Source organism: Marmota flaviventris, chromosome 8 (assembly GCF_047511675.1).
Source record: "Marmota flaviventris isolate mMarFla1 chromosome 8, mMarFla1.hap1, whole genome shotgun sequence".
NCBI classification, from domain to species: domain Eukaryota; kingdom Metazoa; phylum Chordata; class Mammalia; order Rodentia; family Sciuridae; genus Marmota; species Marmota flaviventris.
The window spans coordinates 43777077-43849165 of record NC_092505.1 but is presented as its reverse complement, the minus strand read 5'-3'; the positions used below and the strand labels follow the sequence as shown (position 1 = coordinate 43849165).

General features: G+C 41.3%; 1 protein-coding gene and 1 non-coding gene across 2 annotated transcripts; both read right to left on the bottom strand.

The window, feature by feature from the left end:
• Positions 1–34385: 34385 nt before the first annotated feature.
• Positions 34386–34576, bottom strand: LOC114105200 (U2 spliceosomal RNA). The gene has a single exon (XR_003584968.2). It is a non-coding gene; the product is annotated as a U2 spliceosomal RNA (small nuclear RNA).
• Positions 34577–58169: 23593 nt separating this feature from the next.
• On the bottom strand, positions 58170–60840 carry Rtp4 (receptor transporter protein 4). Its single transcript, XM_027951476.2, has 2 exons — positions 60515–60840; positions 58170–58760 (listed from the first exon to the last, which is right to left on the bottom strand). The coding sequence occupies exons 1-2, from the start codon at positions 60685–60687 to the stop codon at positions 58229–58231; spliced, it is 705 nt and encodes a 234-aa protein (XP_027807277.2). The 5' UTR covers positions 60688–60840; the 3' UTR covers positions 58170–58228.
• Positions 60841–72089: the final 11249 nt, after the last annotated feature.

The window sequence follows — 72089 nt, the reverse complement described above, 5'->3', positions numbered from 1 at the left end:
AAACCTTGGTTTCTGGGAGAGAGCAAGGCCTGGTTAGTGGTCCCAGTCACCATAAGGAGAGTCTCATGGGATCTGGCATTCCCACCAGGAAGCCTCAGCTCTAGTACAACCCCCCCCACCCCCGGCCTTACCTCCACCCAGGCAGGAATCATATCAGCAGCTATTCCTGGATTTCCTGACAAGGGATTTATGGGAAAGTAACTAGGAACTTGAGAACTATAGAGCAAGGATAGCGGAAAGGTTGTGCCCAAATTGTAAAGTTCCTGGAAGAAAAAACACACTCCTAGAAAGAGGCTAAGTGACTATCTTTGCTGAGGCTCACAATGAAGGTGCTGCAGTATCAAAGAAAATACTACAACATCGCTTACTAAGTGCTGCTGATGTGGCAGTAACTGTGTTAAGTACACGTGACATAAATTATCCTATGTGATCATCTCAGCTATGCTGAAAGCCAAATTATCCCCATTCAACACAGGGAAACTGAGCTCAGAGAGGGAAAGAAACTTGCTTTAAATATCTATCCCTGGAAAGGAATGAAATTCCTAGTGAATGAAAGGGTCCAAAGGTCAAGGATAATCAAGGGAGAAATTAAAGATAGCACTGAACACCCACATGAGCTTTAGTAAAGAGGGGGAGTTGTAGGAGGTTAGAGACAGGGGTCATACAGGCAGGCTACTGCCTGAGGATGACTTAGGTGGGGGGGGGGGGGTAGCATTTTTACCTATCCCTCCCAGAGACTAGCTGATGCTCATTTTTAAGTCAGTGGTCACCAGCAACATGTCCTCCTAATCATACCTTACCCATCAGCCAAGGAAGGAGTTACGGTGGCCTGGATGCAGCTCTTGTGGGCCTAGGCAGCTCCATCACCCAAGAGCACAGCAATTAGCAATTATTGATGACTTTAATTTCCTAACAATTATTCCCCATCTCAGAGAGTTTGGAATCCATGGATTCAAGGTCACATTCCCAGTATACCAAGATTTCTTGAAGGAGCTCCTTGGAGATGCCAAGTGAGACACCTGATAGGACATGGATTATAAGACAAGAGTTACTGACACATTAGCTGGCTTGAAGAAAGGGCAGGTGGGGGTGTCAGGAGAGTGGGTTATAGACTTACCAGTTCTGTCTCCCCAAAGCTGTGCAATCTTGGACAGCAGCTCCCTTTCCTGAGCTTCTGAAAATGGAGATGTTACCATAGACTTATACTGAGTACTAAATAAATGTGTAAAGGTGAATGGGATTTTATACTTTAAAGCACAGGTCAGTAAACTCTTTTCGTAAAGGAGCAGATAGCCAATAACTTGATCTTTGTAGGTCACACAGTCTCTGTTGCAATTACCCAACTCAGCTGTTGTAATGTGAAGCCAGCCTTAGATAATACATGACAAACAGCACAAGTCAGCCCCTGTCTCCTGTCTTCTAGCTTGTAGTTCTCAAAAATTAACCAAAGAATATGCTGAGATGCAACATAGCGAGATCAGGAAAGATTGGTTTGAACAGCCAGGGCCCTAGAAACAGAATGTCCTTCAATACTTCAGCCCAGTGATCCATGTTCCTGGGGATATTAGACCCAGGATGGACTGCTTTTGAGAACCTTCAGCTGTGATGAAAGTAGGGCATGTACAGGGAGGATTCCATCCACCCTGGCAGATTTTCTGAACTCGGGGTGCTGACTTCCAATCAATTGTAGATTCTGTTGTCTCTGGTTGCCAATCTATAAATAACAAATCCATCTCATGTAACTTGTTGCTTATGAATTTGTTCTGTCTCCCAGATTCAGATAAGTCGGTAACCCCTACACAGTGAACTTACTGCACAAATATGAGCTGCTGTGTTTCAATAAAGCTTTATTTTTGAATGCTAAAATTTAAATTTCACATATTTTCACATTTCTTGAAATATTCTTCTTTTGATCTTTTTCATCCATTTAAAAATTTGAACTTTAGTACATTCAAAAAGAGAAAGAGGGCCAGATTTGGCCAGTGGGTCAATCTCTACCCTAAAGTGCTATATAAATGTGCAAAATGCAATAGGGAAGAAGTTTTGCAAAAATGTGAAGAAGACCCCATTTTAAAAAAAATAGTAATGTCTAGGTTTAAAAAAGCAACTGCTCACTGATGGGGCTGGGGTTGTGGCTCAGTGGTAGAGCACTTAGCATGTGTGAGGCACTGGGTTTAATCCTCAGCACCACATAAAAAATAAGTAAATAAAATAAAGGCATTATATCATTTATAACTCTCTCTCTCTCTCTCTCTCTCTCTCTCTCTCTCTCTCTCTATATATATATATATATATATATATATATATATATATATATATATATATATTTTTTTTTTTTTTTAATCAACTGCCATCTGAGCTTTGAGATGCTGCCTTCAAGGACTTGAAATCTGGAAAAAGAGAGGTTAGTGTGGGCTGAGACAATCATGGAGAGACTCAGAAAACATGGGGTTTGGCTTAAGCTGGAAGATACAGTAGGATCTCAATAAATGGGATCAAGGAAATGAGAATAAATAGAGGCACAGAGGAGACAAAGGACACCTAAGGAAAGACAACTGACAGATGAATGTGCTAATAATGGGCAGTGTCAGGGGTCCAGCTTGAAGCTCCCAGCTCCCACTCAAGTGCTCTTTCCAGGTCCCAGCTGCCTCATAAATTATGTGGATGAATCGCATAGAAGCATCCCATTCTAGGATAGCTTATTATCACACTGAAAGATAAAAAGACATTCTGAACAAGTTATTGAAAACTAACAGTTGTGTTAGTAAGATTTTTTTGTTGTCATGACCAAAATACCTGACAGGAACAACTTAGAGGAAGAAATATTTGTTTTGGCTCATGGTTTCAGAGGTCTCTCTCTGTCTATGGTTGGCTGGTTCCAGTGCAGAAATATCATGGTGGATGAGTAAGGCAGAGGAAAGCTGTTCAGCTCATGACAACTGGGAAGGAGAGAGAGAGAGAGAGAGGGGCTAGAGAGAAGATAACCCTATTCCATGCCATTACAGGGCATGTCCCCAGTGACCTTTCCCCATCAGCTATGTTCCACCTCCCCTTAATCCAGTCAGCCATCAAAGGTTAATCTCCTGATGAGGTTAGAGCCCTCATAATCTATTCACTTCCCAGTAGCCCCACCTTGGGACATTACAGTACTGGGGACACATGACATTTTAGGGGACGTTCCAGAGCCAAACCATAATAAAGGTATTAGGTAGCCTACAGATATTATCTCATTTGAAATTTTCAGTAATCCTCTGAAGAAGGTCTGGTTATCCCCACCATTTTCCATTTACAGATGAGAAAACTGAAAAAAAAAAAATTGAGAAAATTTCTCACTATCCTCAGCACAACCATCCTAACCGACAATAAACATTTATGTATTGTTCCCCAAAGACTCTTGGAAGAAACTCAGAGAAACACAGCAAGCAATAATCTAAGGGCCCTGGTCAGCTCAGCCTCCACAGAAGGTGGAAACACATCCCAGGTGGGGCAGAGTGTTGGGAGGGGATGGCACAGTGGCGGTCTGTGTAGATGACTCAACATGGCTCTGTTTGGAGTAGCTGCAGACTTTCATCTCTTAGCAAGCCTAGAGTGGTTCCTAAGAATGACTCCATATGGCTGGCTGGTAATGGCATGCTCTAGAAGGACTCATAGTAGCAGCAGCGTGGGGGTTAGGAATAATTAAATAACATTTTCAGCTTTTCTGAGAGCCCTTGGACTAAAACAAAGAAACAGGTGAGAAGAGGAAAATTGAGGGTTATTTGCGTTTTGTTAATGGGCCTTTAATCAACAGAACCCCATAGCTCCACCAGCAGCAGCCAGTCCCTGCAATCTGGGGAGACTGTATACTTACAAAGCCCCCATTCAAGAACCATGGAAGCTGGCACAATGCGGCAATCAGACAGGCCCCGGCTTCTCCATGGTGCTACACCTGCACCTGTTATCATGGCAGGAACTTCTTTATCAGCCCTTAGAAACTTGAACAACAGAGCAGGTTGTCTTTCATCAGTTCTCTTCTAACCTTTGTGGGCAGGGATATACAAACCAATACCAGAAGTCAGTCTCTTTCTTTGGAGAACCAGTAAGCCCATGTGGGTCTGGGCACCTACAAGTCTACCATGTGGCATCAACCTGGCTGAGTTCCTTGGACTGTAAACCAGCTCTCATTCTAGGGGTGTGGATAAGGGTAATAGCTGTGGCTGTAGCTAGAGCCAGGGGGATGGGAGCTGCATTAGCACCCACCCCACCACTGCGGAAGGATGAATGCATGAGCTGGCTTGTCAGGTGCGGAAGGAAGCTGAATGCTTTTTTGATTGCTATAATTGCAGCAAATTGGACGCTTGAGAGCGCCTGTTTAACAAGAAGAATCTTGTGGATGAGACTTAGAGAAGACGCCCCTCTTCAGTTCCCTCTCCTTTGTCCCATGTGTATGAGATAATTCTCCAGCCATCACAGATTGTGAATAGGCAGCTAATTTTAGTTGTGCAAGCCAAACAAAGACCCTGGTTGGTAGATCCGGAAGGTGATTCATCTGATACGATGTTTGTATGGTGGAAGTTAGAGGTCTTGGCAGGAGCCCCTGACTATTTCCAACTTTCCTTCTAAGGAGTTGGATGATTTATTAAGTGGCTAACTCAATGTGGACATCAGAATCCTTTTTTCTGTTCGTGGGCCTTCTGTCTTGGTAGTGCTGGGTGTTTCTGAGTGTGGTGATCCTCCTCTGGGTCTTAATTGGGAGGAGTCAGGAAGGCAGCAGTGAAGCCAAGGACAGGGAAAGAGTCAAAGGCACAGAGACCCGTATACAACCAAGGCCAGAGGTCTTGGACATCTTTGGGGAAAACAGACATGAGTAAAGAAGATCCAAAACCTGGGTGGGAGTAGAAGTTTAGAAACTGTTGAGGAAAGTTGAGCATGTCCTGATTCTTTTATTGGTGTGCGTCTGACTAGTACCTGGGCTGGTTGAGCTGAAAGTTGTAGGCTCAGTGTCTTTTTAAACAATCTGTCATAAGAGCTAAGAGAATATTATATCTGACTTTAAAGCTATTTTTGCTGCCTTACCTAAAATAGGTCACTTGGCCTTGCTGAGACTTTGGGGGACCAACGTGTCACAGTTTGTCAGTTTTCCCCCATTTTAGTACTGGAAGTCCCGCATCCTGGTAAACCTCTCAGTTCTGGAAAAAGCAGGATGGTTAGTCACCTTCCTGGGTTCCATCCACTGAGGGGTTGAGATTTGCTAGATTATTATTATAGAACTGGAAAAGCAGAGGCCTATCCCTTGTCTCACTTCTATAAATTTTCTGTGTGACCTTTCATCAAGTATTTATCATTTTAAATATTTTTTTTGTAGTTGTACACAATAACTTTTTCAAAAAATTTATTTTTATGTGGTGCTGAGGATCGAACCCAGGGCCTTACACATGCAAGGCGAGTGTTCTACCACTGAGCCATAACCCCAGCCCCGCTAGATTATTATTTTTTTTATTAGTTGCTCAAAACATTACAATGATCTTGACATATCATACATTTGATTCAAAGGGCGTATGAATTCTTATTTTTCCACGTGTACAGATTGCAGTATCACATTGGTTTTATAGCCACGTTTATACATACAGCCATACTAGTGTCTATTTTTAAGACTCTTCTGGCAATAGCATTCTTAGAGACAGTCAGTTTTTCGTCTTCTGACCTCTCTCATCCTACTCCAAATATTAGCCTCATCATGCCTCAGACATGGTATGTTCTTCTGTGTCTTCTTTGCCTCTTTTTTATACTGTTCTTCCTTCCTGGAATTTCCTTTTCTATCTCTCTTTCCAAAACACTCTAACTAATTCTTTGAGGTTTTAAATGCACACTCATGTCAACAGATGAGGAAACAGCATAGAGTTGTTAAATGGGTTGGCCCAGGTCTTCCAGTTGGTGAGTGGCACACATGGAATTTGAATTTGGGTAATCTCTCTCCAGAGGCCACACCTTTAGTGGTCCCACTCTACTATATTCTGTATATTCTCTTCTATGGCATTTGCTACATATGTTGATTACTTATTTGCACATCTGTTCTCCATGCCAGACTGTGAAGTCCTGGAGAGCACAGTTACCTCTTATTCTGTGTCTAGAGCATCGAGTACAGTGCTGGATCACGGCAGATGCCCAGTATTTGTCAGATAAGTGGCCAAATGAATCATGGGCATATATGCAGAGGAGGGCAGAACCGGGCTGGCTAGGTGCCACTGCACTGTGGAAATTGCGTAATCCTGGTCAGGGAGCCTGGGGATCTAAGGCCAAAGATCTACCATGAGCAACCTGGAAACCATCACTGAAATCTGTATTCTCAGAGAATAGAAAAACTAAAACCATCACTCATGATAGTTTTAAAGGCACCCTACCCCTATCTGTGTAGGCCCAAACACTGAACTATTCACATGTGTTGCTTTCCATCAGCCCCAAATGCGTGTGTATGTGTGTGTGTGTGTGTGTGTGTGTGTGTGTGTATATATATATATATATATATATATATATATATATATATATATGAAAAAACACCCCAGGAGAGACATAATTGTTCTAGGTGCTGAAAATTAATGGTAAAGAATTATGGGTAAATAAATTAATTGAGCAAGTTTTGAAAGATGAGTAGGAACTTTGAGGTGCAATAGGGGAACAGTTGTTTTAACAGAAAAAAAAGTCCAACATTTTCAAATAAGGATATTTTCAATAGAAAATATTGGAAAAGCCCAACTCAAACTGTTTCAAATATAGGAGAATTCATTGATTCAGTTCGCTGGGCAGTCCAGACTTTGAGCAGCTCCTCAGAGGGCTAATTCAGTGGCTCAGCGGTGTTTCTCCATTTTATCCAGGAAGTTGACTCCATCCTATGACTGGTTTCTCTGGTGCCTGCTGTGGTGCTTCCTGTAGCAGTCTCTCTCCTTCTAACATCTAGGGAGATAACATGAACGTTATCTCCAACATTAAATAAAAATCCTGACTTTTATCTGTTGATTCCTTTGCCCTGCCTGTGGCCAGGAGGATGCCCTGTGCTGGGTGGCTGGAGGAGTAACCACTGAAGCAAGGGGGTTAGGTCAGCCTGATTTATTTAGACTGATGTGGGAGAAAAAACACAGTATCAATTCTATCATGATAGCAAGAAACCTCAAAATAAATTGTTCCATATGCCCTGCATCCCTAGGGCACAGTATCAAGGGATAAAAACATAGAGAAATAGGAGCTAAATTGATGACATTTGGATATTAGGCAATTAACTTTCATGAGCTCCATCCTAAAACACTACAATTTTCTCCTTTAAAACATGTTTCTTCAGCTTTTTATTGTCATTATCAATGCATTTGTCTGCTCTGTGAGCAATATGAAGGAACTCCTACATGCATAGGAAGGCCCTCCGTGAATGTATCACTGAAATAGATCTGTCACCACGTAGGTCTTCTTTCTGTAGGTTTAAAAAATATTCACAGCGATTCCTTTTAGGTTCTTTGTGGTAACTAGGATACTTTCATGGCAGAACTGGAAAAGCAGAGGCCTATCCCTTGTCTCACTTCTATAAATTTTCTGTGTGACCTTCCATAAATTATTTATCATGTCTGTTTCAGTTACTGATGCAACTTGAGTACTTGATAATATGGTAGTTTTGAATTTTACAAACTTAGCTAAGTTGGAACTAAAATTCCTAGAATTCCTTTCCCTATATGGTTCTGAGTTAGAATTAGCCACAAGTTAGTGTTCTAAGTCATGTAAGATTCAAAAGGTGGAGGTGAAAATTCCATTTTATTTTTTTTTTCTTCTAAATGTCAATGAGAACATGCAGCTCAGTATCCCTGGCTTATTTGATTGATGTGAGGTAGAGTTGGGGCTGGAGCTCCTCCAGCTCCTATCATGTTCCATCCTTTTTCTGCCTTGAATCCTAAGGCCAATGTGAGAATTGCTCTGTGGTGCCAGGTACCAGCTTACCTTGTAGCTCAGGTGCTTCACTGAGGATGAAGGAAGTGAGACACAGATACTAGTCAATCTCCTAGTCTACCCTTTGTATCCCTACTTTTTGCTTATATTTTCTTCTGCATTCCTAGCCTGCTGACCTCAGGCCCAATCCCAAAAAGCAGAAATTAGGGACTTAATAGCCAACACAGTCAGCTCTCACAATCATTCATGGTCTAATACTTGGAATATATCTCTTATTCTATGCCACTCAGAATGGTCCTATTTCTCTGAATCCTGAGTGATATAAAAAATATTTATTGAATGTTTACTCTAATGTTAGTAAACATTCTATAGTATTGTATATATTTACCATAGTGTTATATAATGTTACTATCAGCACAGAGAATTTAAGTAATTCACCCCAAATCATACTTTTTCAAATTTATAAGAAGCTGGCTCAGGATTTTTTTTTAAACTTTGACAGTTACCTAGAGTCTGTTTCCTTATCCACCATCTCCTTTGTAGAATAAAAAGCTGTTCTAGATATTCTTGAATTCTCCTATAGCTTGTAACTCTCTAGGAAATAGGTTCTGTTACATTCTTAACCTCTAGAATAGTGTATCTCAAAGTATGGTCCAAGTGTCTTCTGTATCAGAATCATCTAGAAGCTTGGTTGCAGGTATGGGGTGGGGTCCTGCATGTTTCTGGTTTTCTCAAGTGATTTTGAAGTATAATGAAACTTGCCAACTACTCTCTGCCCACATGAGAATAATAGGATAACATATAAGTGTGTGTGTGTGTGTGTGTGTGTGTGTGTGTGTGTGCCAGCGTATGAGCACCTGAGGAAGGAAAGACTGGAAGGAGTCTTTTCAGAGGTGGCTCCCCCACCATGCTGACATTTTAAGTGGAGGGTTGTGTTGCAGCCTCAGGTTTGTAGTTCCAGAAGACACAAGCAATGGAGTTGATACCAGAAAATTCTAACAAAGTTTGCCTCTGCTCTTCCTGGAAGCCCCTCTAGAAACAGCTCCAGAGATGTCTTCCATGAGGCAGGCTGTCACGCGCCTGCCCCTTGACAGTGCCAGGAAGCAATTAGAGTGGCAGCAGCTGAAGGGGTAGCAGAACCATTTGCATACATCCTTACCACCCCTCTGTCATCTGCTGGGATTGTTAATTAGGAGTGTTTCTCTCCCTTCTCTGTGGGTTTATCATTCATTTGTCTTCTCTTGGAAAGTCAAAACTGTACTACCCACTGGCTGAAATGAGCGGAAGTTCACAAAGGTGACCTTGTCTCAACAGCCTCGGGGGCCAGCTTCTAGCTGCACAAATTGCACTGCAAGAAGACAAGGCACCAGGATAAAAGCCTCAGGAAGGCTGCTGTGGGCATCATTAGCAGAGATGTAGGGCTGATAATGAGGCCTCTTCCACACAGATGCTGGCCTGGGGGTGCCAGCACTCCTGTCTGTGGAGAAGTAGCTCCCTCAGGCCTGAGACAGTCCCTTTTGCCCGTCAGGATGGAGTACAACAGTTTGCAGTGGGCTTTCTATTCTCTGTCTCATTTGAGTTTCTCCCCACCAATCTTGATGAGGTAGGATAGGAGAAATAAAAAATAGGTAGAAAGGGAACATAAAGGAAAGACAAGGAAATATAGTTTTAGACTATTTTCACATGCCTCTCCAGAACTATCACTCCCCAAACTCTCTCTTTGGCCGGTCACTACCAAATTTCTGGGAAATCTGGAAACCTACCTCGTACACTATCAATAAGCCCACCAACATATATAGGTTAAGCAAAGAGAGAAAACCTATAATTTAGCAGATAATGAAGTCCACATAGGCATGAGGATCCTGAAAATGACCAGATCACCATAAACCATCTTGAGATCACCAGAGTGATATCACTTCAACATACCTTCCCATAGCCAGCCCTTACCAAGGCTCTTTTAAAAGAGAAAATTGAAAATCCCAAAATGCCCTTCTTAATCTGGAATGGCCCATATTCTCCTTTGAATATGTATTCTTTGTTTTCCTAAATAAATCTCTGGGTCTCTACTGACACATGCTAAAATTCTTTCCCATCATGTATGTTAAAGGCCCCACATGTCCTACTGAGTTCTGACTTCTCTTTAGGAACTTCTTGGGACTTTCTTCCAGAGCTATCTCTTCTCTCATGACTTTTGGTATGAATAAACTAAGGAACTTGGAACTTGACTGCTGAAAATGTTAATAATTAAAAATTTATTCATTTCTTTCATGCCAAACTTCTTTCACAAAATGTGCCACTTCTTAAAAGTATTTTATTCTTTTCTAGATGTAACAGTATGAGTTGAGTTTCAGGTGCCAGGAACAATATTTGGTAAATTACTTAAGTGGTGTTATTTACTCCTCACAGTAGCCTCCAAAAAATATCATCAGAGCTACTGTACAGATGAGGAAACTGAGGTTCATGTCAAATTTTCTCAGAAATAATTTCATGGGATTTGGGGAAGGACTGGTATAAGTAAACGCTGCACACAGAGGCATGAGCTAAAGAAAATGCTGACTACTGAGACTGCATCTTTGCTCCGACCTCCTGACAGGAAAAGACTCAAGGCCAAAAGCTGGGCCTAAAATTTCTCCTTGCATGAGTGACTTAAGTTGCCAAGATCAGGCAAAAATAAACTAATCTCATGTTGTTTTGAGTTTGTAATGAAGCTGAACATGAAAGGTGGCTCTTCTTTTTCTGTGAATGAACTCTCACAGTTGCTTGCTTGCATTCTGGGCTGACTTTCCTAACAGGACTTGACCTCTGGCTGCTTTATCACATGTTAGTTTTGCTCTAGAAGATGGAAGAAAAAAAATCTCCCTACGTCTGACTCCTCTTAAGACCAATTCTAGTAGAAGTTTCCATCACAGGCTCAGGTGCACATCCAGTTGTCCTTCCACAGATGCAAGAAATTATTTCCAGGACCCCCTATGAACACCAGAATCCTCAGATGCTCAAGTCCCTTGTATAAAATGATGCAGTGTTTACATATAACCAGCACACACTCTCCTATATAATTTAAATCATATCTAAAGTATTTATAATTCCTACTACAATATAAATGTTATATAGTTATACTGTATTGTTTAGGGAATAATGACAAGAAAAAATGCTGTCTGTATTCAGTATAATTTTTCCTTTATTAGCTTGGTCCCCAGTGTGATGATGGTATGGAGGAGTGGTGGAATTTGAAGAGTGAATACTAGTGGGAGGTGATCAATTGGGGGTAATCACACTGAGAAGAATTTTCTATTCTTGGTTGAATTTGTGGATTCAAAGTCTAAAGAAGGCAGACTGTACCTATCAACATGAATTTTAGATGCTTATATTTCCTGTGTTGGAAGATATTTCAGTAGACATTTAACTCAGACACCTACATGGTATGATAATTACCGCCAAAGTTGAAGGGATTGCTACAGAATCAAGTGTCTTTTCTCTCTACTGAATATCTTGAATTCTGTAGTATCCTATCACCCTGAAACACCATAGCAGTGGGTAACAATGTTAGGATTATTCATTTAGAAAAGAATTTATAAATTATTTGAAGAAATGAATTGTGACTTGCTGGGAGCCATTAGCCAAGTAGGTATGACAATTTCCTTGCCAGCGTACCCCATGTTGCTGACATGTTGCAGCGACATTGAATGTAGGTGACCTTGCTCAAGGACCAAGGCAGATTAGGGTGTTCCCGGTTTTAAGATAATTGTGTTTAGGGCGTTCCCAGTTTAGGTTCCAGGTTTAAGGTTTAAGATTATTCCTCCTGGGAATAGGGCGTATCCTGCTGCCTGAGTTCCCCTTGAGTTCTCACGGGATTCAGACAGTATATTTTGGGAGACAGAAGCCCAGTGGGTGTGGTTTTGGGCAGAGAACGTGGATTTGAGCAGAAAAGGTGGATTTGGGCAGAGAGTGTGGATTTGGGCAGAGAACGTGGATTTCCCCAGAACGTGATTGTAGATGGCTGGTGTGAGTTCGGGAATAAAGAGTTGCTGTTTGAATCTACAAGCTGTGTGGTGGCTCGTGATTGTGTGCCCAGCCAGACTGCGGCATTTGTGCCCAGCCAGACTGTGGCAGTGACTGGTGTGTTTATTTCTGATTTTCAGAGTTATAACCCACAGACTAGCACATGGTGGGTTCTATCTACATATGTGTTGAGTGAATAAACAAGTAAATTAATGAATGAATGAATAAATGGACAGATTTCCTGACAAGTTTCACATAATTTGATTGAAGTAGCATAATTTCTCTTACCTTGATTCCCTGTTTCCTGGGCCTCTGCTCTAAGCTGTGATGAGACATATGCTCCATATTAATGCTCCCAATACAGTACTTTTTCATCAAGTAACTAATCTGCAAAAAGTACTTATTGATCCTCTCAATGTACTTGGAATATAAGAAAATATTAAGAATTAAGTTACTGAGTACAGGATCATGACTCTGAATCCTGTTGCTTAATATTTCTTGGAATGCCCAAGGTAAATATATGCCAGATACCAGGCATTCCCCCAATCTATTGCCAACCAAGCAGGTCACAATACTACCTTCGTCTCCATTCTCAAACCCAAACCCATAGTTTACCATTTAATCATGAGGAAAGGCCAGCTTTGAACAGAACTAATACCACCACCAATGGCAACAACAATAAAAGAATTTGTGTTGATACAGATTTATCTATGCCTCTGGAAATATGGTCGATCAATACTCTCTGCTGTGACCAATCCATACAAACAAGTCTTCTTAATTTGTTGTTCAAAGCTTTGTCATTGGTCTGTTTTTTTTTTTTTTTTTTTTTTCATTTCTTAAATATATCCAAGGCTGCAAAGAAAGAGGTTTATTGAACTCACAGTTTTGGAAGCTAAAAGTATAAGATCAAGTGGATCCATCAGTTGAGCCTCTGGTAAGGGCTTCAGGGTAGATGACATCATGGCAGGAGTGTATGTGAGATGGAGTAACCACATGGCAAGACAGAAAGTCAGAGAACTGGGTGGAGCCAGTTAGACTATTTCCTATGATGAGGGAACTGGGGTCCCACGAGAACTTTGTGGGACCCCAGTGTGATTACCCTCTGAGTGTGATTACCCGCAATCAATCGCCTCCCACTAGTATCCACTCTTCAAATTCCACCACCCCTCCATACCGTCACCATACTGGGGACCAAGCTTCCATCCAATGACCCTTTGGGAGACACATTCAATCCGACTCAAAGGGCAGCAACTCTCCACAGTCCTATCATAGACTATAGTCAACTAACTCGGAGTTCCAAAGCCACTTTCCCTAGGCCCTGCTGAGCATCCCAGCACATCCTCGCCACCTCTCGGCTCTCAGGTATCCCCCTGTGGCTAGGCCCTCCTCAGTCCCCTCTGCCCACTGTTTCTCCAGGACCATTCAATTTGAACTGAGTCTTGACTGTTTCTCCTCACACGTAGAAAGGAAGATACAAAGGCAGGAATCTCTTGACAAAATGTTTGGATTAGTTCTATACTTCCTAAGTATAAACATTTGGCCCACTTATTTAATACCTCAAACTCTAATTTTCTAGCCTAGACAAATTAAGATAATATCTGCTTTACAGCATTCTGTGCATTAAGTGATAACTGTAGTCATCCAAAGGCTAAATTTGCTAAGGGTTTTCTAGGTGCCAGTTGCCCAGTGAGATAGATATATATATATATATTTGTTACTGAGTATATATATATAGCAGGTATTTAATAAATACTATTCAATGTTTTTAAACAGTTATACAATGGATTTGTAGAGCATGTATCATGAGGAAAATAATTGTTAGATTCAGCATAGGATCTGTCTTCACTGTCTTCTCTTCCATTTTTTTTTCCTGAACACAAAAGAAGGGAAATAAAAGCAGAATTAATGATTTAGTAACCTATGTTCCACAACCCATCCATCATCTATATCCCATGTCTAGTCATTTGAATTTCTGCTGCATGAACTACTGAAATATCTAAAATAACAATAATAAGTTTGAGTGTGTTTTTTTTAATCCTTTTTGCATCAATCAAGTGACATTGTCACATAACATTTTATTAAGCCAATCTCGTTGTTGAGCTAAGAGAAGAGACTTGTGAAGGACGTGATAATTATCTTGAAATATATAAAAGCCTCTCATAAAAAAAAATGAATTAGACTTTGCCTATGTGTCCTCAGCAGAAAATCATAATTCATGGCTGGAGGTTCTCAAAAAGGCAGATTTCTCCAAGATGTAGCATGAGGAATTAGCACATCCCTTCAGTGTGGGTGTGTCTGTGTGACTGGAGATGGTGGTCACTGAATTAATAGTCTGGGGCATGAAACTATTGTGATAGGCCAGGGACCAAAGCAGAATAATGAGGAAACCATTGACAAGGATTGCATTGACTCTATTTTTAATTAATGAATTGGTTCCATTCTAAATTGAGAAAAGTGCACTTTACCAGAATCGTCTCCATCCCTCAAGCACATTCATACAAGTGGGCACATGCACACACACACACAAAACAAAACTGATGTTTGTCTTTGGAGCTGATCTTATCTCAGTAGCTCTCTGCAAAGAAGAATTGACAGCCTCGGGGCAATGTCAGAAACTACAGAAGACCATTCTTTGTTCAGTATCCCTCAGGGACCTTGCACTCATCCTGTGCCTGCCTATGAAATTTGGCTGATGACCAGAACCAATGGAGGTTTAGGGTGTGAGGACCCCATGATTCAAACTTAAATCATTTTATATCAGATAAGGAAGGAAACCTTTCATCAAGAGGAATGTTTCATCAAGGGGTAAGGTTTCCTAGAAGGAAATAAGGGGTGGAAATTTGGATAGAGACTCTTAAATAGTGAGGTACTTGATATGACGAGAGGAGGGAACCACTGAACCTGAAGACCGAGGATTCAGGTGACAATAGGAAAGTAGCCACCGAGATCCACTTACAGGCTCTTTAATTTCCTTCATTTTTGAAACTCACAGCAACATTCACAACTGCTGGAGCTCTTTTTAATCTAATATTTCTCCTCTATGTCATCTTTAGAAAAGAAATTTTCCTGAAACCATAAATTTTGAGATACTAGTTTTGAAAAAATGAAGAAACCAAGGCAGGAGAGGAAGAAGCCCTTAGGTTCCCTCTGCCATACCCCACCACAGAGATGGAGACTGTTTCCTCATCTGCTAGTAGAACTAGTCAGAAATAACATGTCATTTTCAAGTTGAGGCTTTAAGAGACGCACTTTTGCCCCCTCTGAGACCGCCATGTAAAAATGTCAGTTTAACCTAAGGAAGAATGGCCACTTGGAGGAGAATGGAGTGATCACAGGCAACTGTTACCAATTTCCAGAAGTGGGAATAAAGCCCTTTTACTCCTAGCCCAGCCAAGCTCTCCAGCTGCACGCAGCCCAAGGGAGCCCAGGTGAAACTGGCAGAGCAGCTCCTCAGCCAACACTCAGAATCATCAAAAATAATAAATCCTTGTTTTAAGCATTAAGTTGGGGGTAATTTATTAAGCAAAAGCCTATTTACTGGACCATGAGCTCCACATGATGCCCAGAGAAAGTGAAGGGCAACCAGAGAGAAGTCAGAAGTAAAAAGAGAGCTCTCCAGTGCTGGGGGCAACCCCAGAGAGCAGAGTCATGAGCCGAGATACAAGGAAAGGCCCTTTCCAGCACAGATTAGAGAATGCTGCTCTTGGAAAAGGAAGGAAGGTGACTCAGTGGACTCCCGAGGGCTAAGAAGGAATTTTCTATCAAAAGTGTCAAGTATTCCAACATCAGGACTTTCGAACATGGGCAGGAGGCAGTATGGAAGGCAGAACCTGAGGGCTATGGAGCTGCATCACTGAGTCTACTTTCAACAGCACACACTGGAGCAAGCTCTCCAAGTCTTAATGTAAAGATGGCGATTTGTGCATAATTATGTCAAATCCATCACATTACCTTGAAAACAGACCCTGGTTTATCACAATCAGAAGTAAAATGTATTTGAGAGTGTGAATTCCTCTGTGTGTAGAGCTGATTGACACTAATCTGGTCAGAATGCTCAGATCACACATGCACAAACTCACAGAGGCACTGGAGAACTGTGAGGGTGGATACCCAGGAAAACATCCAGCTCACAAATGAGGCCTTTGGGCACAGACTATATCTTTTGGGGCGAGGCCCTGTTGTTACCATCAAGTGAATGTGCATTACGATCATAATGCCAACAACAGCAATAATAATAGCATTGATAGGAAACACTCCAGCTCCCCACTGCCTTCTTACTGCCTGTTACAGATCTGTCACTCAGGTGAACTGTCTCTCTCTTCCTTTCCAGAAGTGCTCACAAATGCCAAAGGGTATGTTTAGCCCTGAAACAAAGTGCTGCCTCCTTTCAGAAGCAGGTAGACCGCTCTGAAATCCCCTCAGAAGGCTGCATGCAGACTTGACATGGGTTCATCACACCACCTTTCACCAAAATGCTAAGGGGGATTTAAGCCATGTGGGATGCTTGTCAAAGGTCATATGGTTTTTCTTACTGCAAAGAAATGCAATAAGTCTCCCAACACTGAGTGTACTCATTCTGAACTCCATATGGACATCCTTACTGGATTGAGTAGGGCCCTGAATTAGAAAACACTTTAAAAAGAACAATCATAAATTGCACTCACAAACTCATTAGGCTTTAGCTACATTCATGAGAAACACAGTCCAACCATAAAGGGTCCATATATATGCAAATATTTTAATGCAAAGTAAAAGGAACCCAGCAAAAGTATTTCCAAGGGAAAACAGTGGATAACAGGCGAGGAAAATATACTCAAATTTTTTCAATGGAAAGAAAACTTAAAAGTACATAACTATAGAGTTTTCTCTGCAAAAACAGAGCTTGCTCTACCAGAGGGCAGGTAGGCCTTTCTTACTTCAATAAAAATATTACCTAATGTCAGGCACCATGGCACAAACCATGTAATCTCAGAGGTTCAGGAGGCTGATGCAAGAGGACTGCGAGTTCAAAGCTAGCCTCAGCAAAGTAGTGAGGCCCTAACCAACATAGTGAGACCCTAACTCTAAATAAAATACGAAAAAGAGTTGGGGATGTGGCTCAGTGCTTAAGTGCCCCTGGGTTTAATTCCCAGTACCATAAAAAAAAAAGAATATTATCTAAGATAAAGCTTCTCAATCAGATTGATTGTTTCCCCCTTTGAAACTTGCCTGAGAAAGGAGAGACATTTTAGGAGCAAATAAAAGAATCTTTGACCTTTTCCTGGCAAAAGCTCACTGGGGGAACACTGGTAAGTCACATCTCAGATTGTTTGTCTATAAAGTGAAGAGGTACCTTCCAGATTCATGAGCTGGTGACATCTCTGTGTGTCACCCCCTCAGTTTCACTCTGCATTGCAGTATTCAGAGTCACATACTGAATAAATCCCAGCTGGTGATTATAGATGGGCCATTTAGAGGATAGGGCCAGTCAAGGGAGGCAGCCCCATTTCCCACAGGCCTAGATACAGGTCACCAGGAAACACATGATTTGACTACATGTGCTGTTTCTACTTTTATTGTCACTCTTAAATGAGGTCTTTTATTCAATACTGGAAGCTGGGACAGGAAGCAGCCAATGAGAGGACGGCTAAGCCTTCAGGATCAGAAGAGGCTGAGCTGTTATGGCCTGTGGGAGGGCACCCAAGCTTGAAGTGTAGCATATGACTAAAGGAGCCCAGGATCAGATGAACTGCCCAAGGAGGCAGCTGAGCTATAATTAATAAATCGCCATTTAATACTTGGGTTTCTTATCTGGGAAGGATTATTTAGGATTATATAGGATTCAACCAGAATTCAATGCTGTAACCTAGAACTGGAAAGACAAGAAGCTTCATGTTGAAGTTTGGCTGGGAAAGGGGTTTAGTGTTATGCCCAGGATGCGCTACTTAGGAGCAAGGCCATAGGCAAAAGCAGATCAGAGATGGACTTAAGTGAGATGTAGAAGCTGATGTATGGCAATGATGATGAGCTGTATGCCTCAAGGACCCAGGATTTAGTTCCAGTTCTTTTGGGCAAACACATATCTCTTAGCCTTGTTTCTACTTTGTAAAATTGGAAGAATAATCCTAATCCTGTCTATCTCATGGAATGATGCTGTAAAGCTAATAGGAAAACATGCATAGAAAAATACCTTGTCAGCTAAAGAATATTATAAACCAATAGTTAAAAAACATAACTGTAAGGACAGGCAAATAAAAGAAAAGGTGATCGCTCCCTGGGTTTCTTCTTTTTCTCTGTGTATATGGTACTAGGGATTGGACCCAGGGATTGGACACAGGCTAGGCAAGTGCTCTACCACTGAGTTACATCCATGACCCTTTTAATTTTATGTGAGATAGGGTCCCACTAAGTTACTGAGGCTGCCCTCAAACTTGTGATCCTCCTTCCTCAGCCAACAGAATAGCTGGGATTACAGGTCCATGCCAGTGCGTTCAGCCTGGGTTTACTCTTTTTTATTTATTTATTTTTTTTAATGTTAGTACATTATAGTTCTACAAAACAGTGGGGGTTCATTTTGACATATTCCTAAATGCATATAACATGGTTTTCTACATTTTAATTCTCAGTACTATCCTGTTTCCTCCCTTCCTCTCTCTCCCTGATCCCCTTCCTCTGGTCAGTTTAATTCCTCAGTTTACTCTTCAATGACATTACAAAAAAAGATCACTTTGCAGAAGAAATTGCATCCTCAGCCAACCAAATGTTCATAAAAAAAGAGAGAATTGGAAGCAAATTGTGATATATTCATTTTAATAGAATGCCGTGCAGCAATAAAAAAGGAACATTTATCAATTCATGTAATACTGTGTATCATCTATAAAAAAGTATAAACTAATGACACTCAACTCTTGATACAGAAATGTTGCATTGAATGAAAGAAGCTATACAATAGCATAGCTACTACGGGAGTCCATTTATATTAATGTCTGCTGTTTCTTTAATGCATAATTTGTGAGTTGGGGATATAGTTCAGTTGGTAGAGTGCTTGCCTTGTATGCACAAGGCCTCGGGTTCAATCCCCAGCACCATAAAAAGAAAAAAATCAGTAATTTGTGCCTCTTTGGTAACTTGCCAAATTTGATTTAGCTTTGTCTAAATCCCTGAATTTCTTTAAATGTCTATAGATGCTAAAAAATGGCATTTTGCCTAACATTAGTAATTTGTGGTTTGTATTTATTTATTTAATTATTTTTTCTGATCAAGCAAGGCTACTTGCTTGAGATACAGCAATCTTAATTTTTTTCATAAATTAGCTTTGGTTTTGAGTGATTTCTCATACTGTTTTTCCATTTTCTATTTCACTGATTTATTTTTTCTCTTCTCTTTACTTTGACTTTAATCTGCTCTACTTTCTTCTAGATTCTTAAGAATAAAGCATACAGAATAAAAGAGAAAAATCATGGCATTCACAGGTAAATGGATAGTTAGAGAAGATAATGCTAAGTGAAGTCAGCCAATCCCAAAAAACCAAATGCCGAATGTTTTATTTGATATAAGGAGGATGATTCCTTGTGGGATAGGGAGTGGGAGCATGGGAGGAATAGACAAATTCTAGATAGGGCAGAGGGGTTGGAGGGGAAGGAAGAGGGCAGGGGGTAAGAAATGATGGTGGAATGTTATGGTCATTATTATCCAAAGTACATGTAAGAGGACATGAATTGATGTGAATATACTTGGTATACAACCAGAGATATGAAAAATTGTGCTCTATATGTATAATAATTGTAATGCATTCCACTGTTATATACAAATAAAAAAATTAAAAAAAAAAGAATGAAGCATACAGGATTTCTTATTCCCACTTAAAACTATGAATTTTGGGGGGTTGGAGTTGTGACTCAGTGGTAGAGTGCTTGCTTGCCATATGTGAAGCCCTGGGTTCGATCCTTAGCACCACATATAAATAAATAAATAATCCATTGACAACTAAAAAAAAAACTATGAATTTTTCTCTAAGTACTATTTTAACTGATTACGCAAATATTGATCTGTTGTCTTTTCATATTATTTGGTCTAAAATATTGGCAAATTTCCTTTCTGGTCTTTGATCTTTTGACACATTGTTTATTTTAGAATGTGTTAATTAATTCTAAATTATTGGTGTGTTTCCATATATATTTCTATTGTGGTTTTTCAACTTAACTCCATTATGGTCAAATATGTGTTTCCCATGATTTTTAAAATTTAATTTAGGAAGGTTTAGATGTTTGCCCACCATGTAGGAAATCTTGCATTTGAGAAAAATCTGTGCATTCTGTAGAAGACTTCACTCAACATTTTTTTTTATTTCCAGCATTTGTTTTCTCTTTTCTGTTTTTATTGTTTTATGTTATTTTAAAATAGTCTTTGTAACAGCAATGTTGACCTTCACCCAGTTAGTCTGGGTGGGCTTACTAGTAGAGCCGAAGTGAATTTTGTGACTGGAGTCTAGGAGACCTGTGTTCAGATCTAAAAGGTGATGCAGATGGCACTTGGTCTTCTTGGGGCACCTGCTTTTGAAACTCAGCCACGATGCCATGGGAAGAAAGCACAGAAACCACATGGAAAGGCCAAGTTTGGATTTTGTTCAGTCCCATAGTCAGTATCAGCCTTTAGCTATGTGAGTGCCTTAAGCTTCAAATGATTCCAGATCCCAGTCTTCAAGCAACCTCAGCCTGATGTGTGAACAAGAGACAAATGGTCCCTGACAATTCCTGCCCAAATGCTAATGTAGGAGCCAAACAAATCAATGTCCCTCAAAGCCACTAAATATGAGATGGTCTGTTAATCAGCAATCAATAACTAGAACATTATATTTTCTCCCTTTAGTGGTTATTAAGAGTAAAATTAGTGCTTAAGGCCCTCAATTTAAAAAAATAAGTAAATAAAAGGAATCCCTACATTCACAAAAATGTGAAGACTGACTGAGCTAGGAATTTTAACTGATAAAGAAAAGTATAGCAGAGGCTATTGTACTAATGTTATTCATTAGTTTAATAAAAGCCTATCCCCTGCCTGTAAAAACTAAAAAGATTTTTTCTGAAACCAGATTCTATCTCGCATAGCAATTATTTTGACAATGTGTTTTCCTTTACCCTTAATAATACATTTATTTCCTATCAAGGCATAATTTATTTTTTTGAAAACAAAAATGTTATTCCTCTCTCTTTTTTTTTTTTTTTTTGTTATGCCTCTCTTGATGTAGACAAAACCAGGTGAGTTTAAATAACTGGGAAAACAGACTCTTTTAAAATTATTTCTGCCAATTTGTCTTCTTTCCTTCCTTTCTGCCCACACACTTCTTCCCCATGGTTCCTTGCACACACTCTCAAATGTGGTGACAACAGTTTTTAATAACAACCAAAGATTCAGCCTTGTGTGGAGAGAAAGATTTTAAAAATTGGAGCTGGTGGGGCTGGAAGCACCTGCAGGGGTTCCTTCCATTCTCCTTCAGGTTGACTCATGCAGAAAGCGCTCTGCTGCTCGTGGTTAGAGATAACAGCAAATCTCAAATAGCCTGGAAAATATTTATGAGGCCTTACAAGTGGGAAAGGACTGTGTAAACTATCTTGGACAGAAACATCACTTCCAAATAAACACCAAGACACACTGATCTGGTGAAGAGGGCCCAGTGGGACAAAGCATTTGAATTCAAGACTCGTGTTATGTTTTAAAACAACTGACAAGGACAAGTGACTTCAGACAAACCTAATCTTTCAGGGAGTCTAAGAACCTAATTAACTTATGAGGAACTTGCCCTCAGAAAAAGGCACAAGGGCACAGAGTATGCAATTTTTATTACAACTTTTTATCACAAATTGTACTTCAGGTTAAGAACCCCTGACCAATGATGACTGTTGCGTGTGGAACGTGAGCTTACTGGCTTGGATTCACTCAATTGCTGTTCATTGTAGCCTACTATATGTCAGGCACTGAACTAGACCCTTCTACCTGTGCTTCAACATAATGAGAAATAAATAATTGCATTTGACAGACCAGCACCCTTTTTTTTTTCTTTCCTCTTTTCTCCATAACAACTATTATGTGCCAATAATTTCATGTTTATCCAAAGAGTGCATTTTGAGAAATATTAATCCAGTCCAAAGCCTGTATTTTAAATATAAGAAAACTAAAGCCCAGAGAGAGAAATAACATAATTATATGCTTTAAGTCAGATAGTGAGTTGCTACAGACTGAAGGTAGACTCCAGGTTTGTTTCCCAGGCCTGTGCTCTTCAACTGCATTCCTCTTCAGTGAGAGGACTCTAGCTCTATGGATGTCACGTCATTGAGATGTGGGTTACTCCAGAAGCTGAGCTTGGGATGAAGATGGGATGGCAACATAGTTCAGTTTGTAGGTGTGCCACAGTCTGGCTGGGCACAAATGCCGCAGTCTGGCTGGGCACACAATCACGAGCCACCACACAGCTTGTAGATTCAAACAGCAACTCTTTATTCCCGAACTCACACCAGCCGTCTACAATCACGTTCTGGGGAAATCCACGTTCTCTGCCCAAATCCACCTCCACTGGGTTTCTGTCTCCCAAAATATACTGTCTGAATCCCGTGAGAACTCAAGGGGAACTCAGGCAGCAGGATACGCCCTATTCCCAGCAGGAATAATCTTAAACCTTAAACCTGGAACCTAAACCGGGAACGCCCTAATCCGCCTTGGTCCTTGAACAAGGTCACCTACATTCAATGTCACTGCAACATGGGGTACGCTGGCAAGGAAATTGTCATACCTACTTGGCTAATGGCTCCCAGCATAGGTGAAAGAAACAGTGGAGAAGGGAAGAGGAAATGAGAAAGGGATGGCAATGGATAGGAGGGCCACTAATGAAATCAGCTATTACCATCTGTGAATGTATCTTAATCCTATTATTCTGGGGAGCAGTTCAGGACACAGATCTTAAAGTTATCCCATGCAAGGGACAAGGGAGCTGGGCTCCTTGGGAGGTAGGAAGGGAACTAAGTCAGCATCCCTCATGATGGGCTGCCGTGGCCAAATAAGATTCTTAATCAAAGAAATGCAGGTGCTGGCAATTGCAACTCACTTGGCATATTGGCATATGCAGAAGGTAAGGGAATACAGTTGGGTCACTGATAATATATCCTTTATGTGTATATTCACATACATGGTCTGATCTATAGGCTAGTGCACTGTGCATTTGTTAGGGAATAGGGAAACTTGGCTCCTTGTTTAATATGTTTAAGCTCCATTTGGAAATCCAAAACTAAACACCATTTGGAGACCCAGGAAAGTGCTTTTGCAGACAGCAGCCAAGATAATGAGGGGTTTGTGAAGCAGGCAGAGTAGGATGATGGCTTGGGGTTTATTTAGCCCTTCAGAAGGGAAAGTTGAAACAGAGCTTAATTGTAATCTACTGAGTCCCAACACTTTACAAATTCTGTTAATTCTATATTCATGACATTCTTTTCTACCCCTCAGGTCTTTGTTTAGGCTCTCAATATTTATCATCTAAACCAATTATCTTAAGAACAATAGATCTAATGCTCCTTTTTTCTAAAAGGAGAGAAACAAAACCAAAACATATTTCATGATGCCTCATTTAGTACCTGAAATGAAAGTCATAGAGAGATAATATAACCTATCAACATATATTATTTATCCAATAACAATATAATGCCCTAATACATGGGGAAATAAAGTAATTTGTGATGAAATACTGATACATTTTAGTCATGTAATTGCTAGCGTGCATTCACACTAGAGCACACCACAAGTAGTCAGTCGGAGACTCGTGCCTCTTTGTGGAACCACTGGGAGCTGTAGTTTTGATGCAGCTCAGCACAGGTGTTTTATGTTGGAATTAAAATATCACTAACACCATGTCTATACGTAAAATAGACTTAAATTCTAGAATGCCACTATCGTTAAAAGATATATTCAACTTTTACATGCAATACAAGACAAGTCTTAGTCATTTGGAGCTGGCCTATGCAATGTAAAATGGCTATCATTCTTGGTTCCTGTCCACCAATACCAACAGCAAACCAAACAATTTCACAAAATTTCAAATGCCCCCTGTGAGAAGCAATGACTCATTACAATAAAATCCTTTGCTCCCCAACCTTTTTTATTTATTTCATCTATCCTCCATATCACCACCCAGTGAATTTCTTAGTACACGGATTGAACCAAGCTTTCTATGGTTCCTTCCCTTCCAAATTCCTTCTATCTAGTAGGGACTTCAGGGTTGGTCCATCTAACAAGAGTTTCAAAAGATGGAGCCAGAGCCACAATATGTTATTATGCAGGTATTGTATTACTCAATCCCAGAGAGGTGGGGGATTTCTTACATCTGCTGATGGAGGTAATGTGTGATATTAAAAATAAAGAAGTGTATCTACTCTAGAGTCTGCATATAAAGATGACATTATTACCTGTATATATGGGTATGAAGGCACAAATGGTGTAACTGTACATCATGTACAACCAGAGAATTCAAAAGTTGTGCTCCATTTGTGTAAAAGTATAAAGTAAAAATTATTTTTAAAAAAGAGAGAGAAAGAAAGCAGGGCTGATGTACCACTAACCGCTCTAAGAAGCCCTGATTTGCTCTTGATTTCAGAGAAGTATGGAAACACTATCAAGACCCCTCCCATATTCTCTTCTGTCCTGATGATGTAGACGCTGAAGCTGGTACTGTTGTTAGCTAGGACTTGAAGTGCCTTGCCCACGTGTGTGTGTGTTCCCTCTCTGTGATTGCTAGGTCTAGGTTACTGGGGATACCGTGGACTATAGGCTCTTCATGGCCTGATGCAGTGAAAAGTGATGGGGAATGGGTGAGCGTGAATGTGAAGAATGGTAAATGGATTTATCAAATCAGAGTTGACAACTTTCTCTTCTGGAAGCAATAGACTTCCAGGTTCCTCAGGGGTTGGTTGCACCAAGAAGACACAGAAAGCATCAGGCACTAAAAATCATCTCCCACTTCCTGCACCATCAGGATAGTCCTTCCATCATCCTGGTTACTTATATCTATGCAATTCCCCTGATGACCAAGAAGAATGAATGTGGACAAGGATGGAAATAGATGTGGAGTTGAGGGAGGCCTACCCTTGGATAAAAGTAGTTTGCTGTAAACAAAATTTATTTGAAACCTCACTGTTTTTAAAACTAATTTATTTTCCTATTACATAAAACATCAGTGTTTATTTTTATACATATTTGGGGACGTATGTACGTATTTCTGGATTTACACATGTAAACACACACTCAAGGAAAGAAAGAAATACATATGCAAAGAAAGCAGCTTTGAACAAAATCAAGAGAACTCAAAGAATAGTTGTCATCCTTCTTCTATGGCTTCAAATCACCACCAGTGGTATAATTGCCTGGATTTGTGAAGTGTTGTGTTGTGCTTAAATTGTTATTTGGAGAACTACAGGATATGCTCAGTCCTTTCCAGTTTCCTAGAGGTACTGTGGTAATGATAGTGCTCAGGGAGTATGGATTTAAAAGAAGACCAGCACTTTCAAGAAAAGGAGTATAAGTTGGCTTGGAGGGAAAATCCTCAGTAGTACTTGTATGAGAATAGGTGTTTGCTTTTAGAATCTATTTGATTCTGAACATGTGGACATCAGTATGGATGGTGGCAAGGAGAGTTGATCAATTAATCCAACAAATATTTACTGAATCTTTCCTTATAAATGCTAGATGGTGATGAGAGCTAAGACTGATGAAGATGTGGAGAATTTTAAACCACATCCCCGAGAAAGGGTGACATGAGCTATGGTAGGAGAGCTGAGGGATCATTAAGAAGAGCAAGTTTTTCTTCATGGACCAGGTGGTCTTGGTAATAGTTGGGAACTACAGCAGGGGAAACTGGGTCCACTTTGAAGTTCTTTCAAGAATGGTTGCATAGATCTTCAGGTCTCCAGAAATATACTTGACCATAAAACTTTAGGCCTGGGAATGCCAGGACTTCTCCTATCCCTGATTAGAGTGTTTAGTGTTAGTGACAGCAACCAGTGTGGTAGCACATCACAGTGGCCCTTTGCAGACACTGGCCTCTGCAGCCAATACAAACTGAGCAGACCTCCTTCATGAGCTCCTCCCCACTCTGGGCTCCTAGATGAAGGCATCTGCCCATACTTAGCAGATGGATGGAATGGCAGCAGCATTTTGGATTTGGAAGCTTTTTCACTGCTGGGAAGTCACTGTCAAACTTAACACCAGGCCTGGAGAGAGAGCCAGCCTTCTGGGAAATGTGGCCATCGGCTTGTAAGTGGCAAGAGAAGACTGCTTTTAATCTGGAATTTAATCTGGTTTCTCTTCCCAAAACTCTACCAAATCCATGTTTCGCTAGGTCACTTATAAACTCCATAGGACAAAATCTCAGTCTTCGCGTGTATTAGTCAGCTTTTTACCACTGTGGCAAAATACCTGAGAAAATCAGGTATTTAGAGGATTTATTTGGGCTCATGTTTTCAGAGGTTTCAGTTGGTGGTTGACTGACTGAAGGCAGAAACATCGTGGCAGAAATGTATGGCAGAAGAAATGTTCAATGTTCCCCTCCTGGAAGCCAGAAAACAGAGAGAGGAAGGGGCTGGTGACAAATAGAGTTCCCAAGGACACACCCCCAATGACCTAGTTCCTTGAACCAGGCCCACCTCCTGCAGTTTCCATCACCTTCCAAAAAGCCCTCATGCTCCAATCACTTCCTCAAAGAGCCACCTCTGAATATTGCTGCACTGGGGACCAAGCCTTCAACATATAACTTTTGGGGGACATTCCAGACCCAAACCATAGCATCGTTTTATTTAGCCTGGCAGAATGGACACTGCCAGCCACTTCTTCATGTCTCCCCTTGCCTCCTTTGACATCATACCACCCTGTACCACCCTCTCACTTGCTTCTACTTGCTTCCTCTACTTTGTCTTTAAAACAAACATGTCTGTTTTAATACATTCTGTGTTGCTTTAACCAAATACTGGATAGTGTGAGTAATTTACAAAGAATAAGAGTTCACTTGGCCCATGGTGCTGTAGGCTGTGACATCCAAGAGCATGGTGCTGGCATCTGGTGTGGGCCTTCCTGCTGCATCATAACATGATGGAGGGTGTCATGTGGACTGACAGAGCAAGCTACCAGCTCAGGTCTCCTCCTTTTCCTATAAAGGCACTAATGCCATCACAGGGACCCCACCCTAACAACCTATAATCTACCAAAAACCTCACCTCCAAACACCATTAACATTAATTTGAGTATAAGACTTCCAATACATTAATTTTGGGGGGACACACTTAAATCATAGAAATGTCCAAGGTACCATATAAGCCTCTCTTTTTTTATTTAAGAAAGGTACTTAAAACTGTGTTATTTTTAACTATTTTCAGATATCTTTTTGTTTTAATTTCTAATTTAATTATGTATAATCAGAGAACGTACTTCTTAAAATTTTAATCTTGTTTTGTTTTGTTCTGTTCTTGACTGCTAAGTTACATCCCCAGCCTTTTTTTGTATTTTATTTAGAGAGAGAGTCTCACTGAGCTGCTTTGGACCTCACTCAGTTGCTGAGGCTGGCTTTGAACTGGCAATTCTCTTGCCTCAGCCACTGGGATTACAGGCGTGCACCACCGTGCCTGACTTATCATTTTCATCTTGTAAAATATATCCATTTTAATCAATTGAAGAATTCATTTGGCTTATTTTTCAATTCCCAGTGATTATGATCCTGTGAGGCCTATTGACCAACATCGGAAGATAGTTTCTTCTCTATATTTTACCCAGTTTTCTACTAGTTGACAGTGAGATTACAAATCCTATACTTGTTACTTCCCCATGACCCAGAGCCTCCTTGACTTATTAAACCTGACTCATCGTGAGTAATTTCCTTTACTGTCCTCTGTTATCCTTCAGGTCTCAAAATAGACGTCATTTTTCTTAGAAGTCTCTCCTGACTGCTCTCCTTCACTGAAAAACTCTTTCATTTATTTTTCCCAGAGTTTAAAATATTTACTCTTACATACCCCATATCCCACACAATTGTATTTGCTGATTACCTTTTTACTTACTTTCCTAAAGAATATATATTTTATGTATTAGTTTGAGGCATATGAAATTTCAGCTACTTGACCCTTTTTTTGGCCTACAGAACAGGCAGCTTCTCCTGGTTCAAACTAATATGTATAAAAAATGATAATGCTTATATATATACACAAATTGTGGGGATCTCAAGTGTAGCCCTGGTTTCTTTTGAAAAGCTACGAATGGAGCGTGCTCCTTTACAGTAGGTCATCCCAGAATTGTTCAAAGTGGCCCCTCACATTCTCTCCTTCTTGCTATGAGGCTGCTGTGGGATGAATTAAAGACCCCAGACCCAGGACATGGAAGACTTCAGCACGTAAGAGCTCCTAGCTCAGCTGCTGTGGCTGTTGAGCTGGTGTTGTTCAGGCCCTTGTGGTTCAGCTCTGCTTTGCCTTTGCCAATTGATCACTGTGGGGTGTCTCTGCCTTGAGGTGGCCCAGTGGGACTCCTCAGCCTTCCCCTGCCAACTCCTTACTTCTAGCTAACCCTGAGGAAAGGGACCTCATCTTCTGTGAGTGATTAAGTTGCTCTGGGCTTCCAACTGGAAAAAAAATCCTTGCACTTGATCTCTTTGTTTCTTCCAGAAGCATCTCACGTCCTTAGGATTGGCTTCTCGGCCAGCTCCTCTCACTCCTAAGGAGGAGAAAGGGGCTTTGAGTCTCACGTGTTCACTTGCATTGTTAGTTGCTTTTTTGTTTTATTTGTTGTTGTTTTTTAATGTCTTCAGAAATATTTGGCTTTTTTGGTCAGAGTTTCTAACCCAAGCTCTTGATTTGGGTGTCCTAGAAATAACATGTGGCCATATTATAGATGAATAGATGGCAGGAGCTGTTAGTCTAGAGAACTGTTGTTTCTATAACAGCCCCTGAAGGAAATTTCTAGGAGTGTTAAGGTAGAAGTACACCACTGTCCCGTGCCAATGTCGACCCTCAGTTTAATCAAGGTGAAGAAGGTCATCTGAAGCCTTAACACTGCAGTCTCGTCTATCCACTTGCTTGGTGACTTGGCCAAGTTCTGGTCCATATTTAGACCAGACCCCCCCCCCCCCCATTTCCTCATCTGCTCAAGGCCCTTTTAAGTTCTCACAGATGACCTGGGCAAGTTCTTCTGAAATGCATTTCAAGAATTCCTATGCAAGGTGGGCGGGGTGGTGCATGCCTGTAACCCCAATGACTTGGGAGGTTAAGGTAGGAGGATCACAAGTTTGAGGCTGACCTTAATAATTTCGCAAGGCCCTAAGCAACTTAGTGAGACCCTGTCTCAAAAAATAAAAAGAGGTAGGGGTGTGAGTCAATGCTTAAGCACTCCTGGGTTCAATACATGTTAATAATAATAATAATAATAATAATGAATTTTAAAAAGAATTTTATGCCTAAGAAATTGGAGGAATCCTTTATTGCTCAACTACTTATTTTCTTGTACAGCAAAAGTCAGTCATTTATTCACTGAAGGTTTTTTAACACATAAGTGAAGACTTTAATCAAGTTGAGGAGCATTTTGCCTTCAATTTAAGGACAAGAAATAGACCTTAATCCCAGAGAAACTCACCTTTGTATCTTGGCTCAGTCGTGTGAGTGAGCATGTCAGCGCCCACCTTGAAGGGACCACTTTTGGATAATAACATGTGGGATGATGATTGTTGGCCTCCTACTTATATCAGAATGTTGTCACTACACAACACTTAAGAGGCACTCCAGAATATGCTTCTCCTGGGATAACTAAACCAGTGGAAAATGGCAGTAATCACAGGTGTATATGCCTCCGTGGGCTGCATTAGCCTTGGTCCTGTGGAGGCTGTGAGGGCTGTGGAGTTGATGGGGAAATTGTAGGCATGTGGGCTCAGGTTCTTTGAGGAGCAATTACAGCCCAGAATACTGAGCAATTGTGGGAGGAAGTTGATGGCTGTAATTGAAAAGCATAATATGGTAAGTCAATGGAGCAAAAAAGGAGAGAAAAGAGTAAAATTTACAACAGCAGGAGAGCAATGAAATGCCTTGTGTTTGATTGTTTTTGTCTCCTGTTTCCACAGAACTCCCGTCAAGATTGAATCCTGACCTTGCCTTTTTCTAAGGACCATCCTGGGCAAATCACTTCCCTTCTCTTAGGCTTGGTTTTTTTTTGTAGAAACAAGGGTGACAGTGTGTTGCCAAATGATTGCAAGGAGTATATGAATTGGTGTATTATAAAATCAGCTGACAATGATGGAAGTTAGTAAAAATATTTTCTGTATTCTCATTGTGTGCAAGCACAGTACTCGTTGTATAAGGGATGCAGATAAAAAGAAGATTCGTTCTGACATTCAGGAAAATAGAGGCTGCTGGATGAGCCAGACATGATTACTCAAGATCAGAAGGTAAGGCATTAGTTTAAGAAAAATCTGATTCATTTAAAATATTTTTTTTCAAATATTTTAAAGATTTGTCTGATCTTTTATTGTCAAAAAAGATTATTTCCATAATTAAGTAAAAGTGGTTTTGTCAGCATATTTCATTCAGGGGCATAGTAGTGAGTTTTTACTTAGTATCAACTACTAGCCTATTCATAATGTCCTCTCTGATTCTAAGGGTTTGAGCATAGACCTCTTTTAAAAGGCAGTAATTAAATAGAGTTGTCAAGGAAAGCCGATATTCTAAATTATACTATTCGCAAGCACTAGCCATCTAAAATGAGAGTTGGATTCAAGATCTGATTTGAGAGTCTGAGAGACATATATCATTGGAGGATGAAGATTCCCTAAGGTCAAAATAATCACTTGACATTACTCTAGTTCTTCTCAAACTGTGGGCAAACTTTTTGACTCTGAACAATATGGCAGGAGGTGCTTGATGTTCTTTCTCTAATAATGTTTACTATATTCTTGAAATCCTTTCCAGCAGTATACCATAGATATGCTATGGGTATAGTATACCAAAGGTACACTATGGGTATATAGTTATTTGTATAACTCATGTCTTCTGTGGCCATTTTGAGGATTATATAAGATCATTCCAATCAGATATTGCTGCTTTAAAAATCACCCCAAACTCAAATGATTAAAACAACTCTTCTGTTACATTTGATAATTCTGCAGGTCAAGAATTCTGGAAGGGTGATCTGTGTGTGGTCCACATGGCACCAGCTGGGCAGCTGGAAGAACCAATTCCACAATGGCTTCTTCACTCACCTGCCTGGTTCTTCTGTGAGTCTTGTCTTCTCTCTTGACATGGCAACTCATCCACCAGGCTCTGTCTATGAGATCTGAGAACCCAGAGCACTGTGGTCTTAGAGAGTGGTACTTCTTTTTTTTTTTTATTGGTTGTTCAAAACATTACAAAGCTCATGATATATCATCTTTCATACATTTGACTCAATTGGGTTATGAACTCCCATTTTTACCCCAAATACAAATTGCAGAATCACATCGGTTACACACTCACATTTTTACAATGGCATATTAGTGACTGTTGTATTCTGCTACCTTTCCTTTCCCCTACTATCCCCCCTCCCCTCCCCTCCCATCATCCCTCTCTACTTCATCTGCTGTTGTTCAATTCTCTCCCTTGTCCCCCCACCCTTTCCCCTCACATCCTCTTCTATGTAATTTTGTGTAACATTGAGGGTCTCCTACCATTTCCATATGCTTTCCCTTCTCTCTCCCTTTCTCTCCCCTCACTCGTCTTTGTTTAATGTTAATCTTTTCCTCATGCTCTTCCTCCCTGTTCTGTTCTTAGTTGCTCTCTTTATATCAAAGAAGACATTTGGCATTTGTTTTTTAAGGATTGGCTAGCTTCGCTTAGCATAATCTGCTCTAATGCCATCCATTTCCCTGCAAATTCTATGATTTTGTCATTTTTTTATTGCTGCGTAGTACCCCATTGTGTATAGATGCCACATTTTTTTTATCCATTCATCTATTGAAGGGCATCTAGGTTGGTTCCACAGTCTAGCTATTGTGAATTGTGCCACAATGATCATTGATGTGGCAGTATCCCTATAGTACGCTCTTTTAAGATCCTCAGGGAATAGTCCGAGGAGGGCGATAGCTGGGTCAAATGGTGGATCCATTCCCAGCTTTCCCAGGTATCTCCATACTGCTTTCCAGATTGGCCTTACCAATTTGCAGTCCCACCAGCAGTGTACAAGTGTACCCTTTTCCCCACATCCTCGCCAGCACTTGTTGTTGTTTGACTTCATAATGGCTGCCAATCTTACTGGAGTGAGATGGTATCTTAGGGTGGTTTTGATTTGCATTTCTCTGACTGCTAGAGATGGTGAGCATTTTTTCATGTACTTGTTGATTGATTGTATGTCCTCCTCTGTGAAGTGTCTGTTCAGGTCCTTGGTCCATTTGTTGATTGGGTTATTTGTTATCTTATTGTTTAATTTTTTGAGTTCTTTGTATATTCTGGATATTAGGGCTCTATCTGAAGTGTGAGGGGTAAAAATTTGTTCCCAGGATGTAGGCTCTCTGTTTACCTCTCTCATTGTTTCTCTTGCTGAGAAAAAACTTTTTAGTTTAAGTAAGTCCCATTTATTTATTCTTGTTATTAACTCTTGGGCTATGGGTGTCCTATTAAGGAATTTGGAGCCTGACCCCACAGTATGTAGATCGTAGGCAACTTTTTCTTCTATCAGACGCAGTGTCTCTGATTTGATATCTAGCTCCTTGATCCATTTTGAGTTAACTTTTGTGCATGGCGAGAGAAAGGAATTCAGTTTCATTTTATTGCATATGGATTTCCAATTTTCCCAGCACCATTTGTTGAAGATGCTATCCTTCCTCCATTGCATGCTTTTAGCCCCTTTATCAAATATAAGAAAGTTGTAATTTTGTGGATTGGTTTCTGTGTCATCTATTCTGTACCATTGGTCCACATGCCTATTTTGGTACCAGTACTATGCTGTTTTTGTTACTATTGCTTTGTAGTACAGCTTGAACTCTGGTATCGCTATACCTCCAGATTCACACTTCCTGCTTAGAATTGCTTTTGCTATTCTGGGTCTTTTGTTTTTCCACATGAATTTCATGATTGCTTTATCCATTTCTACAAGAAATGCCGTTGGGATTTTAATTGGTATCGCATTGAACCTGTTCTTAACTAGTAGCTAAAGCAGGACTTCAGGAAGCAGATATTGTAACCAGGATAAGGAATATTTCTATCTGGCATGACACAACTTCCCTTCTATAGCATGTTACTGGTAACGGTAGTAACAGTGCCCACTCAGTCATAAGTACAGTCTGCCTCTTTTTTTTTTTTTTTAGTACCAGGCATTGAACTCAGGGACACTCAATCACTTAGTCACATCCCCAGCCCTATTTTGTATTTTATTTAGAGACAGGGTCTCACTGAGTTGCTTAGCACCTTGCTTTTGCTGAGGCTGGATTTGAACACGCAAACCTCCTGCTTTAGCCTCCCAAGCCACTGGGATTATAGTAGTGTGCCACCATGCCTGGGGCCCCTCTTGAATCTTGACACTGGTCTCACCATCTTGTACAAGTATCAGGAATATAATTTTTCTTTAACATTGTAAGGAATAAAACTTTTGGGGGCACTGACATCTTTGTCATCACTCAGTCACTTCAATCAAGTGTAATTCCCAGGTGCTGGCAATACACAACTGAGTTGAATAGCCCATGATTTTTGCCCAGGTTCTAGGTGGATCTTCTTGGATTCATTTGTTTTGTTTATTTTGGTACCAGGGATTGAACCCAGAGGCGCTTTTCTATTGAGTCACATCCCCAGCCCTTTGCTTTTTGTTTTGAGATGGGCTCTCACCAAGTTGCTTAGGGCCTTGCTCAATTGCTGAGGCATGCCTCAAACTTGGGATCCTCCTGCCTCAGCCTCCCGAGTTGCTGGGATTACAGGTGCCACTTCAGTGGGCTTCATAGTTTAATTTAGCACAAACCTGACAAGCAGAATTGTGATTTCCTGTGTGAACTTTGAAATCAGAAAACACTGAGAAAATTCCTTGTGGAATGCACTGGAGCAATCTGAGTGTGTGACAGAAAGCGAACACAATGGTCAAAGACTGAAAGCCAGCACTGTAGAGTTTCCCCTACGGAAGTCTGGAATGAAAAGGAGCAGAAAGTAGGAACAGGGGACAAAGACTGATCTACTCCCTGTGCAGTTACTAGGAAGTAAGGCCTGTGAGAAAAGAGAGAAAACATCTCCTGGAAATGACTCAGAGAAAGAAGCCAGGTCTCTGGGGGAAAGGAGATTTGAAGTAGGACGTGAAGAAAACACTCCTAAGAGAGCAAATTTGATGAAAAGATCTGTGGGAAATAGATGAAAAAGATCCGAGAGATGGGCCCCCATAAAGACTTTTGAGTGTTTGCAAATACAAGGATGTGTAAGAAGGAAATGAAAAAGTAAATATGTCCAACCAACCCACACTCTAACTTTGAAACCAAGTATTTGGTTCCCCTGGAGGGGTGCACCGTTCCTGGAAGCACTGCAATACCAGGTCGATGCGTGGAGTGGACTGAGCAAGCTCCTATTCCATCTCCCTGCTCCCCAAATCCATTTAATATATTGTCCTCATATAGAGGACATATCAGATAGTGAACTGATAAGAACAGATACTATACTTGATCTTAGCCAAAAGGCCAAGAGTCTGTCTCTTGATGGGAACAGGACAGTCACATTTTCTTAAGAGCGTGTGGACTGTGATAATATGTAGCCATAATACCTGCAAAAACTACAATGTGCCACGGAGATGACGATCACACAGTATAGGGGCCAGCAAGCATTTTTCTGTAAGGGCCAAAGAGTAAATATTTTAGACTTTAAAAGCCATGTAGTCTCTGTTACAATTACTCAACTCCACCATTACAGCACAAAGGTAGTCACAGTTGATACCTAATAGGTTATTGCTGGATTCCAATAGAATTTTCCTGTAATTCCAGCAACTTGGAAGGTTGAGGAATGAAGATTTCAAGTTCAAGATCAGCCTTGGCAATTTAAGAAGACCCTGTTTTAAAATTGGGGGAGAGGTATAGCTCAGTGGTAGAGTGCTACTGGGTTGCATCCCCAGTATAAAAAGAAAAAGAAAAAAAATCGACTTTATTTACAAAAGCAGAAGCAGACAGTTTTGGTCCAGGACTATAGCCTGCTAACCTCTGCTATAATGCATGACAAATAGTGAGAGTTCCATAATTAGAACAATTGCTATTGTCAGTGTTACTGATGGCTCTTGAAAACCATCAATCCACTCCTCAGTTTCCCTTTCTTTTAGGCTTCTAATTTTTTATTAATAATGTCACAGAAAATCTTAGGATCATTGTCTTATTAGGGAAAACCTTATAAAATTTCTTTCATATATAAACAGTAGACCTCCAAGAGGGCATTTCACATTTCTGAGTATAGTGACTTTTCATAAATACACTGAAATCAATACACCGAGTAACACGTTAATTAACAAGTTTGTTAGCATTTTTTGCTAACAAGTTTGTCATTGATATCCTTGTTGTAGTGGTTTTTTATCAGTTTTATATTATCATCATTGATACAGGCATTCCATGTCAAATCTACAAAATAGCTTCAAATTTTCCAAGTGTTATATTATACACTTCACTCATTAATTAGATTATCAAACAACCCAAAAGCCTGTCTACTGTCGTTATGGAAACATTATCTTTTCCTCTTAATAAATTACTGCCTTTGGTTATTTTTGGTTTTGTAACAATTTGCTTTTCTACATCAGAAACTTCTATAAATTTCCTTACTCATCTTGATCATTATTATTTCATGTTTCATTAATTTTTAATATAGTCTCTGCACTTTGTTATGGAAATTTTCAAACACAAAAATATTGAATAAAAAGGTACAATAAATATCCACTAATTTTTATCTGATTATCATTCTATTTTCCAATAAATCATTTGTTCAAGGAAAAAACAATGTATTCATTTTGATTCTCCACATCAAGTGTTATTAAACTCTCATTTGACTTATTGAGATATTCAATGTCTTCCATTGAAATGGTGTATTTAAATTTACTAACTTTCTGCATACTGTTGTACATCTTCATCATGTTTAGATAAATGAAATACATAAATACACCCCAGTAAATCCAGACTAAGTAGATCCCAAATTGAACTTTCACACGGCTAAAACCCAAAAAGGCTTTCAAACAAGTTTATGTCACCTTCCTACTAAATGTGAGATGAAGGCAGATTCACAGTGGAAAATGGTCTCAATCTTAATTCAACGTAATTAAAATACTTTAATTTTGAGAATTTATAAGAACAGATGAATACATTGCCAATGTCTGATGCCTGATTTTGTTGAGGGATTTTTTTGTTTTGTTTTTTTGAGAAAGAATGAGAAAGGCAGACAATAGAGTACAGCAAGAACTATGGACTCAAGATCAGCATCCTCTTCCACTAACTGGACTGTAAGAGCATTACAAATCTCTTTTACTCCCCAAGTCCAATTCTGTGTCCCCAGCTCAGTAAAAATCCAACTTATCCTAGATACAAGTGTGAAGATGTAAGGGCTGAAAAGAATCCAGGTACCTATGACCAAGTCATGAAAAGCTTGATTGACATGACATTTTGGGGTTTTCATTATTTGGGAGTATTTTTCTCCAAACTTCATCTTTCTACAAAATGAAGGGCCAGAAGCTTTTTTTTTTTTTTAACAAACTCTCCATTATTTTACCGCATACCTCATAAATATAATCAAAACATACCCTTTAGCTAGAAATAGATTATCCCAGATGCCAAAAGAAAAAAAAAAAGCCCACATAATTTTCTACACAATGACTCCAGAGAACCTTTTGCAGAAGACAATTGATTTCCACCAGTATATTCATTAATTTTCATGACATCGTCTCTAAGTTTGGGAAATAAATGAGCTTATTAATATTTGATGACAGTGGGCAGTATTTTGGGTCATTTCATTAAAGGAGCTCCACAGTCAACTAAAAACAAGGAGGGAATTCTCAACCCAGAGTCTAGACTTAGAGCTGAGCCAATGGCAAGCCAGGGGCTCTCCCAATACAAAGGTTTGGACACATTGAAGAAATCAAATTGATGTTTCTCATCCCATGTTAAAACACACACACACACACACACACACACACACACACACGGAGATGGGTAGTCCAGGTCTGAATCTGGAGTGACACCCTCGATAGAGTCTGAGATTTGTTTTTATCTTTTAAACACACAAAAAAAATAATCCCTAACTCCAGAATACAATCTTATGAAATACCAGCATATACAAATGTTTTAACTGGAGAGCTATCTATAAATATGAGTGGTAGTTCCCTTTAAATTAGCCACTTATTTAGAAAACTTTATTTATTTATTTATTTTTCGTTACCAACAAATTGCCTACCTGTTCAGTGATAGAGACCAAAGAAAGAAATAAGGAGTAAGGAGCTGTGTTTAAGAAAATGAGGGGCTAACTGACCAGGTTTCCCTATCCTCTCAGTGGTGATGTTTGTTTATTCATTCCTTCATTCATTTGCAGTGCTGGGTACCAAACCCAGGGCCTCAGGCACTCTAGGCAAGTGCCGGACCATTAAACTACATACCTAGACCATTGTGGTGATTTTTAAATGTCACTTTAATATTCTAAAACAGGTAGAGCCTTGGGCAGATTCTTTTCTGTCTCTCAGCCTCACTTTCCCCAGCTGAAAAGGAGAATGTGCATCTGTAACTTTAAAGGTTCCCTTCAGCTTAGAAAATTCACAATTCTCTCTTTAACAAAGTCAAATGTTGCTCTTCACCATTGCCCTCACTTCTGGGAATTTCTCCATGAGCCAAGACAATGGTCTTTCTCCTGCAGAGCTTGGGACTGGCTCAGGAGTCCTGCACCTGAACCCAGCCATGAAACAGTCTTGTGTCGAGAGCCATCTGTGGGCTGTGTGTGGACTACATGGGCATCGCAGCCTAGTGAATAGGAGAATCTGGTGTCTGGGAACTTCCAGTAGAAATTTCCTCTGGCTAAGACCACCCAGACATATGTGACACTATTCGAGTTCTGCCTGGTCCCACACAGCACTGGAGATGGGGTGACCTGCTGCAGCCACACAGCCTCTCAGAGGTGGGTGTGACCTGCCAAGATGCCAATCAACCTACTGAATGCAAGACACCATGAAGCGAGATTCCATCCCTGGAACCTTATCCCTGCCTTTGATGTACCCCCTTAAATAAACCACGGGAGCCATTTTCTAATTGTCCAGCTCCAGCTCCTATGGGGGCTGGGCCTATCAGGCGCTCCAAGCTTTCTTTAAAACTATTTTTTCCAACTCTGTGTCTTTTGTTCTTTACTAATTATTTCTGACTTATCTTCTCAGGTGGTTTACAGCCTCCACAGGCAGGAAGAAGGACCCCTTAGGGGGGGCGCTGGCTGCCTCCCCATAGTCCTATAGGAGGAGGAGGGAAACACCGCAGGGCTGTACTGACAGAGGACTTCCTCAGGAACACTAATATTCTCTCTCTAATGAGCTTTAGCACACGATCATGTGGAATAGTGTTTGCTTTCTCTTGATTTCTGGAAATAGCTTAGGTTTCTTCTGTGGGAGAAGAAATAAACAAACATACTACTTATTTAGACTTAAGAGACAAAATTCTCACCCACAGGTGCATGGGAATTATGCATAGTATATGCCTTCACAGAGAAGAGAGATTCCAAGGAAGCCTTGGGAGAAGGAAGTAAATAAGGCCCACTATAGACAGAAAAGACTTCCTTCCTAAGGCTTGAAGGATGAGTGAGATTTGGACTGAGACAAAAAAAAAGGGGAGGGGAGGTTCCATAAGTCAGTAAATCTGTGGTCCCTACTGGTATCTGTTAGATCATATGCTAAACAAACAGCCCAACCTATAATGCTCCAAAAGGCAGTGCAGTGGCTTAGGCCTGTAATCCCAGTGGCTGGGGAGGCTGAGGAAGGAGAATCACAAGTTCGAGGCCAGACTCAGCAACTTAGCAAAGCCCTAAGCAACTCAGTGAGACCCTGTCTTTAAATAAAATATAAAAAAAGTTCTGGGGATGTGGCTCAGGGGTTAAGTACCCCTGGTTCAATCCGTGGTACAAGGAAAAAATAACAATGGCCCAGGTTCTCAGGACCCTCCGTTGGTTTTGTGCCCGATTTTCTGTTCTCAGAATCCCCCATTGTGCATTTTCACTTTCTCTATCATCACTTCTTAAGTTATTGTTTCCCTAACTAGCTTTTTCAGATTAATTTTAGATTAATGTTAATGTTCTCATTGGATCATTTGCTTAACTCTTTTGGGGGAGGTGGTGTGCTAGGGATTGAACCCTGGAGTGCTTTACCACTGAACAATATCCTCACTCCTTATTTATTTATTTATTTATTCATTTATTTATTTAGAGACAGAGTCTTGCTAAGTAGCTGAGGATCTTTCTATGTTACTGAGGCTGAACTCAAACTTGTGATTCTCCTGTCTCACCTCCTAAGTGACTGGAATTGCAGGTGTGTGCCACTGAACTCAGCTGCTTCACTCTTGACTCAGTATGTTATTCAATTTTTCATCGCTGTGACCAAAATACCTGATATGAACAACCTAGAGGAGGAAAGGTTTATTTTGGCTTAGGATTTTAAAGGTTCCGTTCCTGGTTGGTCAGCTCCAAGGCAGGAACATCATCATGGTGGCAGGAACATCATGATGGCGGCAGGAACATCATGGCGGCAGGAACATCAGTGGCAGGACCTGGCAGAGGAAAGCTGCTTGGTTCATAATAACTGAGAAGCAGAGAGAGGAGAAGGAGCCAGAGAGAAGTTAAACCCTTCCAGGGAATGCTCCAAGTGACCTACTTCCCCCAACTAGGTCCCAGTAGTCCATTTAGTCATCAATGGATTAATATGAGGTCAGAGTCTTCATGCTCTGAGCATTGCCTAAAAGCCACACCTCTGAACCTTGCAGCATTGGGGACCATGCTTTCTACACTTATGCCTTTTGGAGGACATTCCAGATTCAAACCTTAACATACAGTTTTTACCCTTGTATTCTATTTGTTTGAAATGGACAGAATTCATCAGCCCTGTAACAAAGTCCAGCTGTAGGGCAAACCTCAAAGTCCACACAGGCTGGTGGCCCCGGCTCTGATTTCCCATGAAGCTGCTGCATCCTCAGCCTATAAGTGAGACAGCTGTGGATGTTCCAGACTTCAAACCTGAGCACTGGCTGTGCAGAGAAATTGAGAGAGCTTCTTCTCGGAAATTCTATGCTTTAGGTTAGGCAGGACTTTCTCAGAAGCCCACTGCAAACTTCTTGCACCCCACTAACTATTTTTGTGCTTCCTTCTGAACCACTCACTGGACAGGGAATATTATTTTCCCTGGATAAGTCAGTCCATCCCTTGGAAGGAGGGATGAGGCATGGGAGCTTTGTGAGAAAGAGGTGGACGCCAAGACACACTGAGGCCCTGTAAAGAGGAATGGAAATGGAAGCAGGGTCTGCAAACTACAACATGCACTGAGTTCGATGTTGACATCTCTCAGGGCTCTGAACTCATTCGTTCCATTCCCTTGCCTGTCCTAATTTTTCTGATTTTAGCATAGTACCAACAACAGTGGTCCCTACTTGTTTAAAGGTGGAATTTAGTGGCCAGAAAAATAGACTACATGAGGAAAGACATGGAGATGGTATGGAGTCGGGGAGATCGCTAAGCATAGTACTTAAGGACAAATTTGAGAGTAAGATTTCCAGCTCTGTGGTTGTCAGCCTGGGATCTTGAGCAAGATAGAATCTCACTAAGCCTCAGTTTCCTCCCCTATCAAATAAGGCTAACGGTACTGGCCTTCTTATTGCTGTGGAGATTAATTGAGATACTAGAAGTGGAATGTAAATAACTGACCTTTCCAATAGATGTTCCAAAAACATGGGTCTTTTATTACTATTTGATGGGGAGGCTGAGACACAGTACATAAAGAAAAGCCTGACTTGACACTCAGCCTGGAGAGAGAGGTTTGATTTGAGGAGAGGGGGAAATGGACTGCAGTCATTCCTATGTAGCTCTACTCTCTTTGTTTTATATATCAGGCCTCAGAGAAATACCCCTCACTCCTCAGCTGGGTTAGGAGGCAGAATACTAGCTCCCCCAGTGCAGAGAGCTCTGTTCCTCTTGCTTATCCCCCATACGTCATGCACACAGAGCAAGTGTGCCTCAGCACAGCTGCATGGACTTGGGTACATTTGGCTCCTTATCTGGGCCTTCATTTTTCAATCTCTCATATTCCTCTGGCCATAATATACTGTACAACAGAGAAAAAAGAAATTGAAATCTTGGCCCCACACTTTCAAAAGTCTCCCATTTCCATCTCAGATTGTGTTCTAAACTTGGTATTATGATATTTCTGAACTTTATGGCTATAAGGAACTTGGTCTTCTTGGAATTCTTTTTCCTCTTCTTATTTTAGAGGATAAAAAGGAAGGCAAAAACAAACCCGGGGCGTGGGGGTAGCTGACTCATTCTCCTCAAGTTATCTTTTAAATGGTTAATAGCTACCCCGTGCTACCCTCTTCCTTATCTACCTGAATTCCATTTCAGACAAGTAAACAAGATGATCATGAAAAAGGCAATCTCAGAGAGACGCTGTCAAGCCTGATGGACTCTGGTAATGAAATTATTCCAACCTCTGCCACCCACACAGATCTGGCAAGAACAAAAGGGTGTTTGTGCAGATGCCTTGTCATAGTTTGTAAGCGGCTCAATGTCATTTGCCTCAGGCTCCCAAATCTCTTGGCAAATAGTAACTCACTCATCCACAAGCCCTCCCAGAAGGAAGGCATTTGCATTCACTCTGAAGAAGAGCGAATTAGATCTTTCCTAAAGCCAAAACTGCAATGCCAGCTCCGTAAACCCACCTGAGGCTTTCTAGGTTCTGTTTGAAAGTTATCACCCCCATTTTGGGGAATGAGCTATTAGGGAATCCTTGAATTTAAGCTCTGAAAGAATGTTCAAGGACACTATGCCAAACAAGCACACTCGGTACTTCCATCCAGTTGGTTAAGTATCACAGCCAGAGGGTCCTCAGGCCTTACTTGAAGGACTCTAATGAAGATTCCAACTGAATGTGCTATAAGGACTCAGAGATTCAGAGAGGGCGTTGCAGGGCCCAACATGGAGCCCAGAGTTTCCTAAGAGAACCCAGAGAGCATGTAGAAGAGGTGATGGAATGGTCCAGAAATCCTGCAAAGTACTGAATCGTGTAAAGTAAAGAAGAAAGAAGGTCTCCAGACCAGGCCTAGGCTTTGGGGAATGTAGAGCAGGCCCCAGTTCAGGTTTACTCACAAGTAGGTATTTGCATAAGCAACTGCAGGTAGGATGTTCAGGCTATGCAGGTAAGAAAGGAATCTACCATTTCTTCAAGCAGTCCCTTCTATGAGTGACAATTTGGCTCTTGGACATCTTGGTCTCCCAGAATTACAATGGCGAAAGTATTGGTTTAGTTATAGGAGACCTCACTTGTCATCTTACATCTGCTTGCAATTACCATTGTGACCTTGGACAAGTTTAAAAAGCATCTGAAACTTGGAAATAAGCCATAGAGATTATTGGGTGTTCTTCTAGAGCTGGACTTAACTATTTACTAGTTTACTTCACTGTAAAGTATCACTTAAAATTTTTGTTTGGTCGACATGGAAATAATTTCTGCCCAGTGAAACTAATAGCCCCAAAGTTTACAGTTTATGATCCTGTTAAATATAAACCAGTTTTGGTTTTTTTTGTATAGCCTATAACCCAGAGAGCTATTAAATTTATTTTATGTATCTAGCTTCTCAGATGCACTTGGGCCAATATTTTACTGTTTCCTCATTAATTAATGAATTTCAGTAAAAATCTTTGAAATGTGTTTATTTACTATCTGTGTGAAAGATTTTACCCTTTTAAAAATTGTACTTTAACAGGCAACTCAGTTCTGTCTCCAAGGATCTGATGTCCTTATCTGTTGAAAGATGCATTAGGACCAGAGGGTCTCTAAAAGCTTACTCTAAGGTATCTGAGCCACTAAGCCACCTGGGACCCCTCTTTCCCAACATCCTGGGGTCTCCAGGGAAAAGGACATCCTATCTCTCTGGATCGAGAATAGCAGCTACAATACTGCTTCCGGCCATGCCCAGCCCCACAAAGAGGTGGTCAAATTGCATTAGAATGCTTTAGACCTTCAGCGACTCTGAGGTTGCTTGGAAGTTCTCAAGAGCCGGAATACATTGTTTGGTCCAATTTACTTCATTTCTCCGCCTCTTTCTCCACCAAACACTCCCTACTTCTTATTAAAAATGTGAAAGATTCCCAGTTCTACATCTACAGCTTTTAGCTTAATCCAGAGGCTTGGACATCACCCTTGAGTGTTCACCTTTTTGACATCCTTAAGTGAAAATCTGTGCCTTGGATCCCAGCAGAGACCCAGAGGTCAAACAGAACCACTCCTTTCACTGTGTGGAAGGGGGCGGGTATTCCTCTCTAAAATCACTTCTGGCTCTGACATCACATGAATCTTTCCTTCCAAACCTCCAGAGGCTTCTCTTCTTCCACCCTCCTGGCCTGAGGATGTAAGGGGCATCAGCTCCAGGCTAAAAGTGCCTTGTTCACTAGGGTGAAGATGTGAAGTGTAGTTGGGAGCAGAGAACATGACAGGTGGTTGAGGAAAGGTTGGGGAATGCATTTCATTTCCTTTGAAATCCATAGCTTTTGGCCCTGAGCTATAATTAGTAACTAACACTTAGAAGAAAAACTTCTTCATTTCTGGGGATGACTGAATCTGTTAACAGTTTTCCCCGTGCCTTCTCAGGTCAAATCTCTACTTAAGAATCATCTCGGTCCTTCTGATACTCACAAAATAAATATCTTTCTGTTTCTGATTCCTGTTTAGCTGCCTGGCCTGGTTGATAAGTATCATTCAGGGCTTAGTGGGAGCTGCTGAATTTCTCTTCTCACCTTTCTTCCCTCCAGGACTATCCCAATCAATTTTTTTTTTTCAGAAATAAATTCCCAGGCATGAGGAAAGAATGATGTTTCCCAGTATCCTCACTACTCATGAACTGATGTTGTTCAGAATCAATGGTACATGATGCTAATAAAAAATAGACAAGTTTTCATGCCTTTCATTATGAATTAAAACTTTTCTACACTCAATGCACCCCTCCATTGGGTACGACAGAGTCCACCTACCACCCCCACCTTATACTCAGCTACAGTTCACAGAGTTGGATCTTAATAGTATTAAGTAGTGTTAGTCTAGGGCTGTCTCATCATGGAAAAATATTCTTCCATCTGAAAACTGTGAAGTTGTGACCATATCTAATTTCTGATGTTTGTAGTGAAACATTTTTATTCATATACTTCTCATTTTAGGTACATCCTATACGCATTTCTTTGTGGTTCCCATTGGGAGTTCCATTTAACAGGAGAAAGGGACACATCCTGATGCAAATTGGCAGCAAAAAAAACCTTCAGTAGTGCAGAGATTGCTGGTGCTGTGCATCTCCATCCCCACCCCTCAGCTGCTGATGTCACAATGTTACATGTGTAGGCACTGTGTGTTTAATACCATAGAATACAGTTGGGGATTTCTGCTACATTATTATTCTCTTACACCCGTAGAAAAGAAAAGTGGCACTAGCTTTTATAATTGTCACAAAATCATTTTACCAGAGATCTTTCTTTCTGCCTTCATGGAGATCTGAGTTCCTAATCCAATGTCGTTTGGGTCAACCTAAAGGACTCCCCTCAGATAGAGCACATCTGGTGGGGACCAGCTCCCTGAGCTCTTGTCTATTGGGTACTGTGGTTGGAATGTAAGTGTTTCACCAAAGTTCTTGTTGATGCTTCAGGTTCAATATGACATCACTGAGAGGTGGGCCTTGAGGAGGTGGTTAGGCCATGAGACTCCAACCCCAGGGATTGGATGTGTACCTTAAGAGTGCTTCTCCAGCATGTGCAAAAACCTGGTTCCCTTCTCAGAGCTCAACAACTGTGCACACACACGTGCACACACATGTGCATGCACACATGTGCATGCACACATGTGCACACACGTACACAAAAGTACATTTGTCAAGCTGGGAACAATGGCACATGATGGTGTTTTAATTAGCTTTTTCGTCACTGTGACCAAGACACCAAAGAAGAACAACTTAGAGAAAAAATTTGCCTGGGGGTGGGGGGGTCACAGTTTCAGAGGTCTCAGTCCACAGATGACGTATTCCATTGCTCTGGGCCCAAGATGAGGCAGCCCATCCTGGGAGAAGGGCCCAGCAAAAGAAAGCTGCTCACCTCAAGGCAACAAAGAGACAGAGACAGGGACAGAAAGAGGGTGGGGGAATAATTGCAGGGATACAGCACACTTACAGGACATGAATACTGTGACCCCCAGCCATGCGCCCCCTGCCTACAGTTACCAGCCAGTCAGTCCAATCAACCTAGGATGGACTAATGTGGTTTCAGCTCTCACAATCCAATCATTTCACATATGGATATACCTGAACTTATGTAAAAAACACCTCATATTCAAACTGACAGGTTTTAATCCTTTCTATGGGAAACATCAAGGCAGGAGGATCACACTGAGCCACCTTTCCCTTGTGTGCAAATGGGAACATGGAGATGATGCCACAGAACAGAGTCTCCAATGCCTTGACACATGTGTCTTCTCCAACAGCTGCCACCCACCCTCTCCACACACCTCAGGGAGGGGCCTGATGCCAGCCAGAGGGATTTTTCGAAACCAAAGCAATCAGCTCAAACAGACTTAAGGCAAGAGAGTCCCCATCTACACTGGCTCAAGGTGTTTGAGTCCCATTGTGCCCTGGCTCAAGGGGCAGGAGTTTCTATTTACACTGAACAGGAGAGAGGGACACCTTGGTCCAGGCCTTGGGCAGCATGATGGCTACTGGACTCCTGCCATTGCCCTGAGGCCTCCCTCTTTTTCTCTTTCTCCTCCTACTTTAAACATGTTTACTTTTTAAATAAATCATTGGAATATCAATCTTAATTGTATATAAGAACCATCTCTGCTATGTCAGAGAAGAGCAGGGCAGGGGGAAGTGTCTGAGGGAAGAAAGTCTCTGATGTCTCTGGCAGGTGGAGGCAGAGGAGAGTCCTGGTGGATCCAGATGTGCTCCTGGCTGGAAATCTGCACAGAGAAGACTGATCCAGTAGGTGCGCCTCACTTCTGAAGCTATTGGAGTCCGCTTCCTGACCGTTGCTGGCACCATAAGGTCCAGATGCTCTGAGCTTGGGGTCTTCTGGCTGTCCACGGGTCTGTCTTACATGGGCATGTTCCCTGGAGCCACTCTGTTGTGGAACCTATGGGGTCTGTGGCCTGCACCACTCGGAGCCACTCGGTTGCGGAAGGCTGCTGAAGGTGAGCCCACGGAAACACGGCAGGCAGCAGCACAGTTGTTGCAGGCAGGTGGCCATCCGCCTGGTGACCCCTTCCAGCCCCTGCTTCTCTCACCTGGCTGCCCTGTGGAGCCACCCTGGGAGGCCAGAGGGTCCCGTTGGGAGGCCGGCTTGGAAGGGGGTGTCTTCATGTGAAGAAGGTGGAGAGGACAGACGGGCATGCTGGCACATGCGGTGCCCTTCTGCGCGGAGGGCGTGGCTTCATCAGGTGGCTGCTGCTCACAGGGCAAGGCAAGGACAGGCTCACTGGGACACTTGTTGGGGCAGATGCTGGAAGGATCCGCCCCAGGGACTTGGCAATGCCCAGCCATCCCATTATGCACAGCCTTGGCCCAGAGCGCACTTGCCGGCCCCTGGATTCTCTTGTGCTGGCGGAGGAGGTAGGTAGCCATGGCCCCATCGAATTGACGATTTGCCAGGGACAACCAGGCTTTGTACGGGTGGTAACTCATGTCGAGCATCAAGGTCATGATGCTGGGGTCGGGCCGCTTGGGGAGTGTCTGGCTGAGGGCTGGGAGGGCTGGGTGAGGAGTCCTTGCCCTGGCTCAGCCATGGTTGCCCCATTACCTGCTCTAGGGTGGGCCTCTCCGTGGGGTCCTCCATTAGAATTTGCTGGATGAGGCTGGGAGCTCCCTCTGACAGGTACCAGGGGATGTTGTACCTTGCTCTCAAGATCTGACACTCCAAACCCTTATTGGTGAGTGCCCTGAATGGCTTTTCCCTGTCAACATAAAATAAAAAGTGATGCCCAGGCTCCAGACATCTGCTGGGGGACCCTCGAATTCCTTCCCCTGGGTGATTTCAGGGGCACAGTATGGCAGAGTGCCCCTGAACCCATCCAGCTTCTGCCCAGGCATGAAGCTGGTGCTCAGGCCAAAGTCGATGAGCTTGGGGTGGCGCACCCTGGAATCCAACAAAATTCTCCGTTTTCAAGTGTGGTGCACCATGCCCTTCTGGTGGCAATATTGCACAACGCGCACCATCTCTCTGAACAGCCTGCGGACCTTCACCTCCCTTATGCCACAAGTCAGGGGAATGTGACTCAGGAGCTCTCCTCCATGTGCACGCTCCATGATGAGGTACATGTTGTCCATGGTCTCGATGACCTGGAAGAGCTGGATCACGCTTGGTGTTCCAGGAACTTCAACGAATTCCTTTCACATAGCAGGGACTCGTCTTCCTCCTTCTTCCTCAGAACTTTAACAGCCACCTTGACCTTGGTCAGGAGATGGAGGGATAGTACCACCTTCCCAAAGCTCCCCTCCCCAATGGTCCTCAAGACCTGATAATGGTGTGTGAGGGCCTTCTTGTAGCAGGAGCTGCACCCCTACACCACTACACTACTCTCTCTATGCTCTCTGGCATCCCTAAGCTGGAACACCAACTAAGGCTGCTAACTAAAAAAACAAAAATAACAAACCCCAGCAAAACACCAAAAATAACAACCAAAAAGCAAAACAAAACAAACAAAAACCCAAATCAAAAAACCAATAGCAAACCACCACAAACACCCACCAACCAACCACCAACCACCAAACGTGCTAACTAGCTGGGAGTCCGACAGGTCACCACCAAGAACTTCCTGTACTTACGGACAAAAACCCACTCACGGCCACTTTCTTATATACCCGGTGTTGGACATTCCCTCACAGTGGCTCCTTGTGAGGTCAGAGCAAGAAATGACCCAGTCACACCTAGGCATATCCCCCAGAGGTCATCTCACTTGGGGCCTCTAGGACCTTTTTGACTTTCATGAGGAAAAGAAGAAAAAACCCCAGAAGTTTTTTGTTTCCGTGGGTTATGGAGACTGATATTTACCTGTTTAGACATGAAAACCGGTATGATGCCTCAACGGTCTATTCATCTGGAGTCTGAAAATCCATAATAACTTTCAGCTTTTAAAGACCTCATCATATCTACACTCAAAAGTATTCAGTTCCCCTTTCTTCCAACCCACAGTGATTAAGATCCAAGGGATGGGAGCGCTTCACTCACATCGTGATGCTATAACAAAACACTCTGCTCCCTAAGATGCTCTAGAACTAGGCATTAACATCTATGGGGTTGAGAGGGAGGGAGCGTCCATCATCATTTCCCCACAAGGTTCTCATCACATTTCTCACTAGAATCCCCTGGAACACAGCAGGTTGTGGGTTGGTGCCGGAGTCCGGCTGCAGCAGGATAACCGGGGGGTGACGAATAACTTGTGTACGTTGATACAGCAGGAGAGGGAGCAGTTTATTGCAGGACAGGAGCAGTATTTATACATTCCACAGAGCTTATCTAATTAGCATAAACTAGATACATCAGTCAACTAATCAGGAATCTCCACACTTAATGGCTCGCTTTTGTTACTTCTCAAACCACTCCCTCTGGCATTTTGCCAGGCATCATCCAGACTTGTTTACGAACTCTAACATTCCCCTGGCAAAATGCCAGGTGTTATTTTGACTTGTTTACAGACTCTAACAGGTTGGTATGTTCAAAGTGATGAGAAATCAAATACAGAAGCCGACAATCCTTGAACCAGCAAGTGTCCTTCCCATTGGGCGAAGAAATGGAGGCATTTCCACACTCCTGGGTCCCTTTTGGCTGCTGTTAACAAAACCCCTTAGACTAGATTATTAGCAATAGAAATCTACTTCCCACCACTCTGGCAAGTCCAAGGTCAGGTGCCTTGTTGCTGTATCCTCACATGATGGGAGGGACAGACATGCTGACCATATTCTCTCAAGTCTTGCTTTCTGTTTGTTTTGTTTTTTGTTTTGTGTTCTTTGGACATACTGGCCTCGGGCATGTCATCTACAGATGAAATACTTCCCTAGCCCCCCAACTTTCCTTGTGGGTTTTTTTTTTTGGTTTTATTATATTTTGTTTATTTTATTTCATTTTGAAAGAGAGTGTCTTGCTATGTTGCTCAGGTTGGGCTTCAACGTGTGTTCCTCCTGCCTCGGTGTCCTGAGTTGAGAGCATTACAGCCTATTATGGTTCGGGTGTGAGGTGTCCCCTGCACAGGCTCCTGTGCTAGTGCAGGAATATTCAGAGGTGAAAAAGTGGGACTGGGAGAGCTGTAACTTTATCAGTCCCTCCTACATAGAAAGGACTGGCTGGTCACTGTAGGCAGGTGGGGCATGGCTGGAGGAGGTAGGTCACTGGGGCCATGCCCTGGGCCTGTGACTCCCTGTGACTCCTACCCCACCCTCTTTCTGTCTCTGCCCCTTTGGTGCCCTCAGGTGAGCAGCTCTCCTCGGCTGGGCCTGTCTTCCCTGATGGGCTGCCTCACCTTGGGCTCAGAACAATGGAGCTGGCCATGTGTGCTCTCAGGCCTCTGACCCGTGATCCCCAGGTTCACTTTTCCTCCTCTATGTTGTTCTTGTCGGGTGTCTTGGCCACAGCAATGGAGAAGCTCATTAAAACACCGCCATATGCCACTGCTCCCAGCTTGTGTGTGTGTGTGTGTGTGTGTGTGTGTTGGGGGTGTGCTTGGAAGTGAACCAGGTCCTTGCGCATGCTGGAGAAGCACTCTTAAGGGACACATCCCATCCTATGGGTGGAGTCCATGGCCTAACCGCCTCCTCTAGGCCCACCTCTCAATGCCATCGTGTTGAGGCTGAAGGGTCAACAGGAATTTTGGACAGACACACACATTCCAACCACAGCCCCAGACAGACAAGAGCCCAGGGAGTTGGTCCCCACCAGATGTCCCCTGTCAGAGGGGAGTCTTTCAGGTTGACCCGAAGGACACCAGATTAAAAACTCAGATCTCCATGAAGGCAGAAACATCTCTGGTAAAGCAAATTCATGACAATTAAAAACTAGGGCCACTTTTGTTTTCTACAAGATGCAGGAGATTCGTGTAGCAGAAAACACCAGCTGTGTTCTATGGTACTGAACACAGTGTCTACACAGGTAACCACTGTGACATAAGCAGCTGAGGGTGTGGGATGGAGAGGCACAGCAGCAGCAGTCTCTACACTACTGAATTTGCCCTGCTGCAGATTCACACCAGGGTCATGTGGTTCTCATGTTAAATGGAACCACAAAGAAAAGGAGCTACAGAGAAATACCTAGAGGAAAGACCCCAGTGAGAGGTGCAAATACTAAAGTGTTTCACCACAAACATCATCTAAACAGGAGAGAAGATGGTCACAGAAAGGCTTAAGTCATACTGAATCAAAACTTGCCCTGCTCTCCTTATAAGGAAGCAGGCCACACAGAATCCAATCAAGAGTCCACCTGCTCTCCTTGTAAGGACAAAAGACAGGCTGAAGGAAGAGCATATTCTAGCCCCTTATGACCCCATCGTAAGTAATTACATCATAATAATGCACTTCAGAAAAAAAGACCTCATCCTTAGGTGTGGAGTTTTGAACCTACGCATGTCTTTGTGGGATATGATTTATTCCATAACATGCCCTGGTCCTACCTGTCTGAGAGTTCTTATCAATGGGGGTTGAATTTTGCTGTATCATTATTCTACATCAATCTTTACCATCATATGTCTTTCTCAGCTTGTCCATAAAGTGCCTTGTGTAGGGACATGTGTATCTACATTCACGATGGAATTCGGTCTTTAAATTTTGGTTTCTTTCATGGTGTTTTCCTGGAATAATTTTTTCTGGGTTCAGGGGCCAGGTAATACCAGCTTCATGAAATACATTGTGAGTGGTCTCCTCTGCTTCTACTTCCTGAAAATGTTCATATACAGTTGGCATTAACCCTTCTTCAAATATGTGGTAGAATTCTCAATGATGTCATCTACACCTGAAGATCTTTTTGAAGTTTTTTCCTACTAGGAACTTTATTTCCCTGATGGTCACCCAATCATCTAAAAGCAGGTACCTCCTGCTTCTTCAGAAATCTTCCATTTCATCCACATTGTATGGGTTTGTACACTGTTGAGTTATTCTTTGTGTTTATTGTTTTCCTTGAGCTGGTTTTGGGTTTATTTTTATCATCTTTTTCTGTTTTAAAAATGGTCATTAAGTTTTTTTATTAAATTATGTATTCATTCTAATTTGTTATACACAATGGCAGAACACAATTCATTTCATATTACACAGATAGAGCACAAGTTTTCAAGTCACACAAAGTATTTTTGCACCATTTGTGTCTTCATATATATACTTAGGGGTAATGATATTTGACTCATTCCACCATCATTCCTACCCTCTTCTTTGCCCTGTCTGAAATTTCTCCATTCCTCTCATGCTCCACGACTCCCCCTGCCCATATCACCATTATGAGTCAGCATTCTCAAAGAAAATATTAGACTTTTGGTTTTTGGGGACTGGCTTACTTCACTTAGCATGATATTCTCCAACTCCATCCATTTACCTACAAATGCCATGATTTTATCCTCTTTTAATGTTCCATTGTGTATATATAGCAAAGTTTCCCTTATCCATTCATCTACTGAAGGGCATCTGGGTTGGTTCCACAATTTAGCTCATGTGAATTGTGCTGCTATAAACATTGGTGTGGCTGTGTCCCTGTAGTATACTGTTTTTAAGTCCTTAATCCTAATGCAACAGCAATAAGAGGTGGAAGGAGTGGGATAGCTAAGTCAAATGATTGGTTCCATTCCAAGTTTTCCAAGGAGTCTCCATACTGCTTTCCAGATTGGCTGCACTAATTTACAGTCCCACCAGCAATGTATAAGTGTGCCTTTTTCCTCACATCCTCACTAATACTTATTGTTGTTTGTATTCTTCATAGCTGCCATTCTGACTGGAATGAGATGAAATCTAGGAAAGAATCCCCTTTATAATTTCCTTCCCCTCATCTTCTGATTTCTTTTTCTGGAGTTCCTGTTCTTTAGATACTGGGTCTTTGGACCTAATCCACTAGTTTTATGTATTTCCTGCTTTCTATGTGTGGGCAAATAGTTGGGCATCTGGATGCCCAACTATTTGCCCACACATAGAAAGCAGGAAATACAAGAGAAACCAAGAATGGATGCTCAGAAGACTGTGAACAGCAAATCCAATAAAACAATTAGGATTTCTTGCTCAGTCAAGATCTCATCCAGTTTTCAGACTCAACCCATTTTCTGAAAGAAGTGGTAATTTCCAGGGTATTGTCATTCAATTCACCCATCTGGCCCCTAGAAAAACCAGTCAGATCCTAGAGTATGACAGTGGGCTATCTCACACTCAATCCAGCAGAGGTATGATTGCAATTGCTGTGCCAGCAGTGGAATTTTGGCTAGGGTAAATTAAGATAGCTTTAGATGCATGGGATTTGCACATTGACCTGGCATATGCAATCCTTTTCATCTTGAGCATTTCCCCCCACCCCACCCCCAAGTTTGTGATTGGAAACTTAATCCTAAATGCAACAGGAATAAGAGGTGGATTTTTTATTTTTGTAAATTTTGGATGCTAGGGATTGAACCAAGGGCCTTCTACATCCTCAGCCCTTTTTAAATTTCATTTTGATACAGGGTCTCACTAAGTTGCCTAGTTTGGCCTTGACCTTGTGATCAAAACAGACTAAGACACTACTCTAGAGGTGGCAATGTTAGGGTTGTCACTTATCACTAGCCAACAAAGAAAAGGCCAATCTTGATTTATGCTCAATATGTCATGAAAGCTGAAAAAATACCTGCAAAAAAGGTATAAAAATAAAAGCCCCTGTAGGGGCAGCAGATCTTTCTGGAGGCTGCTTGTAACTTGCAACCTGACATCCCATCTCTTCTTCTTTCGCCAACAACACTCATCCCTCAGGACCTTGGGTCCCTTCTGGGGCTGAACCCTGGTACCCCAAAGCATAACTCTACTTTCACTGATGGATATAAATAATACCACTGCGTAGTATCCAATCTGCCAAGAGTATGAAAGCCCTCAATATGGTCTCATTCCTTGAATATAAAAACCAACAACATGGTGGCAAATTGGTTACATTATATCATGGATGGGGTAATGACATATTTTGATTGAAAATGAGCACATATTCCAGATATGGGTTTGCATTTCTCATTTGCAGGGCTTTGACAGGCACAACTCTCCCAGGGTTTATGGGTACTTGATCCACAAACCTGGGATCTCATATGTTACGCATTGAATCTCACACCCCTAAATTCACATGTTGAAGTGCTAACCGCTGATACTTCAGAATGTGATGTTATTTGAAAATATGGTCATTAAAGATGTAATTACTTATGATGAAGTCATATTGGAGTCAGCAGGCCCCTACTTCAATACAACTGGTATCTTTATTTTTTAAAAAAGGACATTTTGACACATATATGTACACAGGAGAATACCATAGGAAAGAGAGGCAGGGATCAAAGTGATGCATCTTTGAGCCAAGTAACTCAAATGTCTACAAACAAACCCCCAGAAGCTTAGCATCAGGCATGCAGCATCCTCACAGGCCCAGCCAATTAATAGACCACATAACATCCCCTTAGACCAAGGGACAGAATTTGTAGCAAAACTATCAACAGCAGTGGACCATAGGATTTCCTGGTTTTATCAATCATAAACTGACAGATCAATGATCTTGAACATGCAGCATCAGAAGATGCCTTCTTCTTAAGATGAGCCACCATCTACCATAGCACCAGGTATACCCTGGTCATTAAAAGATATTGCAACCCCAGTAGGTAGAATATATGGTTCTAGAAAAGAGAGGAAATAGGAGTAACCCTGCTTACCATTACTCACACCAATTTAGTTGCCTTTTGTGTGTTTCCCACCTTAAACTCATTAGTACTGCCAAAGAGAAATCTTCCCTCTGCATATTTAAGGGTGAACAGGTAGGGTGTAAGACTGGGGCCTAGGCTTAACAGTGGCTAATGGGAGTCTCAGGATTCTGTAGATGGACTCTCACTGTCTTTTAGAGGCTGGGTGGCACCCTCTCAGAGGATTTCCTGAGCTCAGAGTCCCTGTGATAAATGTCTTCAAAGAATAAAGCTCTGCTCCTCTTGGATTGGGTAAAAAGCAGTCACCAGGTTACATGAGAATAGGAGAAAAGAAACTTGTTATAAAGTCTATTAGAATCCTACTTCAACATTCCTATTATCTACTTTCAAAGCTACTGATTGACTACAGTTTTGTAGGCTTTCTGAAATTGTGCCACGGTTTTCCCATATTTACCATAAATTCCAGACCTTCTACTCTTCTCAGTTGCCTATCTTTTTAGTCCATCTGTTTTATAGTTTCTAACCATTCTCTTTGCCCTTGTAAACTGCTGCCTTTATTCTCCCTTTTACTGTCACTCAGTGTGATTTCAAGAGAGATCAGAAGTAAATGCAAGGGTTCAATCCTCATGTTTTACCTTAACCAATTTTTTTTTTAGTTGGAGAAACTAAGGCCCTAGGAGGGATAATGGCTTGCACCAGGTTATACAACATAACCAGGCTACAAGTGAAGTCTCCAGACAGGTATTCAGGTCAATATTCTCTGTGAAAGAACCAAAAGGTATGAAAATAGGAAGATGCAGTAATTCAGTAGGGTGGTTTGGGGAGAGGAATAGGAATAAAGGCAGAGAGTATTGTGAGGGTGGGCTGAGAAAGAGATTTTTGATGTTTCTATTAGTGTATTATATATAATAGTGGGGTTCACTTTGACATAATAATGAATGCAGGGAATATAATTTACTCCATTTCAATCCCCAGTACTGCTTCTTTCCCTCCCCACCTCCCTGTTGTTGTTCCCTTTCCTCTATTATACTGGCCTTCCATTTATTTATTTATCTATCTATTTATTTATATGTAATTGTTGCTTTATAGATATAGATAAAGGTGGAATTCTCATGGTATATTCATATGGGTACATAGCATGATATGGTCGATTTCACTCTGCAGGTTTTTCCCCCATGCCTCCTCCCTCTCCTTCAATCCCTTTGCTCTACTCCACTGCTGATTTCCCAAAGGATCCCCCCACCCCTTCTTTTTCCTTTTTTTTTTTTTTTGCTCTAGCTTCCACATATGAGAGAAAAAATTCAATCCTTGACTTTTTTAGTCTGGCTTCTTAAATTAGCTGCTAGCTAATGACATAATCCCAAATATAGAAGACCCCCAAAAACTATACTAGAATACTTCTGGAGTTGATAAACAAATTCAGCAAAGTATCAGGATACAAGGTCAACATACAAAAACCAATAGTTTTTCCTGCACTCCAATAAAGAATCCACTAATAAAGAAATCAGGAAAACTATAATTTTTTAAAAAATTATACTTTGGGAATAAATCTAACCAAGGAGATGAAAGACCTCTACAATGAAATCCTCAAAACACTGAAGAAAGGAGATGACTTTAGAAGATGGAAAGATATCCCATGTTCTTAAATACTATTATCAAAATGGCTATATTACCAAAAGCAATCAGATTCAATACATTTTCCAGCAACATAACGATGACATTATTCACAGAATGAGAAATTAAAATAGTTCTAAAATTCATTTGAAATAACAAAGGACCCAGAATAGCCAAAGCAATACTGAGCAAGGAAAGTGATGCTGGAGGCATCACAATACCTGATCTCAAATTACATCACAGAACCAAAGCAACAAAAACAGTATGGTAAAAAGCAAACATGAAGACCAATGGAATAGAAAAAGTAGAGAGAAATCCTTATCAATAACTGATACTTGACACCGGTGCCAAAACTATTATGTTGGGAAAAAGACTGCCTTTTTTAACAAATGGTCCTGGGAAAACTGGACATCCATATGTAGAAGAATGAAACCAGATGCCTCTCTCTCACCCTGCCTGCACAAAAGTCAACTCAAAGTAGATCAAAGACCTAGGAATTAGACCAGAAACACTGCAACTGCTAGAAGAAAATATAGGATCAGCACTCCAACATATCGACACAGGTACCAATTTCCTTAACAAGACCCCTAAAGCTCAAGAAATAAAACCAAGAATAAATAAATGGGACTGTATCAAATTTTAAAGCTTCTACATTAAAAAAAGGAAACAAGAGTGTAAAGACAGAGCTCACAGAATGGAGGAAAATCTTTGCCAGCTACTTCTTTAATGGGGGATTAATATTGAAAATATATATAAAGAATTCAAAAAACTTAACACTAAAAAAGGGGGCCCCAACATAAATAATTGGGTAACAGAACTAAATAGACATTTCTTAAAAGAAGAAATACAAATGACCAATAAATATATGAAAAAATTTTTTGAACATTCCTAGAAATCAGGGGAATCGTAAACCAAAACTGCACTGAGATTTTATCTCACTCCAGTTAGAATGACAATCACCAAAAATACAAATAATAATAAATTCTGGTGAGGATGTTGGGGAAAATGTACACTCGTACAATGTTGATGGGACTTCAAATCAATATAACCACTATGGAAAGCAGTATGAAGATTCCTCAAAAGACTACTCAAGAACCACCATAAGACCCAGCTATCCCATTCCTTGGTATTTACACAAAAGAACCAAAATCAGCATATTATAGTGATACAGGCACACCTATGTTTATAATAGCACAATTCACAATAGCCCAAAAGCCCACCAAAAAATGAATGGATAAAGAAAATTTAGTATACACACACACACACACACACACACACACAGTGGAGTTCTACTCAATCATGAAGAAGAATAAAATAATGGCATTTGTTGATAAACAGTTGGAACTAAAGACTGTTATGCTAAGTGAAATAAGCCAGATTCAGAAAGTCAAGGAAAGATATTTTTACCCTTGAATTTTCTGGCTTCTATATTCAATATTCTGGCCTTTGGCTTCTGGTTGACTGTCTTCAAATTCCTTCAAATTATTCATTGTCTTCAGCAGCTCCAATCTGTTTGCCAGTGTCCTATTGCAAAACATAGTCCTATTTCTATTCTATATTCCTTCCCAGAAATAGAATGTTTTCAAGATGTGGTTCTACTCAAATAGCCCAGATCCACAAATGTTCACAATGATTCCTAACTACCTCTGGGATGAAACCCAAATCTCTTGGTTATTCAGTAATCCTGAATTAAGTGGTTAGAAGGGATAACTGAGAAAATGAGAGGCAAGAGATGAGAGCAACCTGATACAAGAATATATGATGAAGGTTGGTGCCAGAAGCTAAACATGACTCCAAGGCCATAGGCTTGGGTGACTAGGGAGAATTAGGACAGGAAAGTCAAACATGCAGATGAGTGTGGTTTCAAACATGGTAACAGAGAGAAGGTAGTGTGATGGCCACACAGAAATGAGGGGACAGATGAAAAGTAAGTGAAAGAGGTAACCTTGCATAATGGGATCACAGGATCAGTAACTTTGTACATGCCTCCTGTTATGGTCTGTATACAAAATGTCCCCAAAAGGTTTATGTGATAGAGACTTGGTCCCCAGTGGATGCAGAGATGCACAGAGGTAGGGCTTTTAGGAAGTGACCAGATCATGAAGGCACTAAACTCATTAAAGGATTAATTCGTCATGTTGAATAAACTATGGGGAGGTGGTGGAAACTGTAGGAGGTGACACCTGGTGGAGAAAGTAGGACTCTAGTTATTATCCCTTTGATAATGCAAAATGATCTGCCTAATTCAAGATCCTCAAAGTAACACATCTATAGGTCCTGGGGAGTACACATAGACATTCACAGGGGAGCTTCACTCAGTCTACCATAATAACTTTCAGATAACACTCATAACCATTAGTTTTTGTCAAGATTTGATCAATATGTATCAATACCAGGAGTGAGTGAATGAATGAATAAATCAAGACCTTTCATTAATTCAATACATATTTATTATTGGGTCCATCATGTGCATAGCCATGTTTTAGATTATCTTCAGAGTATGTTCAGGAAACCAGTGCTTATTTTACACAGTTAACCCTGCTTGATATCAAAGGAAACCCTCTGTCATATTAGAATAGTCACCACTTTATTGACTAACATGGAATCAAGACAAGAGAACAAAGAAAACCTACCAGTTAGACTTATTTTGCTTAGCACATATGACTATCCATACTATAAAAAATAGTGCAAAACAGAAAATCCTTATAATGTCATCTGAAGTAAATTCTAAGGGTGGGTCACCAGGAATCTCATTACCATAAAAAATTAAGACTCTTGGGTTTGGGCCAGAAGGTGGAGATTCGGTTGGCTTTTTGATAGGTACCTGTGAGCCCCTTACACAGATGCCCAGAGTGCACGCCTCACAATTGCTCCTGTCATGGGGCCCATTCAACCCCACGACTGGAGCAACCGGCATCTTCCTGAAGTTATGCCCATAGTAGCTGTGCAGAATACACTGCGCCAGGTTGTTCAGAATTCTCATGGTGCTATCTGAAGAGAACTCAGGATTCTCAAATTGAGACCAGGAACACTTCTGGCACCTCTGAGCAAAAATCCGCAGAAGCACCTGGCCATTGTATATCCGGTGCTGCGTAGACATGTGGCACAGGATCTTCACTTGAGCAGAAGCCCAGCTTCGATGGCATGAGGAACAACAGAACCTGCAAACACAAAGAAGAAACTGTGTGTCCTCGACTGGCATTGCTGACCTGAGGGGAAATGGCCCTGATCTGAAATCCCCTTCAATTAATTAGCACATAATTAGATAAAGGTTTTTCCTGTGTTCATCTGAGTTTCTGCTCACGGGTTGCCCCAAATCTGCCTCTTTGCTAGTAAAAACATCTTTAGATGCCTCAAAAGAAAAAGAATTACTATCATTGGCAGTGAAATTTGTTCCCCATTGTGGTGACAGAAAACTTTTATAAAGTACCAATTTTGAGGCAGGTACTGTGATCAGTGTCTTACAATGTCATCTCACTTAATTATTCCTATGAAGTAGGTATTATTGAGCCCAATATCCAGATAAGGAAACCAGGTCCTAAAAGGTCTCCACAATCTCTTCAGGACATACAGGGTAAGTGGTAAAGGGATGTTTTCCAGTAGTAGTTCAATGTATATGAAAATACTTTATAAAATACAAAATGCTTTTCAAAAGCTGATTGATATTTTCCAAAAGCAGGCTGGTTGGTTGCTTTTCCCATCTCAAAATGACTATCAAATCAATTATCTAGTGTCAAAATGATAAGAGACATTGTGAGTCTGGTGTGGAGAGAGACACTTCACTGAATTACAAAGCAGAACAGAAGAGCAGCACATGCGCTCTGGCAGGTGGCTTGAAAACTGTTCTTCAGAGCCACAGGAGGCTTCATCTTAAAAAATCAGATTGTGTAGGTCAAAATGAATATATAGATTATATAATATTTTTAATATTAGATTATTTAAAAGTATATATTACTTTTATTATATACATAGTCATTACCTGATAAGAATGTAGAAGAAGGAACTTCCTCTGCTCAGGAGGACCAGCAAAGGCCTTAAGGAGGCTCAGCCCCTTGGATGTCCTTGAAGGGTGAGTTGGGATAGAGTGAGGAAAAGGGCTTGCCAATCAGGCACAACATTTTCACAAGGATATGGAAGCCTGAGAGTGTATGTCCTGCTACTGGCTCATAAGGAGTGGCACAGAGCAAGCCTGAAGTAGGACAGGGATAGGCAGTCAGCAGGGTAATATGTAAGATAAGTAAACTGAGGTCTTGGTTGTCATATAGAGGACTTGATTGTCCAGGTCAGTCATGCTCACCCTACTGACATGGGTAAGGAAGCTGGTTCCTGAAACCTGGAGGCTTGCTGAGGGTTAAAGAGGGAATATCCAACAGGGAGGGGTGTTATTACAAACTCCTTGGACTAGGGTTTAGATCTGGATTTTGCAGCATCATTATCTCCTGTTATCCCCAGGTCATTAGTAATGTTCAAAATGACTGCTTGATATTAGTAGATTGTTAGAATGTTAAAGCAGGGATCAGGTCCCAGACTAGTAACCTGTGCCAGGGCACAGAGAGTTGCTGCAGCTTGGGAGGCCGGTCAGGACTGGCTGATAAGAAAGACTTCAGAGGAATCTAGGGGTGATTGCAACAAATGAGTAATGAGAGGCTAGGAGGGCAGATTTATAGAGCTTAGAGGCATTTTGCAAAGATTTCCAGAAACATTTAGGGAAGAAAACCTAGTAAAAGAGGAAACTTGCTGCATTTAAACAAGATGGAGTCTTACAGTCTGTTAGACCTTAAAGAGCACCGTAACCACAGAAGCCTGGAGAACATGATGACATTTATTGTTTCAGCAAGCTCACAAAGGGATAACACAAGGCTGAGCTGAGCCTCTCTGCTCAGGAAGGCCTAATGCTGAGCAAAACCACACTTACCTCCCAAATGCTCTCTGCATGTACTGCCTCCATCCTCGGGCCATGCCACCCGGCTGAATGTTCTCATCCAACTTCAGGGTCCATTTGGCCCAGGGTTTCTCCTGCTGGATCAGTTCTTGAAGCTTCTGCTCCCATGTACTGACATCCAAGTACATCCTCCTTCTGCCGAGCATCAGGATTTAAAGAACAGGATTTCAGTTTTGGCCTAGGATGGAGAGAAAGGTAATCCTGTCTTCCCAGAGGTTAGGGAATGGGAAAGGGAGAGGAGAAAAAAACAACAAAACCACGGTTTGTTTCCCCGTTCAGTTCAGTTCAGTTTCAGTTTCCTTTTCCTAACACAGACTGGTTTTTTTTCCTTGCATTTTGAACTGAAAACACAGAACAATTCTTTGTTCTGAAGACAGAGGGCAGCAGAGATGCGTTACTTTGTTAAGAGGCCTTGCTGAGAGACAGCAGACTACAGGGCTCTGTTCTAGACTTTTGTGGCACATACAAGTCAGCTTTCATTTTATTTTTCTCCCAGTTTTATAAAAGGCAAAGCACTAATTTTGTCATTGGAATAAAGGAGGAACTTGCAACTAAAAAACAATTCCTACCCCCATGGAACTGAAGACCCAGAAAATAGGTGGAGGGAGGATACGTTCAAAACTATTCTCACGTACCTGAGAAGTCCTCATTGCAGTCCCCCAGGAGAAGATTTTCCTATGTTTTGCAGGTGAGCCACACAGACAGCTGGGGTATCTTGCCCAAGGCCACACAGCAAGTAAGTGGAACAGTGGTCCACCTCATGCTTTGAATATAGCTCGTGCCGCTCTGTAACTGAGGCTTATTTTAAAATGGAAATCTTTTTTCTCCTCTCCCTTTCCCCTTCCCTAACCTCTGGGGAGACAGGATTACCTTTCTCCCCATCCTAGGCCAAATTATATGTCCTACAGCACACATCCACCACAGGATCCAAATAATTCAGTCTTCAGGGATGGCACAAGAAGATCCAAGAAATGGCTATCTCTCAAATTATCAAGTGAACCACTGCCCTCCCCCCTCACCTTCCAGGGAATACCTAGAATAAATGAATTTTTAAAAAATCCTCTGTTCTCCTTGATGGGCAGAATCATGCCTCTGGGACAGGAGTGCCCTGTGTTTCTCCTATGCTAGCAAAGCAATAAACTTTCCTTTTCTTCTTTCTCAAAACTGTATCCTTCTTATTGACTTGGCATCATGGACAAAGACCTGGTTTTGAATAAAATCTTGGCAATCCAGATGGGACTCACAAGTGGCTTCTGCTCTGGCTTTGTTGTTCAGGTCTGGCACTCCAAGCAACTGCCCTTCCGTGCAGAATTCCTGTGAGTAGAAAGACTGAGGGACTGTCCCAGAAGCTGCCAGAAAACCCCTTTGCTTTGGGGGAAATCCCGCCTTCTCCCCCTGAATGATACTTGTGGGAGACCAACCTAGCATGTGACTGAGTTAACTCCCCTGCTGGGTGATATGGCGTCAGGCACCCATGCTGCTAGACTGCCCCGCTCTTCTAGGATTTGAGTGACTGTATCTTCATGCCTGGGCATGGCTTCCTACAGCCCCATGGGTGGAGCTATGCTCACCTGTTCCTTTGTAATATTACCCCTTACCCTGTTTAGGATAGAATGTTCCATGGAAGTGCCTTGTGTGTGTCCCCTTCTCTTACTGTGCCCTTGAGTGTGGTCAACCTAGATGTCAGTCAACCTGCTGACAGCAGACATCATAAAGATAGACTCAGCCCCTTGAAACCTGACCCCTTGCCTCATTTGAATAACTTCTCCTCAATAAAAGGGGTCAGCGTACTCTCTCTCTCTCTCTCTCTCTCTCTCTCTCTCTTTCTCTCTCTCTCTCTTCCTGTGGACCCTTAAGGTATTTGTGTCTCTTGTGTGGTTATTTTGCACAGCCCAGTGAGCCCAGTTTACCTGGAGTGACCCCTGAGCCTTTTAGTCGTGAACAAAACCCCCGTAGATACTGATTGCTCCATCTTGATCTACTTTGAGGAAAAAAAATAAAAGAATGCAGTAAGTTGTGACACTGTTGGCCATCTGGTTAAGTCCCCTGGTATGCATGCTGAGACCCTTCATTCCACACACCTAATTGCCACATCTGTGGCACCTCTGTCATAGGAGTCACAGTTAAGCGAGAATAAGGAATTTGGAGAAATTTTCCCCTATCTGGTCTGTCTGTTTTAAAGGTTCCTGTCTTTCAGCCATAGTTTTGGGGGATCCTCTCTGGTCATCTCTCTGTGTGTTTTTGTTTGTATTTTTTTACTGGCCCTTTTAAGACATGAGCTATACGTTGTTGGGCCACCTGTAGGTATAAGCCTGAGAACAAGATGCTATTTTTCTATAACACAATGTGGCCTTTAAATGGCTTTCTGAATTATTATACAATCTGTAGTCAGAGGAAAAATAAGTGGAAGAAATTCTGTATGTACAAGTATTTTTGCAGTTACAAGATAAGGAGTCAGAAACTTAGCTGAGGGTGCAGAGACCACTGCCTCTGGTGTGCAAGGACAGCAGGGCACCAACAGAAAGGGTTAAAAAAATTAAATTCTTTCACCCCAGTGCTGCCAGTCCCAGCACTGACTTTCTGCCTGGCCCCAGGTATCCTCAGATCATCTCGTTGTAGGTCAAGAACAGTAGTCCTGTGCTAAGGGGGGAAAAAAATCCCAGCCCTGGGTTTGGGCTATAGAGAAATGGAAAAGGAGAACCTGGCCTCTTTCCTGCCTTCCAGCCTCTTTTTGCTCATGTGATAAAACAAGTCTGCAAACAGGGCTCAGTTCCTCACTTCTGTTGTCAAGTGGGGTCTGTGAGGGCTGAGGGCCTCAGTGATTCTTCTCTGGGTTCTTGTCTCACAGATTCAAAGAATGAAATCCACGTGTTATGGTTTGGATATTAGGTGTCCCCCAAAGTTCATGGGTGAGACAAGGCAAGAAGGGTTTAGAGATGAATGGTTGGGTTATGAGAGCCTTAGCCTAATCCATGAATTCATCCCCTGATAGGGATTAACTGGGTGATTACTGTAGCAGGTAGGATATGACTAAAGGAGGTAGGTCACTGGGGGCATCTTTCTGTCTCTAAGCTTCCTGGTGTCATGTACTGAGACACTTTCCTCCACCACACTCTTCCACCATGATGTTCAGCCTCACCTCAAGCCCTGAGGAATGGAAACTGTCTATGGATTGAGGCCTCTGAAAGTGTGAATCCACCAAAGAAAACTTTCCTCCTCTAATTGTTCTTTTCAGGTCTTTTGGACATAGCAGCAAAAAAAAAAAAAAAAGCTGAATAAAACACCATGGATGGTGACAGAAGGCAAAAGTTAAAGGACCAAGATTAAAAGAGAAGGAAAGATGGAGCTCCCAAAATGTAAGGGGGAACTGGCTGAGGGTTTTTCCACTTAGGCAAACTACTCTGGGTAGGGGAATTGATCGGAGTCAATGCCAAACAGGCATTAAAAAAGTGTTGAGGCTACTGGTTGGAATCTATATTGCACAGACATTGGGTGCATACTGGTTATTGTCTCAGCCCATGACTTTCTAATTGGCTGTGCCCTTTTAGTCCTTGAGTCTAAACTTTTCTGAATCTCCATTTAGGTTCATCCCTACTTTCATTTTCCTACTACTCTGGGACAAAAGTGTGCACTAGAATGTTCAGAATGTTTCTACAGGTTAACCTCATAGAGGTGATGGTGAGGCCCATTACCCTGATTGTCTGACCATTAACTATCCTATCTTATTCAGGGGGTAAATGATGCCAGGCACGAAGGACATGAAAATGGGTTCCAGCACTATTAGATTGTAATCTGGAAACAAAAATGGTGTCTGTAAGGTCCTTGCTTAGCATCTGGATGGCCATCTTATGTGACAACTGCCATTTTAAGGAAAAAGTTTTGCTTTCCCACCCAAGGGCCTTTCTGAGAAAGGCTCATCACTCCCTCTACCAACCCACCCCTTAACCACCCACATTAGGACCCATCTGGCACTGATTCCTGAGCCTCCCCCATAAAAGTCCCAGAACTCAAGCCTGTTTTGCCTCTCTCCACTACAGAACTGACAAATGAACTCTTGTGTGCATCTTTGCCTGGTCTTCTTCTTTCATTTCTTGCTTACCTGTCTCTGGTTCCTTGCTTTCCCTTCAGTGTCCCCTTTCATCAATCTGACAAGATGCCCCATTTGTCCAGGTGACAATTCTGGGTGAGTCCTACCTGTTGTCCACAGAGCAAAAATACAAGGGCCTCTACAGACACCATCTATGCAGGCACCTGTGTCTTGGCCCTGCTGATTTCTGCAGAGAAAGGTCCCTAACAATCTCTGTATGGTCAATGTGACCTTCATTGGACAGAGTGCCCTGGACATAAGAAAAAAAAAGAATCTTCAATGGACAGAGAGGACAAACTGACATAAACCCCTCACAGCCAGTTGATAGTGCCATATATATATATATATATATATATATATATATATATATATATATATATCTATATCTGGCAGGAATAGAAAACTAAAGCCAACCTTTGGGGGGTTTTTGGCAGCCTCCACAAAGGGATCCTCAAGGAAGGAAAAGGATAAAGAGGGCCTCCCTCCAATAAATACCAATATGCCTACTGTAAGAAACCACACCCCCCCCCCCAAAAAAAGCCTCTGGGTAAAATTGGCAGTGGGGAATTCACTTAAAGTTGTTAGCATTATGATAATTATAAGGGTGATCCATCAGGCTCAACAATAGCCTGTGCTCCAATCACTAGCATGCCACCTGGGAGAAAAAAGATTAAGGCACAATTTTTGCATATGACAGATTGTCCAATCCCTCTCCTGAAATGAAATTTTTGTGTAAATTAAATGCATAGATAACATTTATAAGAGTTGCTTCAGAGTCATAATTTAAGTAAGGAAGGATCTAAAACTAGAAAAGAGATATAAGAAACATAGGTAAGAAAATATATTTTAGTTTGAAGAACTATAAGAAAAAAAAATGTTATGGTGTAAGACATACAGGGGTGCCCCCAAGGAATCAAATACATGCCTGAAAGTAGCTCAGCAAGGCAAATTTACTTCTGCTAGAAGGGTGTGGTACTGAACATGGCTAGCTTGGGCCAGCAGTCTGCCTGTTTTTATCCCTAACACAGTACTGCCCTTGCTCTGTTAGGAGGAGCTTGGGATTGCAATCTATGAGACTGGCTAATTTTAAAATTGGGGATGGCAAAGGGGAAGGCTATAGTTTAAATAGATATTATTGGATCTTATAGCCCAATTAAAGATAATTACTATATTCTGAAAATAGACCACTGGACTGCCTATTTCTCACAAGGCCCCCATATTTTCTTTTTATATCTTTTGGTCTCATTTTCATTTTTTCTTCTTGTACCCTTTTGTATTGCCATGTGGAAATTGCCTATGGTAATGAGTTCTCCCCTTTTTAGCAGTTCAAATAGACACCCCAGTGATCAGGAGCACTTGGTAAGATCCTTTAAAGCTTGGTTGAGGATTTTCTTCTTTCCAAGTCTTGCTTAAAATCAAGTTGCCAGGCTGGAAGTGATCCTTTTCTGCAAACTCCAAAAGAGGACTCTGGGCAGCAGCTCATAATAATTACACACACACACAAAAAAAAAAGTAAGAAAAAGAAAAAGAAACAGCACAGCACAGGTCTCAAATTGACTCAGAACAAACTTGTGGCTCTGACAGAGCTTTTTGTGATATTTATCGGGTACCTGTATAAAATCCCTTCCTTTAAAACCTCCCAGTTTTACTAATTTTGGGGAGGTCTGACACAAAATGTACATGTCAAGTAAAAGAACCATTGTCTTACCTTTTAAATATCCATGTATGGCAATATTTTGGCTACATGCTCCTTCTAGGTGTTTAAGACCAAGTTGGCCAAAAATAACCTTTTTCCTATCTACTGTTAGAGTCAGCTGAGATTTGTCAGGGATCGCTTTTGGAAACTTGTGAGAAGCCTCTTGGAACCTTTTTGGCTTTTCATCTAACATTTGTTCCATCTGCCAGGATGGATCAGGGTCTTGCTGACCTCATGTGTCTTCCCTTGGAAGCATCAAGGGCATTTCCTTTTTTCCATGACCCTCCTCTTTGCAGAATGTTCACTGGTTGTCTTCCTGTTCTCTAGGTTCCTCTTGATTCCCTAGACTGGGAGGTCAGGTGACTCACTGGAGTTCCAGGGCCTTTAGAGGGGTCCCGTCATTCCCTGAATCCTTTCTGACCTTAAAGGGCAAAGGCCAAAATATTGGTTGCTTTTTCCTTGGCCCTTTTGCTTTCTTAACTTTGGTCTCCAAGTTTTGGTTTTAAACATCCAGCAGGCCAGTTTCACCAATCTTGAAAGAGGAGTACTGAATTTTGAACTTCAATGTCTATAATCTTATAGTTACCTCTTCCATTTAATTGGGATCAGTATTAAAACTGGAAGTCAACTTCAAATTCTATCTGTCCTGTAGCTGATGCTTTTATTGTCTCAAACCAAACTCAAGTTGTTCTATTAGAAGCCATAGTTCTGTAAAACACTACCAGACACAAACTAATAAAGTTCTATAAGAAGTCTACAAAATGAAATTAACAAGACTAAAATTATATTTAGTTTATATAATAGCTTTCAACCAAGAAACATAACTTCTATAATAACACTAATATATATCTTTGGTACCTATTTTTTTACCCATAAATTTATCAAATCAATCACAATAAGATACTTTATAAATTTTGCTTCCTTTAAAGACTCATTTACAACTTTGAATACCTTTTATAATTTACCCAGACCCTTATTAGTTTTGTATTATATCCTTGTTTGTTTTTGAAATTGCAGTAATCTTTAGAACAAAAATTTACCTTAGATCATAACTTTAAATGAGCTTAAGTCTACTTTGGAGACATCTTAACTTGTAGTCAGATGAGAGGCAGAGCCCTATCTCAGGTGAAGTGGGGCTCTAGACAAATTCTAGGTAAAATATTTTATTTCTGAAGCTGATCTTTGCCTCTCTCTTAAATATCATTTTACAAGGTTCTCATATATTGTTTCCTGAATTTATCTGAATATTAGTTAACATAATACAATATTACCTCTGAAACACAAATCAAACAGAAGGGCTGAGAGAGCTCTTAAACAAATAAAATGCTCCTTATTACCTTGCAAAAACATATTTAAATTCCCATCCCAATGTAAAAAGTAACACAACATTCTATACATATCTTTCATTAATATAATAGTTACTTTTATCCAGCTATAGAACATTAAATGACATAAATAAATCCGCAATTAAATTTGCTATTTTCTATATAAAATCTAAAGGAGGCTACCACTATAGACTGTAATGGATAACTAACCCAAGCTGGATGCAAAATAAACTAAGAACAGGGTTCTGAGAATTAGTGCCTGGGAAAGGGAGAGTTCCTCTCCCCTTTCTCCTCAGCAGTCTTCAGGGAACCTAGTTAATACCATCCACTCCTACTTTTGGGTTGTAATGATTTCCTCTAGGATCTAACTACTTTCCTTTGAAGTGTAAATGCTCCTGTGCTGGTTCCAGCCCAAGGGCTAGAGAAGGCCCTGTAAGAGGAGCCAGCTCTTCCTCCTTATTGCACTCTGCTTCTGCAAACATGCTTTCCACTTGAAACCCAGTGCACAACCAGGTATCCGTTAGACTAGGAAGCCTAGAAATGTTGTGAAAAACTGGAAAAAGGGCTCAGAATTTGGAATCTGGTCTCCTCTGAGCCCACTGGTGTAAAATAATGTTTGAATTCTCCCACTCTTCAAATGTTTGACACTTCTTGTCTGATGCTCACAATATGGACCACTTTAGTTTGGAGAGCACCAGTTTGACAAAGTGCTCCCTTAAGCTTTCAGATGTACACATATCTCTCTAGTCACATATATGTGGAGTGTCTGGCAAAGCTGACTCAACTCATGTTTTAAAAATTATCTAGAAGAGAATGGATCCCCAATGATGCTTTCAAATTTATCTAGAAGAGAATGTCCCAGTGACACTTGTCTTAAGGGGGATATTTATATATTTGTTTTTCTTTTCTTTTTTTTTTTAAATAAAGACTTTTTCGACTTCAGATTTATCGCAGTATTATACAGACATGAAACTGATTTTTAAAAATTTGTTCTAATTAGTTATACATGACAGTAGAATGCATTTTGATACATTGTACACAAGTGGAGCACAACTTTTCCTTCCTTTGGCTGCACATGGTGCAGTCACATCAGTAGTGTAGTCATACATGTATAAAGGGTAATAATGTCCATCTCATTCCACCATCCTTCCTACCCTCATACCCCTTCACCTCTCCTCATTCCCCTCTGCCCAATCCAAAATTCCTTCATTCTTCCCTCCCCCCATCTCCCATTATGGATCAACATCCACTTATCAGGGAAAACACTTGGCCTTTGGTTTTGGGGGTTTGGCTTATTTCACTTAGCATGGTATTCTCCAGCTTCATCCATTTACCTGCAAATGCTATAATTTCATTCTCCTTTAAGGTTGAGTAATATTCCATTGTGTATATGTACCACATTTTCTTTAGCCATTCAGCTGATGACAAGCATCTAGGAGGGTTCCATAGTTTAGTTATTCTAAATTGAGCTGCAATAAACATTGACGTGACTGCATCACTGTAGTATGCTGATTTTAAGTCCTTTGGGTATTAACTGAGGAGTGGGGTAGCTGAGTCAAGTAGTGGTTGTGCCCTCACCACTTTCTGTGGTGGATGTGAGTTCAAAGACAGATAACTCTGCCTAGGATGGGAAAGAAAGGTAATCCTGTTTTTCCTGAGATTTCCCTGAGAAGAGGATAGAATAGGGAGGGGGAGAGAAAGAGGAAGAGAAAGAAACATGAGTGTTATGAAAATGAATTTCACTAGCAGAGCAGCAAAGGCTATTCAGAGCATTAAGTGGACCACTGCTGCAGTGAGACCGGAATGCAGGTCTATGTGATTCCAAAGCTTGAGTGTCTTCACCCACTTCACTCCCAGAGGAGAAGCTAAGAATGGTGTTTCAGGTTCCAGGTTGGAGCCTGTGCCAGGGGAGCCATCTTGGAAACCTGACTTAGCAGTTAGGTCTGGAAAGATTTCCTATATTCTGGGGACCAGGCTGCCTGAAAGGGATTATTTACCTCTATTTTCACATGTAAATTATCATTTGGAGCAGTATTGGACAGGTGTGGAAGACATCTTTCAGTAGGAGAATAGAAAGAATTCCCCCATTTAGAGGACTGGATAAACTTTAAAGACATGTTTGAGTCAAAGGGTCTGTAATTGCAAAAAGCAAGCTTGATCCCTTAGAGTTTATAGTTTAATGGGGGATATAGGACAAGCAGGACACTTTGTCCTTCAAAGCCCCACTACTGGTTCTGTGTCCAAGACAGCCTGTGTTCTGGGATCTTCTTGGGTTTAATGTGGCCTCTTTAGGGGACAAAACCATCCTGCCCCAACCCCAACAGAATATTCTGCTCTAGACAAACTCTGCTTTTATAACCTTTGGAACTGAGGGCATCTAAGTGAAGGCAATCCATACAGAAAACTCTGTGAACTTGGATTTGGAGCCATTCTGTATAGAATATTAGTTAAAAAGCCCTTAGGAATAAGCTTTCTTTCTTTCTTTCTTTTTTAAGGAAGAAAGAAAAGAAAAGTGAGACCCAGAGGAATGAAGTCTCCAGCCCAAGGTCACACAGCAATGTATAGTCAATACAGTACCCAGCATTGAGCTTGGCTCTTCTGCCCCATCCAAAAATAAATATTTTCCCCACTCTTTCTATTCTTTTTATCCTTTATCTTCAGAGTATGCCTTCAGAGAGTACCCTGACCACTGGATCCTTCAATATTTTGTTTTTCTCAAAATATAGACTGATCCCCTGCACTGCTTCATGATTTCCTTCTGCCACCGTTCGGTGTGTTCCCAATGGCATACACAATTGCTACTGTTGGCCTGGTCTTTGACATGGAGGCTGAAGAGAGGGAGGAGATTATGAGTAGGATTTGTAATTTAAGGACCAGAGCAAGCCCATTACCTTCCCCACACAAAGAAGGAAAAGATGAAAAAGCAGAAGACAGAAAAAGGAAATTACAAAACCTTTTGCAAACCCATGATACACTCAAACCACCCCAAGTACATTTTATATCCAAGCATTGTAACTCCAAGATAATGGAATCGTGGGACTCTGTAGTTGAAAAAGATCATTCTGTTGAGACGCATTGAGGAAAACTGACTCATCTAAGGCATACAATGTGATTGTGGTTGTCTTCAGACTTTTTTCAACTGTTGGTGACTTTAACATAGGTTCGCTAAAGAACTGCTGAGAGATTGCTGTAAAACAGAAAAAAAATCTCCAACGAAAGAAAAACAAAAATTAATTCTGGAAAAGGCAGGCATAGAAAAATCTAGATTCTTAGTGGTTTAGAGCTGGAATGAGTTCACAATAGCATCTAATCCCAAGATCCCTGTTTTTTCAAGACAGACATTAGCAATCTGTGCTTTTACCTTTTTTTCAGGGCCTGGGTATGACTTAAAGAATCCCCCATATCACAGAGTTTCAGGAAACCACTACCAGATGCTTGGGAGATCCTTGCCATTCCTGCTATAGTCCAATTCCCTTATTTTACAAGTGGCAGAAACTGAAGATACGTCTGGTTTGACCAAGGTTTAATGATTTTGCAATCTGAAGGATGCCCCTGTTTTGGGAATATCATATAATCTATCACAAATAGGACTAACACAAAGTTTAACACTAAGACATTGTAGGCTTGGGAAGAAAGAAGACCAAACATGGATGATAAGGTTTGATGAAGATCAAACTAAATGAGGAAATGAGGCCCTGCCATGGCACTTATCTGTGTTATCATTTATTTCTAAAGCTCTCCTAGCTTGGTTGAGAGAGAAACAAGAGAGAGAGAGAGAGAGAGAGAGAGAGAGAGAGAGAGAGAGAGAGAGAGAGACTGTAAGACAGGAATAATATTATTTACATTTTAAAATGCTTTTGACTATTTGGCATAAACTGTAGGAATTTATAGAGCAGATAGAGAAAAAATACTTAAGATGATGGAATGGAGAACATGTTTCAGCTCTTTGGAGTAGAGGGAGATGAGTTTGAACTAGGGCTCCCAGCTGTGTTCACAATGGCAAACTCTACCTTTATCTTCCTGACCCTGAGAGAACCACTTTAATAAGTGGTAGAGTCAGAACTCAAATTTCTTTGATGCCACACTAAATCTCAGTAAAAATATATGTATTCAAAAAGAGTGAATGAGTTGCTAATGGTGGAGGAACAGGCAGGGGGCACAAGGAGCTATTGGGGGGAATTCCAAGTGGATATCTTTACACTGCTCCTCTAAGGATTGTACTCTCTGGGGTCCCTGGGCACATGCAAGTGAAGCCAGAATTAGACAGGCAGTCAGTGTAGATAGGTAAATCGAGTCAGGTCGGATCTAGGAGGCCAATTTTGAGTGAGTCTGGGAAGTTGGGGACTATCCCCTGAGGGATCATATCAAGAACCTACCCCTGCTCCAACCTGTTGCCAAGGTAACCTGTCCCAGGAATTTCCTCTCCCTCCAGGAAGCTAT

Excerpts from the sequence above, each read along its gene's own strand:
- Rtp4 (XM_027951476.2), bottom strand. The coding sequence starts at position 60,687 with ATGCTCGGCAGAAGGAGGATGTACTTGGATGTCAGTACATGGGAGCAG. Across the intron at positions 58,761-60,514 it reads ATGCAGAGAGCATTTGGGAG|GTTCTGTTGTTCCTCATGCC; the intron begins GTAAGTGTGGTT and ends TTGTGTTTGCAG.